The sequence below is a fragment of the Oryctolagus cuniculus genome, chromosome 6 (assembly GCF_964237555.1).
Source record: "Oryctolagus cuniculus chromosome 6, mOryCun1.1, whole genome shotgun sequence".
Lineage (NCBI taxonomy): Eukaryota > Metazoa > Chordata > Mammalia > Lagomorpha > Leporidae > Oryctolagus > Oryctolagus cuniculus.
The window spans coordinates 18,093,772-18,165,472 of NC_091437.1; the positions used below are offsets into that span (position 1 = coordinate 18,093,772).

At 45.2% G+C, this 71,701-nt stretch overlaps 1 protein-coding gene across 1 annotated transcript; it reads left to right on the top strand.

Annotated features, from left to right (window-relative positions):
- The first annotated feature begins 7,720 nt into the window (after positions 1–7,720).
- On the top strand, positions 7,721–27,487 carry ISOC1 (isochorismatase domain containing 1). Its single transcript, XM_051843391.2, has 5 exons — positions 7,721–8,069; positions 17,880–17,999; positions 18,103–18,306; positions 19,813–19,929; positions 26,298–27,487. Exons 1-5 carry the CDS (start codon positions 7,752–7,754, stop codon positions 26,442–26,444), a joined length of 906 nt encoding a protein of 301 aa, XP_051699351.1. The 5' UTR covers positions 7,721–7,751; the 3' UTR covers positions 26,445–27,487.
- Positions 27,488–71,701: the final 44,214 nt, after the last annotated feature.

A 71,701-nucleotide genomic window follows, 5' to 3' on the forward strand; every position in this document is an offset into this window, starting at 1 on the left:
TCATACTTAGTTACTGAAGGACTAAATGACAAATTCAAGCAAGTCACTTTTATGCTAATGCAAGTTTGAAAGACATAATCGGTGAGAGTCACAGCTGGATGGACCAGCAATCAACTGTAAGTTCTTTGGTGAAATCACAGTAAAATAATAAAAATGATTTTCTGCCAAATGATCTTTTCTAGATGATACTCTTTTCTGGTTCTAAAATGCATCTGACAGCCCTTCAGATTACTTGGTTGCATCACATTCTATCTATGTATAAAATCCTATCTGACACTCTTCTTTTCCTTTGAAAAATATTGCCAGAATCCCCCATGGAGAAGGGTATAAAAGCTGTTTTGATGCTTAGCTTCCTTTTCCTTCCCTATCCCATATTTTCATAAAATACAAATTGGGTCAGATAACCTTGTTTGAATCCTGCTAGGTAAATCTAGTATAAGAGCTATCCCAGGATTAAATTACAACGAAGACAAAGAATTCACCTAAGACATAGCACCGTAAACTGGATATTCCTTTGATCTTTTAGTAATAGTCAGCTTGAAGATATATTCATATAATAACCCTTAAATAAACATCTAAGGGTTTTGATTCAGCATTGAAGAAAAGAAAGAAGTCTCTGTGTAATGTATGCAAATGATGATGAGTGTTAAGGAAGTGGAGAACAATGAAGCAGGAAATAGATTTAGATCATGATTATAGTTATATTTTATATGAGGCTGTAAGGATGAACCTCTTTGATTTGATGTTTATATTTGAGTAGAGACCTAATTTAAATGAAGGAGCAAAAGCCACATGGTTATCTGGTAAAAGGATGCCTTCAGGCAGAAAGAATGGCAGGTGTAAAGATATGGAACATCAAGGGGTCAGTGGGGCTGGATTAGGGAGAGTAAGTAGCAGAAATTAGGATCAGAGCACAGAACTGATCTGTACTTCACAAGGCAAAAATTCATATACAGCAAAATGTACAAATAAGTATGCAAATGAAATACAGAATATTTACATCATTAAGGAAATTCCCCTGTGACCCCTTCCAATCATTCCAAATTACCCCAGAGGCAACTGTTGTTCTGATTTGATCAACAGAGATTTGTTTTGTCTGTTTTGAGCTTCATAGTAATGGAAGTTCTTTACTTTCATATATATGCAGTATGCAGTACATTGCAGTATGCAACGTGGATTCTTAGTGCTTTATTCAGATTCATCCAGGCTGTGTGTATAGAGTATTCATACTTTTTTACTTCTATATTATTCTATTATGTGACTATATTACTGTATTTGCTTGATATATGGGTTATTTACAGTTTTTGGATATCATGACTTGAATTGCCATGAACATTCATGTGTAAGTTTTTTTGTGTGTGTGTGGAAATGTGTTTCCATTTCTCTTGCATAAATATGGTTGAGATTTTGTGATGAAAAGACACTGCAATTTTTAACCATGTAAAAAGCTGCAATATCAATTTTCCAAAATAGGTATATCATTTTTACATACCCACTACAAGAAATTAAAGTTTTAGTTCCATAGTGTTTGTTGTCTAAATTTTAGATGTTCTAGTGAGTATAAAGTAGTATTGTTTTTGTAGATTTAATTTCCTGACAACTAAAGATGTTGAACACTTTCTCAGGTACTTATTAGACATGTATTAATCTCCTTTTGGAAGTGTCTATTTGAAACATCCCATCCTAATGGAGTTGTTTGTCTTTTCACTGTTGATGAATAGGAGTTCTTCATATATTCTGGTCATCTTCCCGGTGCTACAGAGCCTCTGCTCCAGTGGTTCCTCTTTGGTGAGCGCTACCATGTGATATGAAGATGTCATACTTGGTGCTAGTTCCCACATGTACACTGACATGTCTCTAACCCAGATCTTCTTGCTTCTGATCTTCCAGTCTTTCTTCTGTGTCTATGTTCTTGATCAGCTGGCTAAGTTGTTTGCCACTCTTTATGAGTTGGCATATTTTCCAATCTCAGCTCAGGTAATTTTTCTTGGCACACAAAATAGATGACCAAGTCACTTCCCAAAAGTACTCCTGCAGAAAGGACTTCCCCAATTCCCTGACTTGCAAGGATTCTACAGAAGTGCTGAATGGATCCATTTGTCAACCAAGGTCAAGCCGCTTCTCTGCCGCCGCCTGCTGGTGATAGTGAATTCCTCATGTGACCTGACAGGGAGACACTGGTGAAACAGTCAGGGGGGAAAGAGGTCTCTAGGCTACTGGTCTTATAGATTGCATGTTCTGTTTTGTCTTGTCAGGGTTGACCCCAGCTGTACCACTTACATATTCTTGTGGGTTTCTTATGGGCCTGCTCAACAGTATTTCTTGATGGGTCTGACACAAGTCAGTTTCGGGTGGGTAATGCCATCAACATGGCCTTTCAGAACAAATAAATTTCTTCTGGGCATGACATGGCCTTGTTCCAAAACAGATACTGTCTGCCTTGTAATTCTTGTATGAAGGTTTGCCATAAGCTTAATGACATCTTTTTGTATCACTAGCATTTCTTTTTAAAGGTCAGACATAACAGGATATACAATATATGCTACTATTTTATTTATTTATTTATTTGAAAGGCAGAGTTACAGAGAGGCAAAAGCAGAGAGAGAGAGAGAGAGAGAGAGAGGTCTTCCATCTGCTGATTCACTCCCAAGATGATCACAACGGCTGGAGCTATGCCAATCCGAAGCAAGGAGCCAGGAGCTTCTTCCAGATCTCCCACGTGGGTGCAGAGGCCCAAATCCTTGGACCATCCACTACTGCCTTCCCAGGCCTTAGCAGAGAGCTGGATTGGGAGTGGAGCAGCTGGGACTGAAATTGGCGCCCACATGGGATGCCAGCACTGCAGGCGACAGTGCCGGCTCCCACTAGCATTTCTAATACTGTAAGATCTGTCAGGGTAGATGGCCCCTGAGGCAAAGATGCTTGTACTATCACCTGGATCTGCTGGGAAATGTTTTCCATGCCCTGATCCCCTCTCAGAGCTGACTGTGTTGCATGTGCCTCAGAATGAGTCCTAACGTTATTCTCTGTTACAGTGTTCTTGCTTCTACGATCCAGAGACGTTCCCTACACCTCTCTGCTTCCTTTCTGGTGGTAGGAAGTACAAAGGTAAGAAGTAGTCATTTGTCCAGTACTTTAGAGAGAATGTCTTTGAATGCCCAGGACACGGGGCCCTAAATTTCAAAATGTTTAAATCATTGGAAATTTCACTTAAGAGATCGATTCTCTTTCCTCCAGAGTAAGGCCTGCCGTGGGTAGTCACTTTTTGCTCATTTTGCCCAATTTGCATGACTTTATTGCTATAGACGAAGGTGACATTCTGCAAGATGTCCAGTAGTTTATGCCCCTTCAGAGTATGATATGACGGAAGGTGTAGTAGTAACACAGCCTTGGGGTGAGAATGTGTGTTTATGGCTATTGCAGAATGGCCGTAGGAGCACTGTTTTCAGTTGTTTCACAAGGTCCTCACTAGGGTATTAAATCCTTGGTTCTGGTGGTTTCCCAACTGACAACTGTATTTTCCACATTCCTGGTTATACACCCTCAAAATGCAGGAGCATGCATCATTTCTCAGCTCCTGTTTCACCTGTTCCTGCAGTGCCTTTGAATCATAGTCCCTTTTTCTTACCAGGTTCAGCCTTCGTAGGATCAGGTTTTGCTGTTGCTTAAACTGACTTATATGGGCCTAGATAGCAGGAGAGAAGTTTAGGAAAGATCCTGGGTGAGCTAATGTTTTCCTGGGAAAAAGTCTCTAGATCATCTTCAAAAGCATTAGGGAGAGGTGGTTGAAGAGCATTGGTCACTTATGTAGACCGGATCAGTTAGAGGAACCTGAAGCCTTATGATTTACAGCATCATCAACCCCATCTCGAGTGTCATGAAAACATTTCTCAGCTGGGCCATGATCTTGCCATAGAAATATGCATTTTTAAAGAAGAGTTTAACCTTTGGAAATGTACTGCTCTTCCTGTTGTTGGTCCTCAGCGTTTTGTCTTCTCATTACAAGAACTGAAAAACTATCTTAATGCTGTCAAAAAAAAAAAAAAAGCATTCTGGATTGGACACTTAGCTTTCAATTGCTAATTATAGTTTCATTATCTTTTTCTGGTGCATCAGTAAACTCGGCAATTGCTTTTTCTTACAACTAGCGTTTGTTTCTCCCTATTTTTCAAATGCTTGAGACAGCTAAGGCATTGCCACTATGCAGTGTATGGTTGCAGTTCACCACTGATGAGAGTTGTTGTTTTGTTGTTATTGTTGTTGTTGTTGTTTGACAGGCAGTGTGGACAGTGAGAGAGAGACAGAGAGAAAGGTCTTCCTTTTCCGTTGGGTCACCCCGCAATGGCCGCTCCGGCTGGCGCGCTGCACTGATCCGAAGCCAGGAGCCAGGTGCTTCCTTCTGGTCTCCCAAGCGGGTGCAGGGCCCAAGGATTTGGGCCATCCTCCACTGCCTTCCTGGGCCACAGTAAAGAGCTGGACTGGAAAAGGAGCAACTGGGACAGAATCCGGCACCCCAACCGGGACTAGAACCTGGGGTGCCAGCGCCGCAGGCGGAGGATTAGCCTATTGAGCCGTGGCGCCGGCCATACTGATGAGAGTTTTAACAATTGTCAGGGACTATCTGTGCTCCACAGATATTGGTGGTTGGGTATTCATAGCTTGCTAGTGGACAATCCAACAACAAAATCTCATTCACACTGGCTGTCTTGGTTCATTCCTAGCACCAAATGTCAAAAGTTGGTTTCTGAGATAAAAATTAGCATGCTGAAGATTTAATAGATATTTGATTTTGGGCCATCATTTCTCCAAGGATTCATTCTGCCCTATTCTGTCTCACTTCACCATCTTGATAGTCTCCTACAAGTTGCTAAAACTGTCTTCATAGTTTTAAAAAATGCTTCTGCTCTTCACATAAGATAACTTCTATTAATTGGTTTAAACGTATGGGTATTATGTTCAGTGACTGAAATGCAGTTGCCACTTGCTTACATGCTAACCAGAAAGAGAAAATGTTTGCGAAGGGGGAAAAACCAAGAGTTTTGTTTGGTCTTGTTAAATAGGAGATATCTATAAAATGGCAAAGTAGATATGTGGGACAGACAGTAGCATACTACAAAAAATTTTGGACAATGCAACAAGATAAATTTTTTTGGGTGCAAGAATTTTTGAAATCCATTTTTTTCATTGTACACATTTTCCATGAAGTTCTTCTGGACCTTTCGTATGAGTCTAGAGTTCAAAGGTAAGGTCCTAGCTGACATCAGTTTGTAAGTCAAAGATACACAGGTGGTATTTCAAGCTAAGGTTTTGAAGAGAAGACCGCTTAAGACTGAGCCCAGGTGCACTTAAATGTTTAGAGGTGTGGAGAAACAGGGGGACACAGGAAAGGAGGCAGAACACAGAGAGGAAGGAGAAACGAGAGTGGTAGCCTTAATATGAAGTGGAAATTGCATCTCAAAGAGAGTCATCAGCTTGTCCATTTTGCTGTTAACAGGGCAAAGTGAGATTTGCGCCTTTTTGTGTTAATCCACTGAGATTTCTGAGTTTGTTTTTTGTAGTATATTAACATATTAATCAATACTGTATAATCTAACTTCTTGAATTGCTCGGAATTTAAAATTCCAAAAGCAAATGTTCAGCTTTAACTAGGAGAGCTCCTGAGAGTTCTGTGTAAGATCATTCTGGGCATTTCACCCATAATTGGGATTCTGTCAATTAGGTTAGTGATTTTCCACTTGTCATTGGCATGTCCTTTTATGAGTCCTTATTCACTGATTCTTTCTAATAACATTTATAAGGTTGCTCCCATTATTACTCTCATAATTAGGTTCCTGAGAAGAGTCTTCGTTAGCTAAATAAGCACTCGTGTCCTTTTTTGGTACAGTGATGCACTCAACGCTTGACATGTGCTGGCACTCAACAAAGGTGAACGCGCCCCACACACACCTGTTTCACCAATGCTGCTTGATATGCTACGGCCAGAGAAACTGCACCCTTCAATTAGGCAGCTCTGGGATAGCACAATGAATGTGAAAACTGGTTTCCAAAAGTCAAAACCAATTTTCAAAAGCTGAGTAGAACGAAGGATGTCCACTCTCAGCATCCTCAAGAGGTATGTGCAGATACAATGGTCCTTGCTGAGAGGGTCTGAAGCCCAGGCCAATCGCCTAGGCTGGTCTCCAACCTGCTGAGTTGCAGAAAGCCTTAGTGGGAGTGGAAGGAACACTCTCATAAGTAGTGTATCCAGAATAGTTTCCTTCTCATCATGAGTCAGCCTGGAGAAGGTAAATTTTTCTCAACAGCACAAACTGGCACATCCTGGCACAAGTGCATATGGGAGGTCTTACAGTCGTATGACAGCTGCAGAAATATCATTTCGGGCCTGATGACAAGTGTTATACAGGCTCTTTCAAAGTTTAATGAGAACTCAGAAATTTCTAGCAGCTTGGGTTCAAATGAATAAGAAAGGCCAGAGAGCGGTTTTAGCACCACTTTACCACAGGGTAGGTTTTGACTGGGGCAAACTTGCCCCCTGGGAGTTGTTTGATTGCCAGGACTAGAGAGGGGTGGGACTCCAGGCTTCCTGTTGTAGTAGAGGCCAGGGATGCCACTAAAGATCCTAAGGATGCACAAGACAGAGCCCTAGAACAAGCAGATCTCCCAGGCAAATCTCCACAGTGCCAGCCGAGAACCCTGCCTTAAAGGTCATTACTTACTATTTATCTGAAAGGCAGAGTTACAGAGCTGAGGGAGAGACAGAGCGAGCTCGCTCTTGTATCAGCTGGTTCACTCCCCAAAACGGCCCCACCAGCAGGAGCTGGGTCAGGCTGAACCCAGGAGTCCGGAACTCCATCCAGGTCCCCCACGCGAGTGGCAGGAATCCCTAGTGCTAGAGCCATCTTCCCGCCTCCTCAGGGGCGCTAGCAGGGAGCTGTGCGGGATGCTGCGCCAGGACAGCGGCCCCGAAGGTCACTACTAAGAAGACGACATCCCTACCACAGATCACCCAAGTTTTACGTTTGCAACCCACAGCCCGTCGCCGCAGGACCGGATGGTAAGGACCCTGTTACCTATAACGCATACCCAGAAGGCTGCTTTATTCGACGGCGATCCCCTTTACAATCTTAAAAATTTCTCGGCTGAGTACCAAGCTCCCATTTTTGCTCCTAACACTCTTAATGTTTTACTGCGTCCTATGGGACTGAAACAACACGGCATGCCCAGCCGTGACTGGTCTTCCAAGGGAAACATTCCAGTCCCGGGCTCTTGTCAGCGCACCTGTCAGCCCTGTTGGTCTTAAGACAGCAGCTGCCATTGCCGACCAGGACTGCACCTTCCGCACGGGGCCGGCAGGTAACCACACCCCAGCCCCGGCAGCCCCAGGATCCCCCCAGTCCCGACCCTCCACTCCGCTGTCCGAGAGCCAGAGGACCCGGCGGGGTGCAGCGGGAGAAGGCGCAGGGGCACTCGCCCCGTCAGGCTCACCTCAGCGCCGGGCGCACGGGTCCCTCAGACGAGCGAAAGCAGGCGCCCGGCGGACGGCGGCGCCGGGGCCAGGGCGCTCTGAGGGCGCGGGGCTGCAGGAGCGGGCGCTCGCCCCCCGCCGCGCGACCCCGGCCCCGGCGCCGGGCCGCCCTCCGCCGCGGTGCAGCCAGGGCCCGCCCCTCAGCCGCGGCGCGCGGGGGCGGGGCCGCGGCGGCCGGCGGTGCCTGCGCCTCGGCGGCTCGGCGCTCGCACACGCTCGGGGGAACATGGCGGCGGCGGAGCCGGCTGTCCCGGCGCTCCCCTGCGGCGGCGGCGGCGCGGGCGCGGGGACGGGGCCGCCGTCGGGCGCGGTGCCGGTGCTTTTCTGCTTCTCGGTTTTCGCGCGGCCCTCGTCGGTGCCGCACGGCGCGGGCTACGAGCTGCTCATCCAGAAGTTCCTCAGCCTGTACGGCGACCAGATCGACATGCACCGCAAATTCGTGGTGCAGCTCTTCGCCGAGGAGTGGGGCCAGTACGTGGACCTGCCCAAGGGCTTCGCGGTGAGCGAGCGCTGCAAGGTGCGCCTCGTGCCGCTGCAGATCCAGGTGGGTCCCGCGGGAGGGCCGCGCGCGCGCCCGGGCGCCGTCCCCGCCCCTACCGCGCTCCTCAGGTGCCCGGAGCCGCCCGGCGGGGAAGGGCGAGCCGCGGGGCCGGCGCCGGTCGGAAGCGGACGGCCGCCCGCCGGGGCGGGGGCGGGGGCGTGGGCCTCCGCCGCCGGCCGCCGCGCCCGCCGACGCCCCCACGTGTGTGGTCCTGGGCCGGCCGGCCGCCTGCGCTCCGGGTGTCCGGCGCCGGTCGCGGCCGCCTGCGGGAGTCCCGGGCTGCCCGGGAGCGGCCCTTGTGGGCTGGGGAGGTGGGGGAAGGGGGTGGTGGCGGTACACGGGAGGTTGCGGGACGCGCGGGGCTGGGCGCGTGTGCTCCCCGGAGTTGAGTTAGCCACTTGCGGAACCCCAAACTTCAGTCATCCGACCCTTCACCGTTCTCTCCCGGCCCCCGGGCGACCTCACGGGCCGGCTCCCGTGCTGCCCTCGTCCCAGCCCGGGGCCGCCTGGTCCTGTCCACGCCACACGGGTAGCCTTCGCCGGGCTCAGGAGTGCGGTGCCCGGCTCAGGTAGACCAGCAGTTCCCAGTCGTGCTGGCTGAGGAAGCGGAACTTGAGGGCGCCTTCATGTTGTTTCTAATGTCTCTTTGTATTTGTTAAAGCTGTTCTGGGGTTAGGACGCCTGCCTGCCTTGTATAGGATTCACTGGAAGGTTTGTCATTTGGAAGGGAGCAAGGGGGAACCCGAGGAGCTGTTTTCTTGTGGGTTGGGGGTAGCGAGGGCTTTGCACACGCAGGTGTGGTTCTCCGGGGTTATTCCCATTTTCTTGCAAGTGTAGTAGGCCGGCCGGACCCGTGTTTCTTGCTCCCACAGCACCCGTGCAGAAGCGTTGCAGGCAGCAGATGGGACCTGGATGCCACCGCAGAGAACGCCGGCCGCCCCCCGGAGAGCCTGAGGGGGCCGCAGAGAGAGCCCACGCCCCAGGACTCGCTCTGCTTCCTGGGATGGGGAACCACCGTCCTTGCGCACTTGAAACTCTGCAGTTTCTACGTCTTCAGGCGCTGGCCGTGGTCGACGGCTGCCCTGACCGCCCGTGGCGGTCAGGCTGTGTTTGGACGACTCTGCCAGAATACCCAGGATGTTGGATGCGGCGTTGACAAGTCCATTTGCAGAGGCCAGGTTCCAGATACTAAGGCAGGAGGGCTGGAGCAGTCCCCAGGATGCTGACGGCCTCCTCAGGCAGCTGCTGTTCCTGAGAGGACGGGTGGGGGGAGGCCCCCGAGGACTCGGCTGCACTAAGCTGCCCTCCCGAGGCAGCCTGTCTGCGTTTTGAAAATTGCAGGCCGCAGACTGACGACTCTTTGTAATTAAACCTCCTGGAAATTAATAATGGAAATGGCAGTGCCCGGCACGGCTCATACCTCCTCACCGGGCATTGTATAATTCAGGTCACTTGTGGCTTCTGAAATATTTTGCTACGTGTAGGAGTTTATGTACAGCTTACTTTTTGTGATGTTTGAAATAATAATTATGGCAATAGCATTCCTGTGGTTCACCTTTTAAAATCTAATTTTTCTCACTGAATAGGCCAAGCATTCTTAAGCATCATTGATCTGTTTTTAGATTTTATGTACTTTATATATGTTGAAGTGTTGAAGGTACTTCCATGTTATCTTGTTTAGTGCTTTGCTTGAGGCAGGCCCAGCTCCCAGCTTAGCAGATAATGTGAAGGAATAGAGAGAGGTGAACACCACGCCCCATCTATGGGGCATATGTACTTCACATACTTAATTGTATCTGTGTGAGGTGAGATGTGTATGCACACACACACACACACACACACACTTGGAAGAGAAGGATACTTCTTTTCGTGACTCCTGCACAGGCTGTGCTTTTGGGAATCCAGCTGTTTAATCTTAGTGGCAGGATGTTCTGTCCTGCAGGAAAGCCTAGAGTTCATTCCACAAACATTTGAGTGGCAGCTTTCAGTGCATGGTTGCTTGGATGCAAACCTGGATTCAGTTCTTGCTCCTCACCCTGTGATCCACCTCCTGCATTTTGTGGAAGAGCAGAACATCAAGAAGTAGAGCGGTGGGAAGGTGATGGAGATTATACAGCCCCAGGAGGCAGAGCTCACGGCCCCCGTTGCATTCCTGTTTCCATTTCGTGCCGAAGGAGAACGCTGAGCAGGGTAGAAAACAAGTCACACACGCCGGAGCTTTTGTCTGTTCATTTATCTTGCTGCTGCTCATTGATCTTTGGCATTTGTGGCTGTCACTTGGATGGCCCCTGGTGCAGCCATGCTGCTGGGGGTGGCAGTTCCCTTCCCCGAGGTTAGGACAAAGAGCATGAATTCTGCTCCAGTGGGGTGGGTCCCTTTGCCTAAATATGGGGACTTATTATTTCGCCAGAGATAGGCCCTGGGGCCTCTGGGGCCCAGCTTACGCACTGGTTTTCTACTAGGTGGTCTTCATTGGCACAGGGCCTGGGCTCGCCTGCACGCTCCCCTCTGACTGCTCAGGTCAGTGAGCTGGAGCAGGCAGTGGTGCCTGCACACTGCACCTGCCGTTGGTGATCGGTGCCGTGGGAACTCCTCTTTATGACCCCCCATTGCCAGTGTTGTGCTGTGGTGCCTTTTTGGTGTCAGTCGTAAATATCCTGTCAACGTACCTGGCTGCCTGCTGACAACTCAGGCAGCTGAAGGCACAGCTCCTGTTTCATGCGTGGTGTGTATGTCCGCAGCTTTGTCCAGTGCTTGAAGTCCGGTGAATCTGAAGACACATGAGCAAGAATGTAAATAGAGGATTATATGAGGAGGGTGGGAATCTAGGTCATTTTTGTGGCTTACACGTTTTAATTTTTCATAGGGTATTTTTTGAGTTCTGAGTAAGGGAGACATTTAACCCTGGAAACAGGTAGATTTGATGATACCACCAGCCTGTGACTGGGGAGGGCAGCCTGAGCTGGAGAGAGGAGCTAATGGACATGGGTGGGGGACTTTGGCAGCTTTGTGTGGGCAGAAGATAAGGGCTTCCCTGGGAACGTTATTCTGACCCTCTTCCTGAGACGGTTAATTGGCAGGGGATTGGACTGCAGCTTTCCTTGAGTGGGCGTTTATTACTGCCATCCTTTGAAGTGGAGGTGTGGCTGTGGGTATAGCTGGGAGACCCTGGAAGGGAGGAACCACAGGATTGGGGAAGCAGGGGGAGAGGCATCCTGTCTGCCTTTGGTTTGCTCCTTTGGGCTTTGTCCAGGAGCATGGCAGTTAGAGTAGGTAGATGGGTGGGCTCGGGCCCTGCAGTCCGAGTGAGAGTCAGGCAGGCTGCTTGGACTAAGGAGCAGGTGTGCAGTCGGGGATCCTGAGTTGGTGGTGTTGGGTCACCCTCGTGGTTTCTTGGGAGGGTGTTGTCCTGACCCCCTCTGTGAGTACGTTAGAGGCTGCTTGGCAGTACAATGGATCTGAGGGTGGCAGCGAGGATCTGCATTTGGAGGATTTTCTCCCTTTCATGGTGCCAGTGAAGGGGAACCCTAGTGTAGATTCAATATTGTTGATGATGTAGCTTTCCAAGATCTTGATAGTAAATGATATTTAACCTCACTAGAGAGTACATTTTTTTTTTACATGCACTGAGCTGTACTTTGTATGAGGGATATCACAGAAAGCCAAGACATTTCCTGCTTGATGACATGGAGCTTTTATTGCTGAAATGGTCCTTTGAGGGGGATACTGTTTCTCTACCTTGTCACAGGATTTGTCCTTACGTTTGGAGATGTTGACGATTGATCTCATTTATGTGACTGAAATGGAGATTTGGACTCAGATACTAATGTCTGCTAGTCTCTGCTGTGTAGCGGTTCCTTGTCCCTTGAGGAAGCCACAGCAGACAGTTTTCAGTGAGCCAGTGTGGGAGCAATGCCTTCCATGGCTGTGGTCATCACACTTCTGGGAGGCACGTGGCAGGGAAATAAGGATGCCGATGATGCCCTGCCTTGTCTCCTGCTAGCAGATCATGCAGGCTTTGTGTCTCTGCTGAAGATAGATGACTCCTGTGTGGCCTGCTGGGGGTGGCCACTACCCCCAGAGGCTGGAGGGTAGAGATTAGTTGTCTGTGTGGTTGGTTCCTTCCAAGGGGGTGAGGGAGAAACGACTCCTTGCTTCTCTCCCAGCTTCTGTGGTTGCTGACATGCAGACCTGGCACCCAGTCTCTGCCTCCATGGCCTCAGATCCTTTGCCCTGTATCCCTCCATCCAGGTTGTTTCTTTTTGTAAGAACATTGAGGTACTGGGGTTAGGCATGGCTCAACACTGTACTCAGTGTGCATTGTTTTCGTGGTGTCAATGGACTTGGTGCAGGCCACACCACTCTCCTGCACCAGGGCCAGCTCAGGTTCTTGCAGACGTCACAGTCATTGAAAAACACTTACATCAGAGCCCCTTTTGTACTGGAGAAGGGGAACCATCCTCATGAGCACCGTAATGCTGGAACTTGGGGATGACCCGCTGATGGAATATGACTTCCGAGGTCACAGCTCAGTTGTGACAGTTTTTCAGAAAGTGACAGAAAGTGTATACCTGAGTCCAGTCTCTTGACTTACGAAAGCCAACACACATGGTAAACTTTGTGTATTTGAATGTGTGTGTCTGAATAAACCTAAGGGTATATGAAGGTGTGACTGTGTGTACACACATAAGAGTGCCTCCAGAAGTTCATGGAAACATGAGTTCAAAATCTGAGTTTATTTTATTGCGAAAAAACCTTTGAAATCCATGCATAGTTTTTTCATAATATGTATTTTCCATGTATTCTGAAAAAATTATATCAAACTCATACTTTTAATTTTATGTTTCCAGGGACATTTCTAAGTAGCTTACTTCTCATCCGGATTACATGTGATTTCTTCATGCTTCTTGCATATACATTGATCTATAATTGCTACACTTTTATTTGTAATACTGGGCAAAGTCCATGTTGAATTTGCTGTGTCAAGATTGAGGCAACATAGTTGCAATATGTAAATTTGTGACAGCTGGCGGTATTTTTAGTTCTCCAAAAGATTTTGATGTAAGAGAAATTCATGAATGACAGTTAAAAGATTTCTGAATTACATAGAATTGTGTCATTTTCACAACAGGTGATTGGAAGGTCCATGATTTTGGAGTGGGGGCAGGAGAGGATTGGTTGGCCACGGTGAGAGGTTTCTGGTTTGTTTTTGGTAGCCTCATAGCCTTTTTCCTGGCTTGTGAACTATGGAGGTTATTCACGAAGTAGCATCATTTCTCCCAACTACTGTAGCCAGGGATGCCTTTTGTTTATTTTTCGAATAGGCTTTTAATTTTAGAATGGTTTTAGATTTCAGCGAAGTTAAAAGTGCCTGTGTTCCTGGTCCGAGATTCCTCTGTTGTGAACACCTTGGGTTTCTCTGCAGTTCATTTGTTACAATCTGGGGACCAACACTGCTGTGTTAGGATAAACTGAACTCCGCACTTTCTCTGGATTTCACTAGTTTTGCCATGATATCCCTTTTCTAGAATCCAGTCTGAGATTGTATTTTAGTTGCCATGTTCCCTTTGACTCCGGTGGGCTGTGACAGTGTCTCAGACTCTCACTGTTGTAAGCACCTTGGCAGGTCTGAGGCATGCTGGCCGTGGGTCCCTCCACGCGGGTTTTTCTGATGGCATTGGGCTTGTGGGATGTTGCAAGGAACATCGTGAAGGTCATTCTCCCATTCCAGCAGGAGTGCGCTATATCAGTGCGAGATAATTAATCACAGTAATCACCATTCCCTAGCTGAGGTCTGTGTGCTGGTGTTCTCTTGCTTCGGTATTTCACTGCTACGGATGCCGCCACATTCAAGGGCATGTGGCCAGATCTCGGTATGGGGGGTGTGCTGACTGACAGAGTGATCACCTGTCATCCTTGATGACTTGATCCTGTGCTCTCTGCTTTTGTCGTTTTCTCTAACAGCCTTGCCACTGTCTTCCCTGAGGTTTCTTTGTTTATTGGAAGCTTATGGGTGAGTTCCTTTCCTAGAAAGGTTTTGCCGGCCAGTGAGAATTTCAGGGCCGCGTTCTCTGCCCACCACTATCTGGCTCTCATGTGATAAACAGCTGATGTGGTCTCTGCAGAAACAGTGCTCCTCACTGCTGACCTGAGGCACAGGGAAGCATCAGGTGACAGGAACCACAGCTCTCTCTATTTGGGCTTTCTGGCTAGATTGACTTCTTTAAATTTTCCAACATAAAAATGTTGTGGCTATTATATCTTGTAGCTCTCCTGAAACACTCTATAATTCAACAGTTTCCTAATGAATGGCTTGTTTGATATTTTCCTGAGTTACAGCAGCTTGTTAGGCCTTTAGCAGAGCCCTAGAAGGTAGCACTGAGTTTTGGTCTGCGTTTCGTGTTTTTTGCGTCTTTGCTCTGTCAGCTGTCGTTCCTGCTGCCGTCCGTTGGTCTGCCTCCAGCCGTTTGCTTTCTGATGTGCTGTTTCTAACATCTGTAAATTTAGTATCTACACAACCAGACTTGGGAATGTGCACAGAATTAGTGCAGGCTGATTTCTGTTGCACAGGCGGCACGGGGATCTCATTCGTGCCTTGCTGCTCTTGCACCTGTGTAACTGCCCGCAAGTGTTGTTTTGCGTATGTGTTGCTTCTCACCTGTTGTGGAGTGGCTGCACTGGCAGCATTGTGTTGCTTTCCTGTTACACAGGCCTGTGGCAGGCCAGCTGCTTTGTATAGTGTACCCTCCACACATTTGTGGAGCTCTGGAAACCCATGGTTTACATTGAGCCCTTTGAGCCAGGATTTCGTATTTACTGGGAATTAAAAATCCCTAGTTATAAACAGTGATTTTTTTTTTTTAAATAATATCCTTAGGGCCAGTGTTACAGTGTAGCAAGTAGAACTGCCACCTGCAATGCTGGCATCATGGACGCCGGTTCGAGTCCTGGCTGCTGCACTTCCGATACAGCTCCCTATTAATGTACCTGGGAAAGTAGCAGAGGACGGGCCAAGTGCTTGGAGCTCTGCACCCACGTGGGAGACCCAGAAGAAGCTCCTGGCTTTGGCGTGGCCCAGCCCTAGCCGTTGCTGTCATTTAGGAAGTGAACCAGTAGATGGAAGATCGTTCTGTCACTGTCTCTCTCTAACTCCGACTTTCAAATAAATAAATCTATAAAATCAGCATCCTCAATGCACAAAAATTGGCCTTCTTGGCAATGCTTATATCCACAGTTCATACTCACTACTTGTGAACATGACCAAAATGGAGGCATATACAAAATTAAGGAAATAGCCAAAGCTAGAATGTATAGTCAGTTACACGTCAATGTTATAGTTATATTTTATAGGAGAAATAGAAAAACCTCTGTATAGTGTTAGAATGACAGATGGATTTGGTGTTGGATTATAGGTGATCCAACCATAGGCAGTACCAAGGGGAGATTGAGGTGCCAGAGTCCCTCAGCCAGGCCCTGGATAGCAAAGCACAGGCCACTTAGAACAGCTAATATCATCCTTGATAAGAGATGGGTGATGCAGTTAATTCATGAGGGAGAGTCTGGGCCATGATGGTGGTGAAGCCACCACTGTGCACTTGGACACGAACTCTTCTAGAAAATTATTAATCATTGTTATCTGGGGGTGCTTTTACGGAGAGAAAGCCAGATAATGAGAGGAAAGTTTTAAGATGTGGCTGAGAAGAGTAGTGGTCTTTGTTTATTCAGAACCAGGGGTCATCATTTACAGAGAATTCTGTAGTTTACAAGATGGGAAGAGAAGCAGTGTGGATTTTTCCAGAATTTGGGGTTGTTAAATTCTTGAATTCAGAAGTGATTTCTGTTTTTGTTGTTGGTAGATGTGTATTGAGCCCAAGTTGTTAGAGCAGACCAGGTATGGAGATTCGTGTCAGGCTCGGTGATCTGATGCCCAGCTTCCATGTTAAGTCACTGTCTTTCCTGATGATGAGAGCCATGAAATGCAGCTCTCAGCCTCCGGTCTGTTCTCGCCGAGCACTGGGCAGTTCATTTAACATGGCATGCTTGGCTTTATTCTGTTGCATTTAAAGTTATCCCTGAAAATAGCATCTTAATATCTCTAGTTTGATGGTAGCAGGAATTCTGAATTTATGCTTTTTTTATGTTTCATGCTTTCTGCTACAGATGATTTTAAATTTGACTTTTTGTGCTTCTAAGTGAAACCATCGTCTATTTTGTTTTCTCATTAACATATTCTCACTAACATGTTTTGAAGTTCTTTCTTTTAAGAAAGAATTTTATTTTATTATTTATTAAATTAATTAATTTATTTGTGTGTGAAAGAGAGAGAGAGAGGACTTCTATCCACTGTTTCACTTTCCAAAGGCCAGCCACATCTGGGGCATGGACAGGTCCAAGCTGGGAGCAGGAACTCATCTGGGTCTCCTGTGTGAGTATCAGGGACCCAGCTACTTGAACGATCACCTGCTGCCTCTTGGGGTCTCTTGATATGAGATGTGGGTGTTTTGAACTGCTAGGCCAGGTAACATATTTGTAAATAAATTTCAGGAAATGTTTTTATTCTTTTTTTTTTTTTTTTTTTTTTGACAGGCAAAGTGGACAGTGAGAGAGAGAGACAGAGAGAAAGGTCTTCCTTTGCCTTTGGTTCACCCTCCAATGGCCGCCGCGGCCGGTGCACTGCAGCCAGTGCACCGCACTGATCCGATGGCAGGAGCCAGGTGCTTCTCCTGGTCTCCTATGGGGTGCAGGGCCCAAGCACTTGGGCCATCCTCCACTGCACTCCCTGGCCACAGCAGAGAGCTGGCCTGGAAGAGGGGCAACCAGGACAGAATCCGGCGCCCCGATTGGGACTAGAACCTGGTATGCCGGTGCCGAAGGTGGAGGATTAGCCTATTGAGTTGAGGCACTGGCCAAGAAATGTTTTTAAATACATTTGGAGCATACACACAATCTATAAGAAGAGAATGTTTACTACTCCTAGTTAGATGACTACATGTTAATTTTTCATGTATTTCCTTTGACTTTTCATATTTTAAGTTATTTAAATCCTGTTGAGCTATGCTTATTTTATAGTTAACATTCTAGAGTGAGCCTTTCCTTTGGAACAGATTCTTTGATGTGTGTGTGTGTGTGTGTGTGTTTATGGTTTTTATATGGTCAAGAATATTTTGTGAATGTGTTAATTTCCTTCACCCATTTCTGTATTATTGGCCCTTGGTTTATTTCTAATTGTTACTATTGAAAACAATTGTGAAGGTATTTCTGTGGGCCTTCCCCTCCACCAAAATTCAAATAATTTATTTTTGATAATGTTTGTAGAAATTATCCTTACTGCAGGGCTGGTGCTGTAGCATGGTGGGAAAGCTGCCACCTGCAGTGCCAGCATCCCACATGGGTGCCGGTTTAGGTCCTGGGTGCTCTGCTTCCCATCCAGATCTCTTTTCTGTGGTCTGGGAAAGCAGTAGAAGATGGCCCAGGTGCTTGGGCTTCTGCACCTGTGTGAGAGACCCGGGTGAGGCTCCAGGCTCCTCGGTTTGGATTGGTGCCATTGTGGCCATCTGGGGAGTGAACCAGCAGATGGAAGATCTCTTTCTCCCTGCCTCTGCCTCTCTGTAACTCTGCCAAACAAGTAAATAAATAAATCTTACAAAAAAAAAAAAAAAAAAAAAAAAGAATGAAAAGAAAAGGAAAGGAAATTAGCTTACTGGATTAAACAGTAGGAACATTTGTTTTTTCCTTTATTGGCCTCCACTGAAAATAAATACCATTGTATAACAAGCACTAAATCTTTCCTTCTTCTTCTTCTTGTTTCCTCAGCTCACCACCCTGGGAAATCTTACACCTTCAAGCACTGTGTTTTTCTGCTGTGATATGCAGGAAAGGTTCAGACCAGCCATCAAGTATTTTGGGGATATTATTAGTGTTGGACAGAGACTGGTATGTTTTCTTCTGAGTTCTAGTTTGCTGAAACATGACATATTTTCTTACATGTACCATGCATACTGCTGATGGTTTTTGTGTTTGGTTATTTTTTTTTCAGTTGCAAGGGGCCCGGATTTTAGGAATTCCGGTTATTGTAACAGAACAGTATCCTAAGGGTCTTGGAAGCACTGTTCAAGAAATTGATTTAACAGGAGTAAAACTGGTTCTTCCCAAGACCAAGTTTTCCATGGTGTTACCAGAAGTGGAAGCAGCATTAGCAGAGATTCCTGGAGTCAGGAGTGTTGTACTCTTTGGAGTGGAAGTGAGTACACTTATTATGATTTGAGGACAATAGCATTTGGATAAGTCTTGGTGTTTCCAGACAGCAGTTTTGTGTGTAGAATGCTGTGTGGGTCATCCTCATGATGAGAATTCACACTGAATTACGTGTTCCCTGCTGGTGTGGAACTGATCCAAACTCTGTATTGCTACTCACTCATCAACCCCTCACAGCAACTTTATGAACTAAGTTTGAAGTCTGAAGCCAGTACTTGCCATATTACAGATGAAGAAACAAAATACAACTTGCCCAAGGTCATGTACCTGGTCAGGTCAGGAATAGAGCTGGATTTGAAGGTAGACCAACTGCTTCTTGGCTCAGCTTTTAACCTAAGCTTTTGAACACTTGTTCAGCACAATCATTGTATGTGTGTGTTGTAGGATTTCACTTTTGTCATATTTGTATGCTAGGAAAACTATAAAGGTCATGTAGCAAGGACAAAAATTCACTTCCTTGTGGTGATTTCCATTGATTTATTCCTAGACTTTAGACAGCTGTTATATTGAAGTTGAAGAGATTGAGAGAAAGACTATGAAGACAAGGAAATCTGTTTACTGTACTTGTGATAGTTTGAAAATAGGTTTTAAGGTAGCAGGTCTTACTTATAGAAGGATGTAGTCTCTAGCTAGATGTACATTATGTTTTTCTGTATACTGAATTCAAAAATGACAGTGTGGAAGATGCCTGTTCATATACATACCAAATGCTACTTTTGCCCTTTTTTTTGCTTGTTCACCATAATTAGATTTCATGCTTAATCAGAAAGATCTGTAAGCAGTCCTCCTGTGCTAATTTTAATGAATTGTCAGTTGATGACTCTCCAAAGCTGTCTTGTCATGGAGAGATAAAGATGACATTGTGACGTTCTGAGATCTGCCTCTGATGACTGTATAAATTCAGTTTTTGTTGGAGCATGCTTTCCCTCTGTATGCCCTGCTGCTATGTGGTTATGAGTTAGTATTTTCAGAGCTACGATATGTATGTTACAGTTGTGGGGATGGAAACCGGGTGACTTTTGCCTGGTCCATAGCCTAATTTTAGCGTGGCCTGCCTTTAGCATGGGGTGCCTTGTCACAGCTCAGTTTTCCCCGCTACATTCTTACCTTGCAGACTCAACCTTTGTGTTGGGCCCTTGGTCTGAATCCAGAGGTAAACTCAAATGCAGGTGGGATCTAAACTAAGTGATCACAGTCAGCCGTGGGGAGGTCATCGAGATGATGCAGGAAATGTGCCCAGAACTTGAGGAGTGTGCTCCAGGCTCCCAGGCTGAGAAGCAGTGATGCTGTCCAGTTCCTGACCTTACAGATGAGTAACCAAAGCCCAAGGTGCTATTTTACACTCAAGATTACTTCGCCAGTTAGAGGCAAAACCAGATGTAGAAGGAAGCCGATAGCCTTGTAGTGCGCTTCTGCTTTTTCATGCTGCTGTATGTATGTAAAATGTTTCAGCTTACTGTATTCTTACCCGTGGTCTTTGCTTTCCTACGAGACTCATGTGTGCATCCAGCAGACGGCCCTGGAGCTCGTTGGCCGCGGCATCGAGGTTCATATCGTTGCTGACGCCACCTCATCGAGGAGCATGATGGACAGGATGTTCGCCCTGGAGGTAATTGTCCACCTTGAAAAATAGGTCGTTTATCCAGTTTGCCAAGTAAGTGAGAAGAGCATTGACTATCCAACTCCAATAAAAGATGGACCTCTTCAATTTGAGTCTCGTCTGACAGCATCAGACTCACTGATTTCCAGGGACTTGAGGGTACCCTGACTTGTAAGTTGTCACCACCACATCCCGTTTTGCATCTTGACCCTTCCTTGGCTAGATTCTTGTGATGCCCAAAGCTCCTGGACGTCTTTTGTTGTAACTGTTCTCTAGTTTAATATGTGGACTAGAAGAAATTTCTAGAAGCCTCAGCTGACCTGTTGAGAGATTTTCCAATTAAGAACAAGTCACCCAGGTTTCACTCAGTCAAGATCTAGCCGAAACCAAGGCAGAGTGTAGTGAAGCCTGGTTCAGCCTTACATTACACTTCTCCGACTTGAGTGTCTGGGACAAGGAAGTGTCCCTGACTGAGGATACCACACAGTGTATTGTGGCTGGCTGGCCCTAGAATGCCACGGTGTCCCACAGAGACAGGAATAAGCGACTCTTTGTCAACATTGCCCAACGTTCCTCTTGCTCAAGGAACTTCTGTTCGAAGTCTGTTGAAGAGCAAACTGTCCTGTAATTCTGGGAAATATGCACTGTAGTTTGTCAGTCCCTCTCTTGCTTTCAAATTTAATTCTGATCTTGTAATAATTTTAGACTCATGATGTATCTTTGGATTTCATTGTTGAGTTATTTTATTGGTTATTTATTTTTTTAAAGATTTGTTTTATTTATTTGAAAGAGTTACAGAAAGAGGTAGGGACAGAGAGAGAGGACTTCCATCTGCTGGTTCACACCTCAAAAGGCCACAATGGCTGGAGCTGAGCTGATCTGAAGTGAGGAGCCAGGAACTGCGGAACTTCTTCCAGTCTCCCGCGTGGTTGCAGGGGCCCAAGGAATTGAGCCATCCTCTGCTGCCTTCCCTGGTGCATTAGCAAGGAGCTGGGTTGGAAGTAGAGCAGCCAGGACTTGAGCTGGCACCCATATGGGATGCCGGCAGTGCAGGCCAAGGCTTTAACCTGCTGCACCACCTCGCCGGTCCCTGTTTGTTTTTTATAATAAGATTAGGAATAGTCTTTCTTTTCTTTTTTTTTTTTTTTTTAGATCCACAGGTGTTCCAGCCGGCCTAGGCCCCACTTCTTCTGTAGGATTTGTTCCAGTTGCTCTTCAGCCTGGAGGGTTTTCCAAGCTGGTGAGGAGGAGCAAATGAGGAAGAGGAAGGGGATAGCAGAGGAAGGAGAAACCCAGGGCAGTGGGGACAGCTGGCTGGAAGCAGACAGGCAGCGGGTGGCGGCAGCCGTGCTGAGGCCCTGGCTGGCCAGCCCTTCTCTGTTTTCCTGAAGCAGAGTCCTGTGCTGAGATCGCCACTGGGAACAGTTGGAGGGATTGTGTCCACCTGTTGTCAAGTCCCCGTGGGCTGTTGCCGTCTGTGGTCGTCAGGCGCTAAGGTTGCTTCTATTCATCAGAGTTCGTCACGTCATGCTTGCAGTCAGGAGGGTGACCACATCCACTTCCCGTTGGGAACAGGCATTTAAACCCTGACACTCAGCTCTTCCTCTCCTCCAGCAGCTCTCTCCATCCTGCATGGCCTTCACTGTGATGCTGAGGCACAGACCTGGACGTATTTCCAAGGATGAGAAAGCAAAAGACAAACATATACACACACACACAAACAAACAAACAAACAAACAAAAAAAAACCCACTTTCTTGCCTGTAATGAAATTTCAAGGTTTTTTTTCCTACATTCCTAAGTTTCTCCAACTTCTCTTCCCATGGCATTTATCTCAGAACATTTTGATTGCTGGCAATTCTGCCTTCCCACGAGACAGAGATGAAAAGCATAGCTTATTAGCGCCTGAACCTCGTCCTCAGAGAGGCTGCCTGTCGTCTCCGTGATGAGCAGCCCACACAGTGGGGGCATAATGTGGGCCCGAGTGCAGAGCTGGTGTCTTGTATATTGGGTTCTTGAACAAATGATATAACCTCTGTCTCTTAGGTTTCTTGTTGGTAAAATGGAAATAATAATTGCATCTGTGTCATAGGAAATTTACAAGGATTAAATAAGATAATGTATTCATAGCAAGTGGTAGCATGCCTGAATAGTAAATGCTCCAATTAGCTACCGGGTTTTTAAAATTGTTTTGATTATTTGTTGTTGTTTTCATGAAGTTAATATCACCAGAAATGTATACTTACATAAATTCTCAGACCGAGAAGGGACTTATCTGAGAAAGGAAGGGAAGAACCTACTATCTATGCATTTTATTTATTTGAAAGAGTTACACAGACAGAGAGGGAGAGACAGAGAGAGATCTTTCATCTGCTGGTTCATTCCCTGAATGGCCATAATGGCTGGGGCTGGGCCAGGCCAAAGCCAGGGGTCAGAGACTTCTTCCAGGTCTCCTACATAGGTGCAGAGACCCAACTACTCGGGCCATCTTCACTGCTTTCCCAGGCACAGTAGCAGGGAGCTGAACAGGAAGTGGAGAATCTGGGAATCAAACCGTTGCCCATAAGGGATGCCGGCATCACAGATGGGAGCTTTACCTGTGACACCACAATGCTAGCCACTTCTTAGTTTTAATTTGATATATAGGTGGTTTAGTTTGTTCCAGAATTTTAGGAGAAATGGTTTTTCTTTCTTGAATAACTGGAAGTTAAACTAGTAGTGTGTCCTACTTCCTCCTCCTCTGTTGCCTTAGTGGAGAACGTAGCCTATTTGCTGAAAATATCCTGTTGAGATTATTAGACTCATGGTCTGCATGGGGAGCATGATTTGAACTTTACTGGGGTCTGTGGTACATGCTTTGCTCAGTAAGTGTTTCCTGGGCACCGACCATCTGTCAGGAAGGTTTGTACAGCTCTGCAGCACTCAGGGTACAGGAGACGCACTCTCTCCTGAACTTGATGTCTGGTGCTTCCAGAGAGTGTTGTGTGATGCTTGGAAACTGAATGGGCTTCCTCTTCTGGCCCTCCTCGTGCCTTTGTGCTCTTACAGGTGAAGGTTTCCAGGTCAGAGCACCCTTCCTTTCCAATGGCCTAGTTGGACTGGTTTCCATGTGTAAGGGGAGAGCTTCAGAAGCCTAACCCACATGCACCTAGGTATGCTTTAAACAGTGGGATTTTCAGTGCCCTCTTTTTAACCTAAGAGCAAAAGCGGGCTTGGGACCCCCTGGACCCCCTGTCGGGGGGCAGGGACTTGCTGAGAGGGGCAGAGACCTGCCAGCTGTGTCTGGAAAGCCCACTGCTGTTGCTGTCTGCTCCGATTCCTGTGCAGGTTGGGGCAGGCACTATGGACGGGTCTGCGAGCCGGATTCAGAAACCTTGCATTTTGCTAAACCACACCTTTCCCTAACAGGCTGGGTTATTTTAAACTCAGTATTGGTCACATCACACTCTGGAAGCTAGGTAGCCCTGTGTAGGGGTCACTTCTCAAGGAGCTGTTTCGGTGAGCAGTGTCCCAGCCTGCCCCTGCCTCTGTGACTGAACTCTCGTCCTCACTCAGCCTCGTGGGGCAGAATGGACCTGGAGCACCAGGGCAAGGCGGACGTCCTTGCCACAGACTGCTTCCCTAGACTCGGAAACAGGTTTCTCCCCTGCCTGCCTCGCTAGGCACCTGGGAAGCTCAGTGAGTCCAGAGCTTTGCTGCCTCGTTGGAGTGAGGATCGCACTTGACAGACACTGGTTGTGTGACTCGGGCTGAGTCACAGCAAGGCCACGGAGGCAGCAGTGAGCAGTGAAGGGGCAGGTGGTGAAGACACTGAATCCCACAGCAGAGTACCTGGGTTCAGCCCATGGTTCCTGCTCCTGACTCCAGCTTCCGGCTAACTCAGACCACGTGAGACAGTGATATGGCTCAGGTTACTGAAGCCCTGCCACCCATGTTGGGGATCCGGATTGAGTTCCTGGCTCCCAGCTTCTGTCTGGCTCATCCCAGCCTTGAGAGCATCTGGGGAATGAACAAGTGAATGGAAGATCTCTCTCTCTTTCTCTCCCCCTCCCTCTCCCCCTCCCTCTCAGATTGATAAATGAACAGACAAATACAACAGCAAGCAGCAGTTGGGAGTGTAGGGCAGGGCAGGCAGTGGTGAGGGTGAACCAGGTTTGGACAGTGGGATATTCACTGCCGTTTTCCTGCCTCTCGTCTGCAGTGAGATTTATTTTGATTCCATTCCTTTCTGTCTGGAGCAGGCACAAGGCCTTCTGACATTTAGAAGGTTTTCAGTATTATAATCAGTTGACTAAACAAGGAGGTGGAAGCTGAATTTCCAGATGTCTTTTTCTTTCTAAGATTAATTTTATTTATTTGAAAGAGCAGGAGGGAGGGGCCGGCGCTGTGGCTCAGCAGGTTAACGCCCTGGCTTGGAGTGCCGGCATCCTATATAGGCTCCGGTTCAATACCCGCTTGCTCCTCTTCTGATCCAGCTCTCTGCTATGGCCTGGGAAGGTAGTAGAAGATGGCCCAAGTCCTTGGGCCCCTGCAGCCACGTGGGAGACCTGGAAGAAGCTCCTGGCTCCTGGCTTCGGATCAGTACAGCTCCGGCTGTTGTGGCCAGTTGGGAAGTGAACCATCAAATGGAAGACCTCTCTCTTTCTCTGCCTCTCCTCTCTCTGTGTAACTCTGACTTTCAAATAAATAAATAAATCTTAAAAAAAAAAAAAAAAAGCAAGAGGGAAAGACAGATAGAGATCTTCCATCCACCAGTTCCCTCTCCAAATGGCCACGATGGCCAGGACTGAGCCAGGCTGAAGCCAGGAGCCAGGAACATCATCTGGATCTCTCACATGGATGCAGGGGCCCCATCCTCTCAGCTTTCCCAAGTACGTTAGCAGGGAGCTGGATCGGAAATGGAGCAGCCAGGACTTGAAGTGGCACCCATATGGAATGCTGGTGCTGCAGGTGGCGTCTTAACTCAGTACGCCACAATGCTGGCCCCCAGAGGTCTTTAATAAAAGGGAAGACCACCTGAGATAAGCACCTTGGGCACTTGTCGGAACCCCTGGGGCACCAGCCAGCCTGCTCCCTGTCTCCTCTTGCTCCACCACCCCCTGGTGTTTGCTGTGCCCTTGGCTGCTTTCAGTGGGTGCTGATGGCTTCTGCTCCCCTCTGTTCCTGGGGCATGAAGAAAGCTTTGTGTGCAGTGGAAAGACTGGGTCTGACGGAACAGTGGCCACGGCTCCCTGTATAAGGGTGGCATTCCCGAACTCACCCTGGGTCTCCACTGACCGCCAAGGAATTTTCCTGACCACTTCCTCTTACAGTCGGGGCTTCTCTGCTGTGGAAGTCTCTTTCCCTTCCCCGTCCTGCCTCCCCCCCCCCCGCTCCTCCTCTCCCCGCCTCCAGCCCTCCTTCTCTGGCTCCTCTTCCCCTGCTTGAGCTCTTGGTCATTGGAACTCCTCTGCAGCACTTTGGCCAGGACGTCCTTTGACCTGTCAGGGAGACTTTACGCGACCTTAAAGTTTGCACTCTGGTTTCATGATTCTGAAGTTGAAGGTGCCACTAGCGGTGGTCCCATTGTCACTGGTTGACAGGCAGCTCATCCACCACCATTCGCACAGACAGGAACTCAGCCTTATGGGAGGGACTCACGGACTGGGGACAGGATGACTGGGGACAGGAAGGAGAGGGGAAGGATCGTTTTAATTTTGACAGTAGTTTTAATATGTGAAAAATGTTATTATATGAAATATTGGATAATAAATTAGTAATGGAATACTAGTTGAGTTCTAGCCATAGAACAGCTCTTGGAGCTTTAGTAGGGCTAGCCCTTCCCTGTTTCTTTTAAATACATAACCACTCAGTGCCAGGTATGAGCTTGTATACACAGGCTTGTATAATACATCAGTTAAACTGCAGAGAGGGAGATGTGAGTCACTAGGTGTTTTTAATCTCTATCGGAGAAACAATAGAGAGTTTAATCAATTCCAGCGTAAGTCCAAAGCAGCCCTTATTTAAGTGAGTGAATGAATGAGTGAGGGATGAAGCAGATGTCTGTAGGTTGTGCGTTTGAGAGGTGTCCAGAGGCCGGTGGTGGTGGTGGTGGGGACTGGTTACGGCATCCCCTGCTCTCTCTGGGGTTGGGACCCTAGCTCACCCTCCTGCCCCTGGCCTGTGCGACTGGATCGTAACATTGACTACCTGTTTTGTTGGGTTTTTGTTTTGTTTGTTTTTTATTTGTTTCCAGTCTGTTTTACTAAGTGAATTTGATGCTGTGACCTTGGTGTTGTAGAGGACGTTAATTAATGTGTCTCATTATACTTTGGCTGCTTTAAGATAGTGTTCATTCTCAGGCTGACTTCTCTGTTCCTCTTATCTTCCCTTTGCAAGCGTCTCGCCCGAACCGGCATCATAGTGACCACGAGCGAGGCTGTCCTGCTGCAGCTGGTGGCTGATAAAGACCATCCCAAATTCAAGGAGATTCAGAATCTAATTAAGGCGAGTGCTCCAGAGTCAGGCCTGCTTTCCAAAGTATAGGACGTTTGAAGGACTGCTCTCCTGCTTGCTGCGGGGGGCTGGACTGTGAGCCCGGAGAAGCTCTTGTCTCTACTAGAATTAAAATGTTAAATCCAAAATGGTTCCTTTCTGCGCCTCGTAGTGACACTTAACCTGCTAGACCATCTGGTACCAGCATTTAGTGACAAATGTCAACGGCTTCAGGTGCTGCTTACCTTCTTTTTGTCTTAATGTGCTTTTATTTATTAAAAAAAATTACAATAGAGGTGCCTGTTTTGTCGATATTGTATACACATCGCAACTGTCGAAAGGAACAGTCTTGTGAAGTTTTCTTAAATTGTGTACCTTAATGAAAAACAGTGTAGCCATAATGATTTGACATCTATATTATTGTGAGATGTACTGTTATATGTTAATGTGGATTCAGTGCTTTTACGTTATAGGTTGGTTGGAATAGGATTATTAGTTGTGCATTTACAAGGAGGGCTCTGGCTCATGTGCCTCATTTCCCTCACGATGTTGTCCATAGATAAAGTGAGTTGCATTGATCTAACCAAACCAAATTATGTTGAATAATTATATATCTTTCTTGATTATACTGATTCACTTATTCTGATCAATGTTACTATTTCTCTGTTAATGTTCTCCTTTTTAGCTGGATCTTTTTCCTAGAAAGACTCATTGGGTTGTTGCTTATTCATTTTGTAGCAGGTGGGATGACTTGATGGATGGGTATTTTAATACCTTTAAGTGTGACTCCAATTGAATATCTTTGCAGACAGATGGAATATGTCTTCTGGAATGCTCAGGATTTAGCCAGTCCAGAAAGGCTGGGCAAAAATGTAGGAATTCTGTTCTGTTTTCTGCACTTGTCCTCCAGATACAGTTGTTAATGTAAAAGGCATCACTGATGATTTGGTAGTATTAATTTTGTGGCCATTGTTAACCTTTAATAAATTTATTTTCGTTAAATACTTATTAGAGGGTTTTAAAATTTTTTAAAAATATTATGTGAAATGTGGGAACACTGCTGTCTTTTATATTAAAGTGATTGAAGCAATGTATTATGTGAATGAAATTATTATGTCCCCCACAAGATGGCTGTATGAGTACTGTTCCAGGGATTCTAATATTTATATAAAGGTAATAAGATTTTGACATTTATAATCCTTCGGCTCATGACAGTTTTCAAAGAGGGAAGATTCTTTGCGGATGAATGCGAATGGATTTACTAAAGCACCTTTTTTCGTAATTTAAGAGCAGTAGAAATATTTTCCTTTTTTTCTTTTGTCTGTGGAAACCACCTACAACCTAGCCTCCTGTGTGTGTGAGTAACCTTTTAGAGATATTTGAGTGTCAAAAAGGAATGAAGGATTTCTCCACATTTTGAAATGGGTGTTACTAAGGTAGCCTGCTTCTGCAGCTGTCACACAGAGGCAGACAGTTCCGGGACATCGGTCAAGCACTGGTTCTGGCTGGGTCACTCAGTGCAGGCCCGACTTGATGCATTTCCAAGAAAAAGCAGTTCCGCCAGTGCTGCACTGAGGGGACCACACTGGAGAAGGGAATTGAGCTCAGTCGGCTTCCTCCACTGCACATGGGCCATTCCCATCTCGGCAAATGCCACCACGGTGAAGCCTTTTCCCAGCTGAAGCCAATTCTGTGACCTTGGGTTAATTTCCTGTGGCTGCTCTGACCGATAACCACAAACCTGTTCCTTGCAGTTCTGCAGGCTGCCCACCTGAAATCCATTTCACTGAGCTGATATCAAGGTGAGCACAGGTTTGTGTTTTCTGGCAGCTTCCTTGCTCTTGTGTGGGTGATTCTAGATCTGGTCTTTGTGTTACATATGCCTCTGCTGCCTTCCTCTTCCTGTCTTGCAGGCTTCTGTGATTTAAGGTGCACTGGTCTGTAACCTTATTCCATCTCTTACCTTAATTCCTTTTCCACGCAACAGCATAGTCTGGTTCCAGGGTTTAGATCTCTGGAGGTCTTTCTGTGTAACACAGATACTGCCGACTGAGTTAGTCCTTTATTTCACTCTGCCATTTGTCACATTTCCATCCTTGCAACTAGACAGCAGGAAATGTGCTAGACCATCCTGGAAAAGAGTTGAGAACCTCCCAAGTACTGAACATCGAACTCTGTGCTTGGAATACAAAGGTGCCCTTAGGAAACTTGCAGTGTGGCACAAGATGAGACACGGCATAACCTCTCGGTAAATAGGAACTGAATTAAGTGGGATTAAAGGTCCAGGAATGTCAGTGCAACATTAAAATTCAGCATAATGTCATTGTGCATTCTGCTTTCTCTCTTCTTAATTGTGGATCATGCCAAGCAAGTTGACAAAGCCTTATTATTACAGGAACACTGAATTGATTTTAATACATTAGGCCTTGAAATTGGAAGCATCTATAACCTTGAAAGATAATGAAATTCTTTTAATTGGTGTAAATAAAGAACATAAGCAAAAGAAGAGTGTAATATATTGAACTGCATGCAGCCTAGGAACAGGACCCAGCAGCTTCATTTAATGCTAAAACATCTCTAGAAATTCTAACCAGCAAACCACACACCCTGTTGTATCTTTCGGGTATCCCTTTTATCCGTTTAGGTGCACTGTTTCCCTTTTAAAAAGTTGATGTTTGGGAAAATGTGACGAGAGCTGGAAGATACTCAAGATCATGGTCTCCACAGTCCATTGCTGCTGATTCTGAAGTCCATGATGCTTTTCTTCATCTTGTAAGTTGTTCCCAACTTTCACTAACTGTTCTAGAAGAGCAGAGTGTCTTGTCAAGAAAGTTTAGAAGACAGGATATTTGAAATCTGGATGTGTGGATCTTCAATGTTCTCACCGCACCCACAAACACACACACAAACAAGTAGGAGATGATGGTTATGGTCATTAGCCTCACTGTGGTAATTATTTCATATTGTGCACATACAGCAAAACAGCATACTGCACATCCTAAATACAGATAATGTTTACTTGTCAATTAGAATAAAGCAAGAAAGAAGTTCAGGCTTGCACTTACATGCTTAAAGATTTTTGACCTGTGGGATGTAGATCAGCTCTTACTTTTCTTTCAAGAGATGGGCCTGCTGTGGGGAGTGATTCTGAATAGCCCCGAGATTCCCTCTTCTCAGGTGGGTGCGTGTTTTTGCCCAGGTCTGCAATAAAACCCTAATCGAGGTCCTTCCGTGCACCTGTAAGGCTTTGCTGACGATGTTAAAAGACCGGAGCAGTTGGCCTGCAAACAGGGAGGTTGCATCGCAGGCCCCGACCGAGTCGGGAGAGCACTTATTTGGGACAGGGCCCTCCCAGGGAAAGGAGAGGCACCCCACTGCTCTGGAGGAGGATGGAGGACCCTAAGAAGGCAGCCCCCAGGGGCAGACCTTAAAGACACAGGACCCTGGCTCCCATGACCCCACAGTGTCACTCAGCAAACAGCGCCCGCGGAGCCTACAGAGAGGAACAAAACCTGAAGGACCCTGAGCAAGGAATCCACCCAGCTGGCCTGGCAGCTGCACTTCCATGACACATCTGTGAGGTAACACGTTGGTGTTCTGTCGCTCCCCCATTCGCGGAGGAGCGACACCGGACCCTGTGCTGTTCTCTTTGCCCGGCCCTTCCCGGGTTGGCTGCCATTCCCTCACTTGCAGAGGAACGACGCTGTCCCGGGTTAGCTGCCCCCCCCCCCCGCCTCCACGGAGGGGCGGCACCCCCGCTGCTTTCCCCTCTTCCGTGGAGGAGCGGCACACCGCCGGCCGGCTCTCTCAGGGGTTCCTCAGGTGTTTCCCTCAGATGTTCCTGGTGCATGTTGTCTCTCTCCTCCTTTATAGTCCTCTTCCACCAATCCCAACTCTGCTGCCCACACGCCGAGCACGCTGCTCTCCTCCAATCAGGAGCAGGATCAGCTCCTGCAGCTTATCAGTTGAACTGGTGAGGTAGCTGTGTGGAAGTTGTTAACTGTCTCTCAGTGCCATATTGTGGGAGATCAGATGCATAGAATTAGTCTTATTTCGAATAATTTGGTCTAGTCTCAGTTGCTCCCCACAGTTCCCCCTTTCTTTTTATTCTTTGGCGTTGATACGCTCCTGTCTTCGGTGCCCCGTGGCGCACACTCTGCTCTGCTAGAGCTGCCCGCAGGTGCTTACCGCCTTACTAATCAGGCAGACCGAATCCGAGCCCTCTCATTGCCGTGTTGTGGGGAGGCCTTTTTTATTTTTCTCTATTTTTCTCTATCTCCGGGCATTCCTTTTTCTTTTATTTTACTTCTATCTGCCAGCATTCTTATTCCTCTCATTTTACTTCTATCTCCGGGCATTCTTATTTCTCTTATTTTACTTCTATCTCCCAGCATTCTTATTCCTCTCATTTTACTTCTATACTTCTATCTCCCTCCTATCTGCACGGCTTCCCGGCTCTGCGCGCGCTCCGCGGTCTCCGCGGCCTCTGTGCTCACCCCGCACTTCTCTTATCTGCTCGCGCCCCGCACACTCTCTCCGCTCGTGCCCCGCGTGCTCTCTCTGTGCTCAGCGGCTTCCGCAAATCACGGCCTAGCTCACGTTTCCGCTATAGTTTAGCTTCAGTCTTTGTTCCCGGGCTAATCTGACGAATGCCAACCTAGCTTACGTCTCCGCTTCTGGTTTAGTTTTTCGCCTTTTGCTCCCGGGCTAACTTGAGGAATCCCAACCTACCTTACGTCTCCGCTTCAGCCTACCCCCGCGGCTTCACTTTCCCTAGCTTATATTTTTCTCTCCCCGGTACTTTTCCTAGCTTTCTTCCAGCAATATTTCTCTCTCATTTCTCCTAGCTTCTCCCCACAGTCCGTATCCGAGTCTATGCCTAGGCTTTCGATAGCTTCTTCCGGCACTTTTTCCGTCCGGCTTTTCCCTAGGCTCTTCCCTAGTCTCTCTCCAGTATTTTCCCACTTTTTCCCTCCTAGGTTTCATATCCGGGTCACAGCACCATTATGTCGCTCCCCCATTCGCAGAGGAACGACACCGGACCCTGCGCTGTTCTCTTTGCCCGGCCCTTCCCGGGTTGGCTGCCGTTCCCTCACTCGCGGAGGAATGACGCCGTCCCGGGTTAGCGCCGCCCCCCCCCCCGCCTCCGCGGAGGGGCGGCACCCCCGCCGCTTTCCCCGCTTCTGCGGAGGAGCGGCACACCGCTGGCCTGCTCTCTCAGGAGTTGCTCAGGTGTTCCTGGTGCATGTTGTCTCTCTCCTTTATAGTCCTATTCCACCAACCCATGCTCTGCTACCCACACGCCGAGCACGCTGCTCTCCTCCAATCAGGAGCAGGATCAGCTCCTGCAGCTTATCAGTTGAACTGGTGAGGCAGCTGTGTGGAAGTTGTTTACTGTCTCAGTGCCATATTGTGGGAGATCAGATGCATAGAATTAGTCTTATTTCGAATAATTTGGTCTAGTCTCAGTTGCTCCCCACAGTGTTTGAAGCCTGTTTAATTTGTGGTAACATTGTTTGTAGGGTTTCTTAAAAGTTCACAGTCCTGGTTCCTTTGGCAGAGTTGTCTGACTCAACACACTTGACTCCAGGTGGGTGTTAGTCCACAGTGCTTATAATAAAGGGAACCTTTTCTGAATTAGATAAAAGCATTGTTCTTCAAAGTAGGTAGTCCTTGCTAGAAAACCGAGCTTGTTTGTTTTTTAACTTGGATGGGACAACAGGCATGTATGTTTCAGAAAAACCAGGAACTGCGGAACTGTTATCAAAAAGCCTCCTTTTACTCTGCCTCCTTCACTGCGGCTTCTCTCCCTTTACTGATTGCGTAACTGAATCCTGTAGGACTTAAGGAAGGCTTTGGCTGGTCTCATGGCGGAGTGAGGGGTTTAGCTCTGTGAGGTGCAATCCCTTCTCTCTCGCTGCTTCTGCCTTGCTTCTCCTTCTGCCCTAGTTAATAGTTACGTTTCCAATTCCATTGACTTTTCTCCATTGCGTGGCAGCATCTGCTGCTCTTGTTCCATACGTGGACTTCTTGGTGGCCATTACTCTGCTTACCCCACACTGTCACTGAGGTCTGATTGCCGCTTCAGGCCCCAGGCTGGGCTCCTCGCTGGCTTCCAGGCCTGGACTCTGCTTGGCCCTTCAAGGTCTGCATCCACAGACCAGAGAAACGACACAGCACAGAGGCTGAGTGGCGGCTCAGGGGTGCCTAATCGGACTGGTGTGATGGAGCGTCCCCTCTCTAGCCCTGCAGTGCTGGCCAGCTCTTGCCCTGACTTTTCCTTGAGTGTCCATTTTCTGTGGGCTTCCAAAGTTGGAAGTCTTCCCAACTCCCCCAGTCTCTCTCTGCTTTACCCATAGAACTGTAGAGTCCCTAGCCTTTTTCCCTCATAGCCAAATGTAAGAGCTTAGAGATTTAGGATTGTTTCCTGAACCTGCATGGGGCTGAAGAAGATGGGATGGTGTGAAGGGAAGGAGGGCTGTGGGCTCTGTCTTCTTTTCCAAGAAAATGCAATGAGAATTGATGGACATAGCTTTTCTTAAGCTCCCTATATTATGAGGGTTTCCTCACTTTACTCCAGTTTTCTGTGAGAAATTCTGAGAGAACTAGAACTAGTAGGACATGTTCATAATTTACTGCAAGGAATTGGACTAGCTGATTTGGGAGGCTGGCTGTGGGGCCGAATCCATAGGGCAGGTGAGTTCCACAGGCTGGAACTCCTTGGTAGGTGTTGGCCCTGTAGCCCTTAGGTAGACTTTTTTTTTTTTTTAAGATACCTGAGTTCTCAATCTTTAAACTGTTAGCGTTACTGAAAATTAATTTGTTGTGAACTTGAATCACATCCACAAAATACCTTTACAAGACGACCTCGATTCAGCAGTGACTGGGGAGTTGGAACCTAGCCACGTTGACACAAAACTGAGCATCAAAGGAAGTAGTCAGTAGAGCAGTCACTGCTGTGTTAGTCCATTTGAGCTGCTGTAAAAACGGTTCCATGGCCGGCGCCGCAGCTCACTAGGCTAATCCTCCGCCTAGCGGCGCCGGCACACCGGGTTCTAGTCCCAGTCGGGGCGCCGGATTCTGTCCCGGTTGCCCCTCTTCCAGGCCAGCTCTCTGCTGTGGCCCGGGAGTGCAGTGGAGGATGGCCCAGGTGCTTGGGCCCTGCACCCCATGGGAGACCAGGAAAAGCACCTGGCTCCTGGCTCCGGGCTCCTGCCATCGGATCAGCGCGGTGCGCCGGCCGCAGCACGCCAGCCGCGGCGGCCATTGGAGGGTGAACCAACGGCAAAGGAAGACCTTTCTCTCTGTCTCTCTCTCTCACTGTCCACTCTGCCTGTCAAAAAAAAAAAAAAAAAAAAAAAAGGTTCCATGAACTGGGTGGTGCATAAGCAGCAGCAGTTCATTTCTGTAATCCTGGAGAAAGGGCAGTCCAAGGTGAGGGTGCAGGAAGATTTGGAGGCGTGGTGAGGTCTAGAATTGTTTCATAGTTGCTGCTTGCTGTGTCCTCACGGTGGAGGGGGGCAAGGCTGCTCTCTGAGGTCTCTTGTACAGGTGCAAATCCCTCTCCTAGATCTGGCTTCATGATCTCTAATCACCTCTGCAGGGCCTTAACCTAAATCCATCACACACGAATCTGAGAAGGGTGGACTCAAACACTCGGACCATAGCATACGTTTGTCTTCAAAACAGTCAACTAAATTACAGCATGTGTTGCTTTCTGATATAATAGAACCTCTGCCATCTGTTGATTGTTGAACTGACTGGGCTATCTATTGATGTGGAACAGATTATTCTGCAATTGAGTGGCTTAAAACAAAAATTGCAGCATGTGATTCTTGGGAACCAGGGATGTGAGTCAGCGATTGGGTGGAGCTTTCTGAATCTGTTCCATGTGGCATCTTCTTGGGCAACTTGATGATGTTCAGCTGCTGCCTGGGCTGGGCGGGTCTGGAGGGTTGAAGTTGATTTTACTTCCATGCCTGGTGCTTTGCTAAATAAGCATAGCTAGGAGTCCGGGCTTAGCTTGGGTCCTCTCATCATGTGGTCTTGGGGGTGTCCAGTGCGGTCTCTGCTGCTGGGGAGCTGCAGGAGACCAACGCAGAAGACCAGAAGTGAGGGCTGGAGCTGGCCTGGTGGCATTTGCTCCCTGTAGTGTTGGTCACAGCATTTGCAGACCAGCCCAGGTTTAAGAGGACGGACAGTCCCTGGCTTTTGATATGAATTTGCCACCCTCTGTCATTGTCCATACTGGCCTTATCTCTCATATGTTCCCCTTTTGTTCACATTTCCTGGCCTCTGAACTGTTCCCTGGACCCCTTAGGCACAGCCTGGCTCAGGACCTTGGTGTTTGCTGTGCTCTGATGGACTGTGGATTCTTCCAAATAGCTGCATTTTCAACCTTCTCTGGCTTTCACGTAAATACTGCAGTGGGACTTTTCCTTTCCACCTATTGAAAATTAAACCTCTGCACCACTCCCTATGAGTACAGTCCCTATCTCCTTCCCTCTTCTTAATCCCCTATACCATTTGGTAATGTTTAACATTTTGCATATGTATTTTATCTTAAAAATTTCTGTCTGCCAAGTCAGCTTTGTGTGGGTGCCGATTTTGTTTACTGTGCCTACTATATTCTGAGCTGCTAGAACTTGGTGTTTTTCATGAAGGTGCCCCTTAGTACTTTTGCTTGTGTGAATGGAGAATTACGGGTGGGCTTTGGCTGGCTCTTTTGCTTCTTGGATTTTAAAAAGTGTCCAAGTTGTGTGTGTGTGTGTGTGTTTTTTTTTTTTTTTTTGAGTGATGAAGAGCATGTAATTACAGGTTTTCCCTAAATACCCATTAAGTCACAGAGAAGGAAGAAAGGAAAGAGTTTTGTGCTAAATGGCTTGTGTCCAGTTATAGAAAGATGTTATCTCTGACTCTGCATCAACAAAATACCAACCTGCATTTTTTCCCCTAGTGCTACTGAGTTATGTGCCAAATTTATTAAATTAAAACTATGGTTTCTGGCCGGCGCCGCTGCTCACTAGGCTAATCCTCTGCCTAGCGGCGCCGGCACACCGGGTTCTAGTCCCGGTTGGGGCGCCGGATTCTGTCCCGGTTGCCCCTCTTCCAGGCCAGCTCTCTGCTCTGGCCAGGGAGTGCAGTGGAGGATGGCCCAGGTGCTTGGGCCCTGCACCCCATGGGAGACCTGGAAAAGCTCCTGGCTCCTGCCATGGGATCAGCGCGGTGCGCTGGCCGCAGCGCGCCGGCCGCGGCGGCCATTGGAGGGTGAACCAACGGCAAAGGAAGACCTTTCTCTCTGTCTCTCTCTCTCACTGTCCACTCTGCCTGTCAAAAAATTAAAAAAAAAAAACAAAACTATGCTTTCTTAGTTTTCTTAGCCAATGATGAGTGGTTATTGTAAGACCATCCACCATGCTATTCATGGAATCACTGACAAGAAAAGCCAAGCAGATTGGCTCATGAGTGTAATAACATCGTATTGATGTTGTCCTTGGTGTCATTGTGTAACAATGAAAAAAACAGGAAGGAAACAAGAACTGAAGTGTCTCTTGGACATCCTAGTTAGCTCCTAATTTGTTTCCAGAAAGTTGTGTGGAGAGGGAAAAATTCATGTCCTCATGTTTTTGTATTTTTCACTACAGCACACCTGTCATATCGGAGGCCCATTTCATGATATAATGGTTAGTTACACAGTGTATTTTTCTACTCAGCAGTAGAAGTCACTTGGCTTCAGATTTGTTCATTGTTCTTGCAGCTGTTTCCTTGCTAAATCAATCCTCCCACTTGAGACAGTAGAAGGAAGAAATGAGAGGTGATGTGTCTCAGAACCTATAGTTAATACACAGGCACTCATTGTTAATGTATGTTGCGTACACAGCTTTGAATTGAGCCTCTGGAGAATGCATGTTGTGATCTTTAAAATAGCCTGTTAGGCAGCCCCACCTGCAAGACACTGGAAATGCTATTTTTCCAGAAAATTAAGACCCTGAAAAGAATTCATGAAACATGAATGAAGAACAGAACTAAAAACATTTGATCATTATCTGAATCTTAGCATCCCTTGGGTCATGGTGTGGTGTTTGTATGACAGTGAATAAGTGCTTGATCCTTTGAAGGACTTGGCCAAACTTAACCACCTTGAAGTATCCTATAGTCTATGATGCCATTATGAGATTCAGCGACTTATTTCTGCAGGTAGACAGCGTGGTTTAAATAGAACATTGTATACTTGCCCAACCTCTGTATTCAATCTGTGCTGAAGGTCAGTGAAATGCAAATTCTTCTGTGACATGAATGATGGTGACCAAAATGAGCCTTCATTTGTTAGAATTAAGTAATAGGGCCCGACATGAAATTCCTGGATCAGAAACGAAGGCTTTTGTTAGAACATTGCAAGCTGCATGAGCATCAGCCTGTTTGCTCTGACTCCAGCTGAACCCAAGTCCACAGGGAATTTGGGCAGTGTGTACCCAATGGATACTATGCTCACTCCCCACTGAGCTGTTGTAGCAAGCAGTCAGCAACCTTGCAGTTTGTCAAAAAGGAACTGTTAACCTTGCGGTAAAGTTCCGAAGTTAAATAACAACATGGAGAAATGGCTTGAGTAAGAGAGGTTCAGAACCTTGAAGTTCTGGCACACTTGGCAAGACAAGTTCAAGTAGAGGGAACCCAAGGGAGGCAGTCTTCCGACAGGTGCAGTGCTTCTGGGCAAAGGAGCACTTTCTGAAGCTTGTGTGGCTCTCCCTCTAGCAGCCTGCCACAGGCGATTTAGAAAGATCTCTAAGCATTGTAATGCAGGAAGTGCATGGGATAACAAACAAATCCATCTTTTTGTCTAAAAACATGGTTATACTCTTTGGAAAACATCATTTCAAATAAGACTGAGAGCTTGCCTAGGGCTAAAAACCCAGACCTGATCATCTGTGCATAACAAACAATGCGAACCCAATATCACGGATCTCTCTGGAGTGTTACAGGTTTCTTGGGAAATAAATTATTATAATAAAACTATAATAAATTAGTTATTCAATGAAGGATATTTTAGAAATGCAAATATAATTGTAAATATATCAAATTTTACTACCTTTTATTTTGATACTCATGAAAAAAAACCATGATTGGATAAGGCATGATGGTTTTCTGAGCATTTTAAAGATAGATTGTTAGAATGTCTCAGCTAGCTTAGAGGTGGACTGTCAGAAGAATTTCAAATAACTTGTTATGAACAAATGAATGCCCATTTTTTAAAAGCACAGTATAGCTTTTATTTTCATATTGGAATAACTTTTAATGAAATATAAATATGCCAAACAGTGCAATATTGATCAGTTTGGCTGTTTAACAAGTCTCAGAGTAGATTGATCTTCTCTTTCATGCTGAAAACACTGCATTGAAAGGCCTAAGAAAGATAAAAGGGATGTTTGGGAAGGTGAAGCATTGAATGATTTCAATCCATGTGAAGTTCCAACATTGCAAACCACAGTTCTAGAAAAAACCAACAAGCCGGCTCTCCTTGCATCCTATTTTGGCTGATGGCAGTGTGGCAAGATGTAACTGCAGGTGCACAAGGACTTATTTATGTTAACAGTACCGAGCAGCACAAGATGTCCTGTCACTGATAGATTTCAGGGGCACAGAGTTTAAAGGATTCAACTTAGCTACCAGTTCTGCGGAGTAAGTGTTGGGTTCATTTGTTGTCTTCTTGATTCCCTCTGTAATGAACGCCCCTCTGCTGGAAGAGGCCAGAGAAGAGGGCACAGCCTGGTTAGAGAGACGAAACGGGGGCCACAGGGAAGCCGGTGCAGGGATGGAGCCCTTCTGTTTTCATTTTATGTTTGTGTACAGCATAATTTCTGACATATTTATTAACAGGAAAGGAAATTTTACTCCAAGTTTATAGTCTGTAGGAGGAGTTCACAGTCTAGTTATCCTAAAAAAGAGCTGTTCTCTGTGCACTGGGCATGCTCCACGAAGGGGCACAGGTACAAAATAGGTAATAGCAACTTAACATTGCCAGGCACCTGGACATGATTGCCATGTTTATTATCTAATTCAGTTCTCATAATCTTGTCAAATCCTGTTCACCTCAAACACAGACGTTAAATACCCGGAGTCCTGGGCTGGCAGTTGTAATACAGGAACTTGGTTCATGGACGTTACTCGCTGTGTGGCCTGGAATCTTCCTGAATACCAGCGGTGGAAAGGGCAGCTCGTTTGAAAGGCCTGGCAGGGCAGTGTTCTGGAACTCGGGGCAAATGAGTGAGCGTACGTGCAGCCAGTGTTGATGAAGTACACCGATACCAGGGAGTTGCCAACCACACCAGGTGACCCAGAGGCCTTGTGCCATCGGCATTGCATAACCCCCTGTGCACACTCAGTTGCCCGTAGAGCAAGGCAGGCAATACAGATAAGCGGAAGGAGGCAGGTAGTGACGGGCACACCTTCTAAAGGGGCAGGCCCTGCTCAGCGCCGTCTGGCTGCTGTCGTAAAGGGATGCTGACTCCGTAGATGGAGCCCTCAGCCGCGAGTGCTGCTGTCCTTAGTGCTTCTCCTTCATAGTTTACTAAGTGGTCTTCGCTATTCCAGTGATGGAAATTCTCTCGAAGCCAGTGTCTTCAAGTTTTGCCCTCTGGTAATGATCACCTGAAGGTTTTAAAATGCCATAGCCCAACACAATGCAACAAGTGTACCCTAGCATCCCATTTCCATGGGGGGTGTAGGTCTGTCTTTAAACACCTAGGGTGAATCTCCAGCCCCATCCCATCGCTCCCTGAGCAGCTCCGATGTGCAGCAAGAGTCCCAGGTGATTGCTGTGCATGGGAACGTTGGAGAAGCATCAGGTAGCAGCCAGAGACAGTTGGAACCCCACTTGTAACTTGAGTAGCGGGCTGGCGCCGCGGCTCACTAGGCTAATCCTCCGCCTAGCGGCGCCGGCACACCGGGTTCTAGTCCCGGTCGGGGCGCCGGATTCTGTCCCGGTTGCTCCTCTTCCAGGCCAGCTCTCTGCTGTGGCCTGGGAGTGCAGTGGAGGATGGCCCAAGTGCTTGGGCCCTGCACCCCATGGGAGACCAGGAGAAGCACCTGGCTCCTGGCTCCTGCCATCGGATCAGCGCGGTGCGCCGGCTGCAGTGGCGGCCATTGGAGGGTGAACCAACGGCAAAGGAAGACCTTTCTCTCTGTCTCTCTCTCACTGTCCACTCTGCCTGTCAAAAAAAAAAAAAAAAAAAAAAAAAAGAAAAAAAGAAACTTGAGTAGCAGAGTGAATATCGATCAGCGGTACATAACAGAATCCCTAGAGAGCTTGAAAAAATGGACACCTCTAGTCCTATTGGAGAGGCTGATTGGAGCTGTGCTGAGTCCTGGACAGTTAAATTTTAACATTGTTCTTCCCTTTGTTAAATCTTCCTCATCCTGTTGTTCGGTGAGGTGGTCTTCCCCCAGTCTTCTCCTATGGAGTCATCCGAGGTTACTGGATGTTCAATACTGCTGAGTAATATCTGCCTGGGTTGTTAGTGATGCACTCGTGAGCTGTTACTCTGGAAGATGGACTCCAGGTTAGTGTTTAGGCAGGCAGCCCTTCACTTGGTGTAGCGTAGACTGCTGGAAAAGTACACTATCATGGCATCTGTTCAAAAGTGAAGATGGTGCATGCGTCGCCATGTGCTACATCCTCAGAGCTGAAGAGGTGGTTGTGGTGAAGCATAAGTGCTGCCGAGGTTCCCACACACAGCCCATATCGTTCTGCGGGAGTGGCTCAAACAGGTGTCTCGGGGAGGGAACCGGGAGACCACTGCAATAAAGCAAATGGTGTCAAGTTAATCCTGTAAATGTAAACTCCAGTTTCTACACCTGTAAAAGGATAACTAACTGCTCTGTGTTATTCTTTGTGAAAAGAATTCAGGCAGTGTTTGTTGGCACAGTGCCAGTTATCAGTACCTGAAGTCTAATGGGATAGAGCAGGTCTTTTCCCGACACAGATAATGATTTCAAGTGGTAGAGACCAAAGAAATTGACTCCCCCTTTCTTCATTGTGTACCCAAATTCCAATGGTTTTCTTTTTGTTTTATAATTGTTACATGCTTTTCAGTTATATGAAAAGGAAAAATACCTTATCATATGAATGACATTGTGTACAGTCAAGAACCAGAAGGGTTACCCCAATAAGCCCATTGATCCTAAGCATTGTGAAAATTGAGACTTTTTTGGTAACCCCCATTCAACTAAGCAGTTTAACTTATCCACGCTTTCGGGGTAAGCTGCATAGAGAGTTAATGTGGATGAACCTGCTATGAGATGTGCCTTATATTATTACTCAGGTTCTTTGCATGGAGTAGCCAGCAAGTCAAACCTGTTAGGTTAATCAGGCTTCTTGATCTGTGTTGCGTGCTACTGTGGTTTCCTATCTTTTCATCATAGCAGAAATAGAAAAGCCAACATCCGTAGGATATTTAGGAATCAAAATGCAGAGTCTGTCACAGTGGAGGCAGCAAGATCCTATATATGGCTACCGGAAAGATCCATTGCACAGTGCAAGAACACCTGTACACAGGCCCACTCGTACCCTGTTCATGGAGTACCTGTGACTGGAGATCCAGGGCGCCCCCTCTGGGCACATGGTAGTAATAAGACTGTCCACACTGCCCGATCCAGAGCAGGTCAGCATTGATGTTTCATTACCTTCCGCCTAACTCTTCATTTGTAGAAAAACGCAGTCCTGGCCCTTGCGGAACTTACCTGCTGGTGGTAGCTCAGATTTCTTTATAAAAATGGTCAAGGGATTGCAGAAGCCTTGAGAGGAAAAATGAAAATGCTGGGTCTTGTCTCCCTGTGGTATTTCCAACATCCTGGAATCTGTTTTAATAATAGATTCTTAGGAATTCCCCACATCACCCAGGTTTCCTGCTGATTTTTTTGTTCACAGAAAGACAACAGTTATTTGTATCTTGTAAGCCTTAGTTAGTGAGATACACTGAGGGATTGTGAATACTTGAGGTTGCCTTTGCTGGAAATGGTGAGAAACCTCCCCAAGAGTTACCTCCGTCAGTTTCCTTTATGGATGAGGTTCTGAGACCTAGAGTCGCCATCCTAAGCCAGCAGCCTGTTCAGTTGGCTTCAGTGTCTTGCTTGCCTTGCCCCGTGAAAGCCTTGCGAATCCCTTTGCACCTTTGAGGCGGAACTGTTGACTTGGTAACTTAGCTTGTGAGACCTGGCCGCATCACACAGAGAACAGCTGGTGCAGGAGAGAAGAGTGAGGAGCCATTGCTTGTCATTTACTCAAAAATGTGCATTTATTAAGCAGGAAGTGATTGGGTTTTGAACTAGTGTGCCTGTTGTTTTTAGCTTAAAGGAATATATGCTGTTTGATATAAGGTCCTGAAAGGATCTTTGACTCATCTGTGCCTTTTTGTTTGTTTTGTTTTTATGAATGCTTCAATCTGATGAACGTTTATATTTATTTACTACCCTGCACTGTGAGTATAGTGAAGTCTGACTATGGAGTTTGTGTTGTATGGGAGAGGAACAGGCAAGTAAGTGAGCAGCTGTGACAGGATCGCATGCTTCTGCTGAGAGTTTGGCTGACCAGAGTGTGCTGTCGGTATGCAGTGGTTCACGCGAGCTTCGGCATTCCTCTCCCTGTGTTGTAGCTAGTCAGAAATCGGACAAACTGCACTGCACTGACCTAATTTTTTTCCTGTGGATGTGTTCTGTCTCTAGATATGGTTCTCTGCAGGTTATTTGTTCACATTGGTGTGTGTGTGTGTGTGTGTGTTTCCCATGTGTTTCACAGATTCTGAGGATGAAAAGACGTAATGAAGAATGGCTCTAACTTAGGGCGTGACTCTGCAAGGAAATTCTAATCCATTTAAGAATTCAAAAAAACTTTGAGTAAAAAAACTAAAGTTTTTTCTTAGCTTTAGGTACTCTAAATCTAATCAGACGACTTTGGGCCAAACCGTATAAGACAATGGGTCACTTAGATAATATGGATATTTTAATAAAATGTGCTTCCACCCTATCAAAATGGAGTATCATTTTTTGTGTATGCATGATCTCTTTAATTTCTTTGATCAGTGTTTTTAAAATTTTCTCTAGAGAGACCCTTAACTTCCCAGTTAAATTGATTCTTAGCAATCCCACTCAAAATATTTCTTTCCTGATTTGCTTTTCTTGATTTAGTCTTCAGGGGTGTGTGCATGTCTATGGTATCATGTCCTATTCAAACAGTGAAAGTTTGACTTCTTCCTTTACAACATCGACACCCTTTCTTTCTCTTATCTGATTGTTCTGGTAGACTTCCAGTGCTGTGTTGAATGAGAGTGGTCAAAGTGGGAATCCTTGGTTTACTCTTGATCATAGAGGAAAGGCTTTTAGCTTTTGTGCCTTCTGTGTGCTACTGTGAACCTGTCATAGATGCTCTTGATATGTTAAAGCACTTTGTTCTGTCTAATTTGCTAACAGGTTTTATCAGGAAGGGAACTGAATTTGATGAATTTATTTTTCCATGTGTATTGAGATGATGATAGGGTTTTTGTTAATTTTGTTCAGCAAATAACTTGTGTTATGTTTTTTGATTTGCACATGTTGAACTATCCTTGTGTAGTTAGGTTTCTAATATATTTTGTTTGCTATTTTGTCAAGAATTTTTGTATCCATAATATTAGGGATATTGGTCTGCAGGTTATATATATATATAATTTATTTACTTAGGGAGGGCGAGAGAGATTGAGAGGAAGGGAGAGAATATGTCAGTGCTGCCAACTGCTGGTTCACCTAACAGATGCCCACAATAGCCAAGCAAACAGAGCCAGGACCCAGGAAGTCAGTCCAGGTCTTCCATGTGGGTAAGAATAGGCCGCAGTGTTGTGGTGCAGTGGGTAGAGCCACTGCCTGTGATGCCTGCGTCCCGTATCCTAGTGCTGCTTTGTTGTTTTTTTTTTTTTTTTTGACAGGCAGAGTGGACAGTGAGAAAGAGAGACAGAGAGAGAAAGGTCTTCCTTTTCCGTTGGTTCACCCTCCAATGGCCGCCACTGCAGCCGGCGCACCGCGCTGATCCGATGGCAGGAGCCAGGATCCAGGTGCTTTTCCTGGTCTCCCATGGGGTGCAGGGCCCAAGCACCTGGGCCATCCTCCACTGCACTCCCTGGCCACAGCAGAGAGCTGGCCTGGAAGAGGGGCAACCAGGACAGAATCCGGCGCCCCGACCGGGACTAGAACCCGGTGTGCCCGCGCCGCAAGGTGGAGGATTAGCCTATTGAGCCACGGCGCCGGCCCCGAGTGCTGCTTTGGTTGGAGTTCTAGTTGTTGTGGTTCTGATCCAGCTCTTTGCTAATACTCTTGGGACAGAAACAGAAGATGGCTCAGGCACTTTGGCCTCTGCCACACTTCTGGGAGAGCAGGGTGGAGTTTCAGGCTCTTGACTTCTGCCTGGCCCAGCCTCGACTTCAGCAACCATTTGGGGAATGAACCAGTGGATGGCACATACCTGTCTTTCTGGGTCTCTCTTTCTCTGCCTTGCAAATAGATAAAATAAATCTTTTCAAAGAGAAAATGCTGAGGAGAAGAAAAAACCACCTTGGGTCTGGAAGCTGTAGGCTGTGCAGTTGCTGTCTGCCGAGAAGCACTTCCTCCAGCCCAGGTCTCGGAGGCAGTCCACATTCCTGTTGTAGCTCTGAGTCTTCCGTACGTGAGCCGAGCGCTTCCTGAGGTTCGGCTTGGGGAGCTTCGGGAGCCCTTGGCTGCTCTCCTGGCTGAGTCTCCTAGATTTAAACTGAACTTAAAAACGATGGACCCCTCTAGAAGCTCCGTGTTTGGGAGGCTTTCCTATTTCTTACTCATTTTTCACACTTGAATGATCTGCGCTCTGCAGGAAAAACCTTTCAGGCTGTTTACAGATTTCCAATAGCCCTGTTTGACAAATCCACACAGAGAGGCTGGCCCCCTCGTCTCTGAAAATGTCTCCTATTGGGACGGCCCCTGCGACACACAGCTGCTGACCTCCCAGTCAGCAACGCACATTCTCTGCGTTCATTATCAAAAAGATGAAAATTAAAACGTTTTTCTGTACTTCAAGGACTGCTGATTGTGGGTGTGCAGATCCTTACGAGCCCTGAAATACCAGTTTAAGGTACATTTTAAGTCTTAGATGGTGATGCGTCAGCTGTGTTCATGACCTAAACTTGGTCAATCTTGTAAATTTTGAACAATGGCCTCTGTTTCCGGATGCTGCTCTTTCTGGCACACTGTCCACTTCCACCTTGCTTTGGAACATGGTGTTCGGGTGCTGTCTCCAGTTGCTGTCTGCTCTCAACCCTGTCCTACTTTGCTGCTGACAACAACTTCCAAGTAGAATTAGATGCTTGCTTTTTTTCTGGAAATTACTCACTTTATAGATGGACTGTTTTGTTTTGTTCAGAGGGATGCAGTTATTAGCTAGAATTGAGAAAATATTTGTGGAGGATTAATGGGTTTATTTGCAATCAAGCCACCTGTGCCTAATGATTTATTTTATAGGCACAGAATCTTCCATCCACTGATGGACTCCCCAGATGATCACAATGAGCAGAGCTGGGCCAGATTGAAGCCAGGAGCCAGGAGCTTCTTCCAGGTCTCCCATGTGGGTGGCAGGACCCAGGCTCCAAGACATCTTGTGTTGCTTTTCCCAGGCTGTGAGTTAGAGCTGGACTGGGGAGTTGAGCAGCCAGGACACAAATCTCTGCCCATAAGAGATGCTGGCTTTGCAGGTGGCAGATTGATTTGCTATACCACAATGCTGTCTCCGTGCCTATTTTTTTTTTTTTTGAAGGTGTATTTCATATGCTTGTAAAGCATAGTGACAGAGAGGGAGAGACAGAAAGAGATCTTTGCTCTATGTGTTCATTTCCCAAATGGTTGCAACTGCTAGCGCTGATCTAGGCTGAAGCCAGGAGACTGGAACTCCAACTAGACTACCACAGGAGTGGCAGGGGCCCAAGCACTTGGGCCATTTTCTTCTGCCTTCCCAGGCACATTAGCAGGGAGCTGGATCAGATGCAGAGTGGCTGGGATTCAAGCTGGCACTCCATTAGGGGAGCCTTAACACTAGTCCTTTTTGTGCCTATTTTTGACACTGTGAAATTTACACTGATTTAATACTTACTGTGAGAGTATAGATAATAGAATTTGTCTAAATAAAGCATTATTATTTTCTCATTTATAGTTTCTTAAAAACATGAATACAAGTTTATATGAACAGGTGTTACATGTGTGTTATAAAAATTGGAGATTAATTTGAAGTCCTCATTTTTACAGATTATTAAAATTATGCAACATTTGCTCTTTCTGTGGAGGACAGTGGAGACGTGTCAAGTTGGAAAAAATGTGTTTGAGTAAAAAAGCAAGAAAACAGCTGTTCAAGTTGATGAAACACCAGAAATTTAATTTGTAGCTTGGTCAGTTTTGGTGTACTTAAATGGACTCTATGATTTTTATATTTCAAACAACTGGGCTTTTGTTTTATGTTGAAAGTTTCTGTGGACCAGTGGAAGGTGTAAGTCACTTTGAGGAAGTTTTTGGAAAGAAGGAAGGCGAGAGAAAGGGAAGGTGGAAAGGAAGTGTGATGACATTCTTAGAACTGAATTGAAACACTACATGGAATCTCTTCTTTGTGTATTACTATCACATTAATACGAGAATTGATGAGAAATAAAGTAAAAACAATTTGTCTTTATTCAGAGCTTAACAGGCTCCCTGGCATGTAGTACACTCAGAATAGCAATTTGGTGCTCGCTTCGGCAGCACATGTACTAAAATCAGAATAGCAATTTGTTGATCAATTTAGGACAGGCTGTCCAATGTGGGCTGGGGGAGAGTAGATGGGATTAATTTCTGGGCTAAATTAAATCAGTCATTGCACCCAAACTTAAATTCTTAGCAAATCTTTACTCTTCCCAACTTGGAATTATTCCGTCATCCAGTTTTATTGTCGATAGAGAATTTACTTACTGTTAACTACAGCCCTTAGCGATGAGGAACCTGGGGCCCAGAGACGCCTGGAAAGTTGCCATCAATAACTAGGAGCAAAACGAGGCCCCTGCTCCTCAGCCCAGCTGCCAGTCGGAGGCTGTCCCTGCAGCCCTCGCATTTCTGCAACGTGGAACATGATGGTGATATTTGTGAACTCACATGGTATTCCCCCCAAAACAACCCCTGCACGGAGTTTCCTGATGCCCCTTTAACACGTGTGACATGTGTTCTGTAGGAAGAGAAGCATTTTCCCTCGCTGCTGAGGGTGTGGCATCTCGTCGAGTGAGCGGTGCACCTTGGGCTGTAGTTTGAAGTCCAGTTAAGGTTGTACTGTTTGCAAATATTTAGACTTTGAGTTTTTGAAAAAAACCTGAACTTCCATCTGGTTCTGAGAATGAGAATTTGAGGGGTCACTTAATTAAAGCCTTTTGACTAAATGAGAACAAAAAAGACAAACACATGTTCCTAGTTCTTAAAACTTCACCATTCTGGCACTCTTAGAACCTGACATTTTAAGGAAATATTTATTTGAAGGAGTGAAAGTCTCTGTGCATGTACACAGGTGCACAGGAAAGGGGTCAATCTTCAGTCTGCTCTCGCTTCCCAGATGCCTTCAACAACTGGGCTGGGCCAAGAGCTCCTTCTGGGTTTCACACATGGGTGGCCAAGACCTCAAGTACTTGGTCATCATCAGCTGCCTCCCAGGCACATTAGCAAGAAGCGGGATCAGAAGAGGAGGAAGCCAATCCCTCTAAGGCACTACCATATGAGATGTGGACATCTAAAACAGCAGGTTAACCCCTATGCCACAAGGTCTACCTCAGCATCTCTCATGTAAAGTCTGTGTTTAAACTATCAGTGTCTGCATAGACAAAAAGTTGATGAATTTTACATGATTTTAAAAACTGTGATCACTTGGAAGAATGAAAAGGAGAGAAAGTTTTTAAAATACAGGCCAAATTTCACAGAACAGAATGTTGGAAGGAGGTCAGTTTTTCAGGTATAACTAGGAGCAAGCACTGGTCCAGCGGTTGAGATGTCACTTGGGATGTCCCCAGCTCTTAGGTGAGTACCTGGGTTTCCAGTACCAGCTCCGTTACTGATTCCAGCTTCTTGCTATTCTGGGAGGCAGTAGATTGCAACAATAGAACTTGGGTCCCTTGGTACTTAAGTAGAAGACCTGCATTGAATTTGATTCCTGGCTTCAGTCTGGCCTAGCGCTGCCTGTTGTGGGCACTTGGGGAGTGAGCCAGAGGACAAAAGAGTTTTCCACCTCTTTTCTGTCTGGTGTGTGTGTGTGTGTGTGTGAGAGAGAGAGAGCACATGTGTGCTCTTAATCTGCTTGTTAATTTATGAATATGTTAATTGATCCATTGAGATGGATTCATAGCTTGAGAAAATAATTTTTTCTTTCCTTCCACAAGATGCATGGTGGGAGTATAGGTCTTAGTGAGGAAATAGAAACCCAGAAGTAGCCAGACAGCCCAGGAAGGGAGTCAGCATTGCACATGCCCCTGCTCCTAGCTACCAAAAGACACAGCAGAAATTACTTCCTAGCAATTCATAACAATGTGTTTAACATGAAAAGTAGGGCTTAAAGGAATTATATTGTGATACCCAGACAGAACAAAGGCCATATTTCATTACTTGTAATCTAAATATATTCCATGTAACTTGGATGAAGGAAAGGAGGAATTGAATCAATACCTTCATTTTACTTCTGGGGAAATAAAGGCTTAGGAAGCAGAGGTGCCAAGTCAACGCCCATCCTGGGTCCATTCCCAGGTCCCTGTATAAAATAAATTGTGCACATCGATAATCTTAACAGTAAGTAGTGAGCAAATGTCTGGCAGATTTTCATATGGGACATGTGCAGCCTAGACAAAACTGTGTTTACGCCAAACATCATGAATATATGAGGAAGATTTTAAAAGTTTGTGGAAAAGTGGTATTAAAAGGTGTATTTTGGTCTAAATAATTTTGAAATCCAGGTATAGTTTTTTCATACAATGCATTTTTATTAACATTTTAAAGACCCTCTGTATGTGTAGATTTCAAACTTCCTGTACTGAAATAAATTTTTCTTTTAATTCAATGTTCCAAAGTCTTTTAAAAGTACCCTTTTATGATTAATCAGGACATAGATGCCATTTATGTTCATTAGAACAAGATATCCTTCTAAAGAAACCTGGAGAATGAAGGTGGGATTTTCCATCTACACAGCTGATGAGCCTGCTACAGGAACAGTAAGTGTGACACAGTGTTTAGGGTAAATGGAACAGAATGTCTGCAAAAGTATCTTAGATTTTTAGATGAAATGGAGCAGACTTAGGTAAATGTAACATGGATTCACTGTAGTCCATTTACCCAGGGAACTGGGGCTACTTTCACTTACTCCTTTTTAAAGACTTGTTTGCTTAATTGAAAGGTGGAGTTACAGAGGGGACGGAGGGTATCTTCTCTACTGTTCACACCCAAAATTGCAGAAATGGCTGGTGCTGGGTCAGTTAGAAGCCTGAGGCTCTGTGTGGGTCTCCCACATGAGTAGGAGGGACCAAAGTTGTCAGGCCATCTTCCAGTGCTTCTCTGATAAATTGTAAGGAAGCTGGATCAGTAACAGAGCAGCCATGACTTCCCCGATGCTCTGATATGGAATGCCATCATTGTAAGGGGCAGCTTGCCCAAGTACACCACCACACTAGCCCCAGTAGAGGCCACTTCTAAACCACTGGTGGCAAGAAGGAATTTCTGTTCTTTTAAAAGATCCTTGGAGAGGAATCAACTTTGATTCAATGTTAGATCTCACAGAAACTTTAGAAACTTTTAAAACCAAAACATCAGACTGGTGATGGAGTAGACAGTAAAGTCAGTGCTGGCATCCAATATGGCCGCAGATTCGAGTCCCGCCTGCTCCACTTCCAACCCAGCACCCTGTAAATGTGCCTGGGAAAGCAGAAGATGGCACAAGTTCTTGGATCCCTACACCCATGTTGGAGACCCAGAGGAAGCGCCTGGCTTTGGATTGGCCCAGCTCTGGCCACTGCAGTCATTTGGGGAGTGAACCAGCAGATGGAAGATCTCTCTCTCTCTCTGTCTCCCTTTCTCTAATTCTGTCATTTAAATAAATAAATGTAAAAGAAAATCACAGGATAAGATTTAAGCCTGAGTGATCCTTTAAGTAAGGATGCTTTGCACCATTGATTCTGTTAAGTTGATGCTTGAGAGTCTTTTTGGTTTCCCTCAGGTCTTCATGTCCAACACGACTGTTTGCTTTGCAGGTTAATTGTGTGTACGTAGAATTTTGGACTCTTTCTAGCTATATTATTATGGTCTTTGCCCAGCTCTCTCTCTGCAAAGTCTGCAGTAATGCACGGGTTGCCATTTGGTTAACACATCCACTGAGTCATTCTGGATGTGTTCACATGGTAGGCACCTCATTTTTTTACTTGAAATTCAGTATACCAGATCATCCCTGGCGTCAGATTATAGATGTGTTTTAAAAATCCATGTGTAATATATCTATGAAGTAAAGCAGCAACATGCTGCCCCCAGTTGATGATCCCAATTCCTAAGTGCCAGACCTTTAGAGAAAACAAACAAACAAACAAACAAAAAACCAGCAGCATGCCTATGTATTACTACATCTGTAGAGAAAGGTCTGCAAATTACATGTGAATCTCTGAGTTAATTCTGAATGATCAAACAAAGGTAGCCAGCAAAAGAGGTGAAATATAACCAGTGCTTCAGAAATCTCACCTGTTTCCTCTTCAGCTCTACCTCTTCGCACCTGTAACTTCTGCCCTGACTTCGGATACGGTGCTTGAGTTTGGACTGTGTCTGAGCTTCATGGGTATTTTCCTGCTCTGCTACTGGACGTTTGTGTGATGATCTCAGCTTTGGGCTGTAATGAATTTTACGTTGCAACATCCAGTCTCATCTGTTGGTTTGCTGAATGTATTTACACGTTTATAAGAGTATAACTGTGGGTCATCCATAGTTATACATAGGCCAGATGGATTTCCAAAGCAATCGTACTATCAGAAACAGCTCTGAACTGTTTTTGTGTTCACTTCTGGTAGTTAACTGCTTTAAATGGTATCTCTATTCATTCATCCTCTGAAATAACTACTGGTGTCTTGCTGCATGTAGTTACTCTGTACCCCAAATTATCTTTGATCTCCCTTCAAACATTAAATAATATATTCTGCTGGTTGTATTTGTAACTAAAGATAGAATTCTTTATGTCTGTCCTCTTGCTTTGTTAGCTTTAAACTATTTCCCTGCATTTTTCTACTGTTAGCTGTAAATGCAGGTGATTACCTGTCCTTGCCCTTAGTATCTATTATCAGTAACATCAGCATTTTAAAAAATGTATTTGAAAGTTGGAGGGGGAGAGGCGAGGGAGGGGGGTCTTCCATCCGATCTGTGGGTTCACTCCCCAATAGCCAGGGCTGGACCAAGCTGAAGCAAAGAGCCAGGAACTTCATCTGGTCTCCCATGGAGATGGCAAGACTCCAAGTAGCTGGCCCATTGTTTCCTACCTTCCAGTCACATTAACAGGAAGTTGGATCAGAAGCAGAGGCTGGACTGAATCCCAGGCACTTGAATACGGGATGTGGGTTTCCCAGGCAGCATTTTAATCAGCTGTACCACAACGCATGCTCTCTGTAATGCCAAATAGTAAAAACTAACTTTAAAAAAGGTTACTAAAGTTTTAGATTTATAGAAACACTAGAAAGATAGTGCAGTTTTCCTGTGGTACATTCGTTAAAACTAAGCACTGGTAAAATATTAACTACACTGCAGACATTATTTGTGTTTATATTTCACTAGTTTTTCTGCTATTGTCCATCTTGGTTCTACACCACATTCTTGCTTTTTTGTTTTTATAAATATTCATAAAATTATAAATAAGTATATATAAAAATACTTATTTTATATATTATATAAATCATATAAATATATAATATTATATATAAATATAAATACTATTCATATAATAAAACATAGAAAATATAAATGTATAAAAATACATATAATATAATGTATTATATATTTAAATACAATATATAGATATATAAATGTTTAAATATATATATTTAATATATAATAAGTATATACTTATACTTAAGTATATACTTATTTGTAAATATTTTATTTATATACTTATTTTATAAATATTTACTTACTTGAAAGACAAACTTAAAGAGGGAGAGACAGAGAAATTCTCATCTACTGGTTCACTCCCCAAATGGCTGCAACAGCCAGGACTGGGCCAAGCTGAAGCCAGGAGCTTCTTCTGGGTCTCTTGCATGGTTGCAGGGGCCCAGAGACTTGGGCTCTCCTCCACTGCTTTCCCAGGTGCATTAGCAGGGAGCTGGATGGGAAGTGGGGCAGCCAGGACTCGATCTGGCACCTATGGGATGCTGGTGCTGCAGACTGCAGCGTAAGCTGCTGTGCCGTGGTGCCAGCTCCTCTATACCAGATTGTAATTCCGGATGCTAGGGTTCATTGGCTCACCGTATTTCCATAATCTCCTTTGGCCTACAGCAGGTTCTCGGTCTCATTGTTTTTAGTGACTTCGATCGTTTTTGTCCTCACCTGGTGTTTTGGAGATTGTCTCCTAATTCTCCTTCTGATTATACTGGGCATTATGGGATTTGGGGAAGAAGGTTACAGAGAGGATGTGTCTGTCATGTGGCAGGGTAGGCACGTGACCGCTCTGGTGATACACATCTTCATCACTTGGTTAAGGTGATGTTGGAAGGTTTTCTCATTTGTAAAGTAACACTATTCCCCTGCCAAACCCTGTTCCTTAGCTACAGCCCACACCCATGTTGATGTCATGTGATGAACTGTGTTTTTATGAAGATCCATTTTTTTTTCATTTATTTTAAAGGCAGAGTTACAGAGAGAGAAGGAGAGACAGATTGTCCACTGGTTCACTCCTCAAATGGTTGCAATAGCCAGGACTGCACTAGGCCAAAGGCAGGAGCTTCTTCGAGGTCTCCCATGTGGGTGCAGGGGCTCAAGCACTTAGGGCCATCTTGCACTGCTTTCTCAGGTGTGTGACCAGGGAGCTGGGTTGGAAGTGGAGCAGCCAGGACTCGTATCAGTGCCCATATGGGATGCCAGCATCCCAGGGGGAGGCTTAGCCTGCTGTGCCACCACACGGGCTCCACATGATAAACTCCTAAGGTGTTCCACAAGCTTTCCATCCCCTGAGGTGTGTACAGTGTGCCGTCCGTGGACCTTGAGTGAGGGCGGGACTTGAGATTATCTGGAGATAATTACTCATGCCGTTGCATTACACATACGAGACTGGAGGGCGGTTATTTTGCTGGATTAGAAAGCAAAAGCCCGCATGTTGTGAGAAGGAGTCTTGTATGCCTTGTCTATAGATTGATCATAAAGTGTAGAAAAGCAATCAATAGCATGTATATCATGATCATACATATGCTGTACTGCTGACTTTTGATGGTGCCTCAATCCTATTTTGTGAACATTGCAAGAATTTTTCTTTGGATTATTCCAGGTGGTAAAAATCAGAGCAGCTTGATTTGTTTTAGTGTTAGTTTTGGCAAATATTTTTGCTACCTTTTTTGTTTTAAAAAGAAGAAAGCTAATATTTTTTTCCAATGTTCTTCAGCATTTAATTCTTTCTGTTTATTGACTGGAGTCATTCTATCCTTTATTTGAGGTTGGTTTCCAGGAACCAACTGATTACCATTCCACTGTGACTGTTGGTATCTATGCCTGATGAGTAGACACCTCCCTCTTGGGGGAATCTAGCCTTTTCTAAGATCTCCGGGATGCTCAATTGCAATTTGAAAAAGCCATTTTCTGTTCATGAATTATCTACTTATCAGAGCAGTTCTGTTTGTCGTACTCGAGGGTTTGTTTTTTGTTTTTTGTTTCTTTAAGTGCTCCTGGTATCTTCATATGCCTAATAAGTGGTGGCTTGTTCATGCTTGAGAATAAAAAACTGGGTAGGTGGTCATGTGCTTTCCCTGGGAGACTCAACCCTGCAGATGAGGCTGCTTGAGACTTCTCTCTCTAGCTAAGCCTTGGCGATTGACCACTTGTGCTTCAGATTACGCACAGAGCTGCCCTGTGATTTTGGAGTTCCCTGAAAGCCAGAATGAGGACCTCTGCTGGGGTAACCCTGCCCATGCAAATACTCTGCCCTCTGCAGCCCCCTCTCTGGGCAGCTCTGGACTGTTGTTAGGAAAAGGGCAAATGTGTTGGAAAATGGTACAAGGAAGATAGAGTGAGAGAACACGTGCAAGCAGCTGCACACCTGTAGGTCTATCTGCTGGTGTAGTCGCACTACAGACAGGCTTCACATGAGTACTCATATTAGATTGCACTCCTATGCTCTATCTGCATATTTGCACCCTAGATCACTCTGAATTGCCACTGTGGACTTTGCCTTCTGTCGCTCCCCCTCTTCATGGAGGAACGACACTAAACCCTGCCTAGGCTTCATATCTGAGTCACGGCACCATTATGTCACTCCCCCTCTTCGTGGAGGAGCAACACAGGAACCTGTGTTGTTCTTTCGTCTGCTCGGCCCTCCCCGGGTTTGCTGCTGGTTCTTCCCGGGTTGGCTACCGTCCCTTCCACCTCCGTGGAAGGGCGGTTCCCCCTGCCACTTTCCCCACTTCCGCGGGGGAGCGGCACACCGCCGGCCAGCTCTCTCGGGGGCTGCTCAGGTGTCCCTTCAGATAGATGTTCCTGGTGCATGTTGTCTCTCTCCTCCTTTATAGTCCTCTTCCACCAATCCCAACTCTGCTACCCACACGCCGAGTACACTGCTCTCCTCCAATCAGGAGCAGGTCCTACAGTTTATTGGTTGAACTGGAGGCAGCTGTGTAGAAGCTGTTTCCTCCTCTCCCAGCACCATATTGTGGGAGAGCAGATGCATAGAATAAGTCTTAATTCCAGTAACTTAGTCTAGTCCGAGTTGCTCCCAGTTGCTCCCCACAGATCCCCCTTTCTTTTTATTTTTGGCGTTGATACGCGCCTGTCCTCAGTGCCCTGCAGCACACACTCTGCTCTGCTTGCTGGAGTTGCCCACAGGTGCTTACAAGCCCTACCAATCAGGCAAACCGAATCCGGGTCCTCTCTTCGCCATGTTGTGAGGAGGTTTTTAGGCGCTGATGCGTGCCTGTGTTCGGTGCCCTGCAGCACATGCTCTGCTCTGCTAGAACTGCCTGCAGGTGCTTACAAGCCCTAGCAATCAGGCAAACCGAATCCAAGCCTTCTCATTGCCGTATTGTGGGGAGACTTATTGGTGTTGATAACGTGCCTGTCTTCGGTGACCTGCAGCGGGTAAGCTGCTAGCCGCTAGCAGGTGCTCATCGTCTTACTAATCAGGCAGACCAAATCCAAGCTCTCTCATTGCCGTGTTGTGGGGAGGCCTTTCTCTATTTCTCTATCTCCGGGCATTCCTATTTCTCCTATTTTACTTCTATCTGCCAGCATTCCTATTTCTCTCATTTTACTTCTAATCTTCTGTTTCTCTTATCTCCACGGCTTCCCGGCGCCCGCCCCGAGGCTGCTTCTCGGCGCCTCGCCCCCTGGCTGCTTCCCGGCTCTGCACGCTCCGTGGTCTCCACGCCCTTTGCGCCCGCACCACGGCCTTCACGCCAGCCCCGCGTTCTCTCTATTAGCGTCCCGTGCGCTCTCCCCATTCGTGCCCCGCGCGCTCTCTCTGCGCGCAGCAGCTTCCGCGAATCACACAGCCTAGCTCACGTTTCCGCCACCGGTATTCAGTCTAAGTTCCCTGGGCTAACCTGGTGAATTCAACCTAGCTCACGTCTGCGCCTTTCGGTTTGGCTTCCCGTCTTTTGCTCCCCGGGCTAATCTGACGGATTCCAACCTAGCTGACGCCTCTCTGCCTCTGGTTTTAGCTTTTCGCCTTTTGCTCCCCGGGCTGACTTGAAGAATCCCAACATAGCTTACGTCTCCGCCTCGGCCTGCCCTCGCGGCTTCATTCTCCCTAACATATTTTTCTCTACCCGGTATGTTTCCCTAACTTTTCTTCCAACAACAATATTCCCCTCTCATTTCTCCTGGCTTCTCCCCACAGTCCGTATCCAAGTCTAAGTTTCTTCTAGGTTTCACTTTCGCTTTCAATCTCCTAGCTTCCCTGCCATAGTCCGTATCCGAGTCTAAGTTTCTTCTTGGTTTCAGTTTCACTTTCAATCCTAGCTTTCAATCCTAACTTCTTTCCCACAGTCCATATCCGAGTCTATGCCTAGGCTTTCAATAGCTTCTTCCGGCACCTTTTCCGTCCGGCTTTTCCCTAGGCTTTTTGCTAGTCTCTCTCTCCGGTATTTTCCCGCTTCTTCCCGTTTCTTCCCTCCTAAGTTTCCCTATCCGAGTCACGGCACCATTATGTCGCTCCCCCTCTTCGTGGAGGAGCGACACAGGACCCTGCGTTGTTCTTTCGTCTGCTCGGCCCTCCCCGGGTTTGCTGCTGGTTCTTCCCGGGTTGGCTACCGTCCCTTCCACCTCCGTGGAAGGGCGGTTCCCCCTGCCACTTTCCCCACTTCCGTTGGGGAGCGGCACACCGCCGGCCAGCTCTCTCGGGGGCTACTCAGGTGTTCCTTCAGATAGATGTTCCCGGTGCATGTTGTCTCTCTCCTCCTTTATAGTCCTCTTCCACCAATCCCAACTCTGCTACCCACACGCCGAGTACACTGCTCTCCTCCAATCAGGAGCAGGTCCTACAGTTTATTGGTTGAACTGGAGGCAGCTGTGTAGAAGCTGTTTCCTCCTCTCCCAGCGCCATATTGTGGGAGAGCAGATGCATAGAATAAGTCTTAATTCCAGTAACAGTCTAGTCCGAGTTGCTCCCAGTTGCTCCCCACAGCCTTCACCTACATTTTGTTTTATTTTTTCATTCTCCGATTTGCCCAAACAGGATTCATATACCTGGACACTTAGAGGAAACATTGAAATCTCCCATTCCCTTGTGAACAGCTATCATTCTCTGCACTTGGATGAATGTTCATTTTTGTGCTCCTTTGCTGTTCCTTCAAGGAGAAAGGCAGGCTAGTGGGTGTGTACAGTTTGGAACCAGCACCATGGAGCTACCTTTGGATTCTAAACTTTGTACCACCAATCCCAAGCGAGCTTGTTGGCCACCTGCCTCCATGGGTCTGGTGTGAGATCCTCCTAGAAGCAGTCTCTACAGGCTCATGTGTTTCTTTGTGGCAGCAGCTGGCAGACTCTTGGGCTTTCAGACTGGGCTCTGGAATTGAAGTATCACTTCGGAGCAGCTGGGGCCTCGAATGTGTACCTCAACCAGGTCACCGTCAAGATGATTCTTACTGTCTCCTTTATAGAGACATCTGACAATGACTTTGTGCATTTTCACTGTCGTAGCATTTGAAAAACGGTCTTCTGATTTTAAAGTAACCTTCTGTGTTAGAAAACCCATGGGCAGACACTGAAGAATGCCAGCAGGCAGAGGTAAACTGAGTACCTGCCAAGGTTCCATCAACACGTCTTGAAAATTCCTCATCGTTTGCACTGGTGAGTGATTCCAGGATGCTCGGCAAAATGGCCAGCAAGGAGGAAAACAGAAACAGAACATTCTAAGTCCTGCCCCTTGGTGTAACTTGATTCTCAGTGTTGACTTCATTATGACTTCTTTCTGATAACTCTCTCTGGAATAAATGAGGACGTGATGAATAATTGCACCATTAAATAACCAAGAAGCAGAAGGAGGCAAACTCTGGGATTTCTCATGTTGGCAGGATGTCATTTTCTTCTGTTTGATTGTTAGGGAAAGGGTGACTATAAGTGGAGAAATCTTCCTACTGCCTGTTTATATCCAAGACATAGATAGGGAGACAGGGAGGATTTGCATCGCATATCTCAAAACTTTTATTAGTCACTTTTCAAACTTTTATAGATAACCGACCAAAGATGAAGTACAGCCTTGAAATGTTGCTTTATGTGTTTCCAGGATCTGGATTAGAAAAATGAATCCTTCCAACCAGATCTTGGCTCTGTTTCTGGCAGAGACCCGAAAGGATTACTGTGGGAGGGCTTCTTTACTGTCCTTGCTGTTCATCTTCGAAAATTAGTTGAGGAGCCAGAAAGACACTGTTTCCCTTAATATCCCACAAGGATACTAGCATGTATGTGTGTATCTAAAACTCTGTTATTTCAAAAAATCTTATGTTGCTATAAGGGAGAAATAACTTGTGTAAGCTTGTGACATCACTATTTAAAAGCATTTTTCTAGGCACAGAGCAGGTGTTCTGTAAGTAACAGTTCTTGTCCCCTTCTCCTTCGTGTGTATCTGTATTGTGCAACACAATCACATAACGCAATCCATGAGAGCCCTGAATACTCAGTTTGTATTCATGCAGCAGGAAATCAACACTCACTCTTTCTGACCTTCTAGTTGACCTTTATTCACGTGATTGCAACCTTCATGGCTTCCTTCGGAAGAGCCATATTGCATACCTTCCAAGTGAGAGAGGAACTGTATTTTAAAAGTAGGGTAGGAACATACTTTGTTTCTAGCACCAGTTCTGAGAGCTGTGCAGAGTTTAGTTAGTTTCTGTAACCACTGTCCTGTGTAGGGTTCTGGAGTTGGGAAATTGGGCGGTTGGTTCTGTATCCTGACGAATAATGACTTCCGGAGGAGGATTCCCATCCCTCTAAGTGGAGTACTGTGTGCAGTACCGTGACCCCGGCTGGATGCTTAGGGCAGTCTGCTGAGGCTCTAGAACACTTGTTTCTGAGCCTTACCAGCCTGATAAGATGTTAACCGTGAAAACATACTGGGCCATGTGTCCTTCTCTCCTCCACTCACAATTCCTAAGAACTAGCATGGGTAGAACGTGGGTACTGATTCCTCAAAAGAGAACCACGACTCCCTGTTGGCGTTACCTCCTTCCCTGCTCTCCAAAAGATTGTGCTGAACTCAACTGTGGAATCGCTGGTTTTCCTGGCATTTACCAAAATCATTTACAGTCTTTGTCAGTGAAAAGACAGGGCCAAAAAACTGGCAAGTTGAGAACAGAAATAAAAATTGGTCTCTTACCCTAACGGTTTCAGGAAGAAAGTGCTTTCTTTCATAGCTTAGTTTCATTATTACCTTTCAAAACTAGGGATCTTGGATTGTGACTTAAGCATTCGCCCTACATTGGGAAAAGAGAGAAAACCAGTTTCATAGTAAGAACATACATGCCTTTAGATGAAAATTCATGGAGAAGTAGAATTCAAAGTTAAGTTTATTTTGGTGCAAAAAATAGTCTGAAATTCATTGTTTGTGGTTTTTATGTCTGTTTTTCTTTTTAATACATTTGGATTTTCTATATATGTTTTGAAACTCTTGTTCCTTTTACCTATTTTTTTTATTTGACAGAGTTAGACAGTGAGAGAGAGAGACAGAGAGAAAGGTCTTCCTTCCATTGGTTCACCCCCAAAATGGCAGCTGCAGCCGGCGTGCTGCGCTGATCTGAAGCCAGGAGCCAGGGGCCCCCTCCCAGTCTCCCATGCGGGTGCAGGGGCCCAAGCACTTGGGCCATCCTCCACTGCACTCCCAAGCCACAGCAGAGAGCTGGACTGGAAGAGGAGCAGACTAGAACCCGGGACTAGAACACGGGCGCCCATATGGGATGCCGGCACCACATGCGGCGGATTAACCAAGTGAGCCATGGCACCGGCTCCTACCTAAGTATTGATAACAAGTCTGTGGCCTGCTTTTACATAGACTCAGAACATACTGAATTATGTGTCAAATGCTTGTGTTGCACTTGAAACCCACCTTCAGTCAGGTTGTATGTTTAATCACAATTAAAAATTAATCATGTAAGTCTTATAACCTATCTTGATGTGGAAGTCTTGTGGTACTGGAGAGATCCGTGAGTCCCAACTTGAAAAGATCTGCTTCTTGATTCTGCTGCTGGTGGCTGATGTTTTTTAGAATGAAACGCTATGTGTTACACAAGGTGCTGAAACACAAGCAGTGTTTTTGTCTACTGTGCAGAAGATAGGCATTAGTCAGCCGTTTAAGGAATAAGGGGACAGTTTGATGGTTGGCAGTCTGTGATGGAGGTACATAATCAAACATGTTTAGTCTGTGGATACTTGCACGCAGGGATAATTAAATCCTAGCCTGGCTCTATAGAAAAATGAGCACAAAGGGTGGGATGGAGCACAAGGACTCTACAGAAGTACTCGTTCTCATGGAAGCAGTGAGAGAGGTGCTATCAGTTGCAGTGGGAGGCACCGCAGAGCCACCAAGAGCCTTGAATGGAACTGAGTTAGAGACCCCATCGTACCCATTTCTGAGGTGGAAAGCACAGATGGGAGAGCACCACAGTATTCTGTTTCATGTTTGATTTTCTCATCAAGCTGACTTGACGTCTTGTTATCTCTGTTTTCTGCCCTGGACAGTTAGTTCTAAGAAGCTAATGGAGTACCTCTGGAATTCCTTGTTAAACGGGACTCAGCATATGGAGGATAAGAAAGGACTTAAACTTTTTGTGCCTTCGCCAGTCAGCCAAGAACTCACCATATTTTTTTTTCCCCCAAAGAATTTTTGAAATAAACATGAAGATAATTAAATTTAAACTTAAAGTCACAGGAAAAAGGCTTATTTGAAAGGCAGTTACAGAGAGGCAGGGGCAAAGAGAGGTTTTCCATCTGCTGGTTCACTCCCCAAATGGCTGCCATAGCCAGATCTGGGCCAATCTAAAGCCAGGAGCTTCGTTTGGATGTTCCACATGGGTGCAGGGGCAAAAGCACTTGGGCCACCTTCTACTGCTTTCCCAGGCCATAGCAGGGAGCTAGATGGGAAGTGTAGCAGCCGGGACTCAAACCAGCACACACATGAGGTGCCGGCACTGCAGGCAGCAGCTTTACCTGCTAAGCCCACCACCAGCCCCAAGGCTGATATTTTTAGCTTGAGTTTGTAAAGGAAGCTCACATCCATTTGCTGTGGAACTGTGACAGAGACGTGATGAAGCTGACTGATTTCTGTGCCCAAGACCTCGGTGGTGACAGCATTTTGTCCATGACTCTGGGAGGCAGACCTTGTTTGCTAGCAACATAAAACTTATGGCCCTGTCACACTGCAAGGTCTGGTTGATGATTTACCCCCTCTCTCTGCTGTCCGGCTTCATTTTACTACCCGCACTGGGATGGGCAGTGGAGGATCAAGAGGCTAAATGTCCAGCTGGTTACTGGTGAAAATAGGTTTCAGCTTCTCCATGTTCTGAATGTCTTATCTAGAATGTCGTATGTTTTAGTTCTCGCAAATGTTTGCATAATTAAGTTGTAAAAACGCTGAACAGAAAGTTTATAAAGTCTAACATGTTTATGTCTTGTTAAACTTTTTTAAATCGCTGGTGACGTGCCTTTGAAGCTCGTGGGTTGCTCTGTGTTGCGGAGAGCAGAGATGCAGCTGCTCGACTCATGTATCCTTGGCAGACACAGGAGTGGCAGAAAATCTGGTCCCTGCTGGCCTGGAGTTCTATATAGAATGAAAATACCATTGTTTTGTCAATGCAGAAGGCATCGTAGCTCCTCTGAAGGAAGGGGGGGGGTCTCTTTTCCTACAAATAGACTTTGGACAGGCAAGTTGTTATTCCCAGGAAGTGCTCATGCATAACCCTGTTCTTTTATAGATAAGCTAATGAAGTTAATATTAAACTTGAATCAGAGATAGCTGTGCTTGAGCCACTTCAAACTCAGTTTTTCAGTAAAGAGTAGTAAATGCTATTAAAATTAAGATAGTAAGCATGTGTAGCTATTAATCTTGATATATTTACCACAATTGGCAAAACTGTATAATTTTAACATTGCACCAAATAACACCTTATGATTATTCTGGTTTCCTGAGCAGAAACCAAATGGTAGGAAAATTTTGATCCAAGTGAAGAAAGATGCACTGAAAAGAAATGTTACAGATGTTCTATAATTGTTTTTTAATCAACATAAATTACATATAATTCAGGTGTATAATATGGACTTCTGATGTAAGTATACATTTTGTGATGCCTAAATGAAGCTAATTAACATGCACATCAGCTCATATACTTATTTTTTTTGTGGTAGAAATAGTTAACTATGTCATCCAAGAAGAGTCACCGTGCTGTACATAGGAGGATTATTTTCAAGCAATCTAAGATGGGGGAGTAGGGAGGGAGCTTGCTTCTCTAGTCTTGGGAGGTACTTTTAAAAACAAGTGGAGAGGCCAGCACCGTGGCTCACTTGGTTAATCCTCCACCTGCAGTGCCGGCATCCCATATGAGCACTGGGTTCTAGTTCCGGTTGTTCCTCTTCCAGTCCAGCTCTCTGCTGTGACCCAGGAGGGCAGTGGAGGATGGCCCAAGTGCTTGGGGCCCCTGCACCTGCATGGGAGACAGGGAGGGGGACTTGGCTCCTGGCTTTGCGTTGGTGTAGCTCCGGCCATGGTGGCCATTTGAGGGGTGAACCAACAGAAGGAAGACCTTTCTGTCTCTCTCACTCACTGTCTATAACTCTGTCAAATAAAATTTTTAAAAAAGTGGAGAGAGTACAGTCTCAGGGAGGAGTTAGGGGAGAAAGTGGCAGAGGAGTCTTCACGCAAATTGGAGATGTAGCAGACCTACATGGAGGGTGTAGACACACACAAATCGGGACCCCCCAGCAGCCACAAGCCTCTGCACCAGCTTTGGAGAATGAGGTGAGACAAGACTGCAGCCGCCTAGCTTGGAGCCCTGTGGCGAATGGTGTACCTGCCAAACTAGAGGAGGAAAAAAGGGGAGGGGCATGTTTCTCTCTCCCTGATCACCCTGCAGTGTCATCCTGTAACAAGCTGATAGAAAGCGGATGCCATTTTGGACATACGTAACAGCTGTGCTAGCTCTTGTCCGTACCCAGCAACCACCCGCACAGATATTCATGAGTATGGTGGGGAGAACTGATTGGGGCCCTGGGTTCACTGTGGGAGGCTTGTGTACCAGGATTATGAAAACATTGAGACTGCATGGGAAGGTTCAGGGTGTGGCTGGGATTTTGGGCAGTCACTGGGGGAGGCTCCACATGCTCAGGGCTCTCTCGTTCCCTCATGAGGGACACTGCTGGTGAATCTGCTTATACCAAGAACTGCACAGATCTTTTGTGTGGTCCTTGTGGAAGTGCAGATGAATATTATACCCACTGAGGCTAGAGCCCAGGATCTGGTGTCCTTTGAGAAGAGGAAGTAAGCTGAGTATATGCCAAAGAGCAAAACTAACTTCCTCATAATGCCAGAAACGGAATTCAAAACATTGATCGTAGGATTACTTAGAAGTAATCCAAAGCAAATGCATGAACTGATGAAATCCATACATAAAATGAAAAAATTTCTCCTATGAAATGGAGATTTTAAAGAGAAAGCAAAATGATATCTTGAAAGAATTCAATAGAACAAATGAAAAATATGGTGGAAAGCTTTAACAGAATCGGTGAAACAGAAGAAAGAATATCTGACTTAGAAGAGAAACTGCAGGAAATTATACAGGCAGACAAAAGATTAGACAAAGATTAGAAAACTGAAAAAACACTTGGGATTCAAATGACCCAACATTCAAGTTCTAGGAGTTTCTGAAGGTGTAGAAAAAGAAAAAGGATTAGAAAGCTTTTTTAGTGAAATAATAACAGAAAACTTAACTAATTTGAAGGAAAAAATGAGACATCCAAGTGCAGGAAGCACATAGAATGCCTAATGGACATGATCAGAAAAGATCTTCACCACCAAACGTTGTAATCCAACTATCCACAGTTAAACATAAAGAAAAGCTGCTAAAATGTGCATGAGAGAAACACCAGATTACTTTCAGAGGATCCTCATTTAGTCACAACTGACTTCTCATCAGAAACTCTACAGGTTAGGAGAAAATGACAATATATATTCCAAGTCTTAAGAGAAAAAACTGTCAACCTAGAATACTGTACCCTGAAAAGCTGTCATTTATGAATGAAGGTAGCATAAAGACCTTCTATTACAAACAAAATTGAAAGAATTTGTCACCACCCATACCAGCTGTGCAAAGGATGTTTAAGGATGTCTGCATGTAGAAACACAGAAACATGGTAATTACTATGAAATAAGGTAAAGGAAATAAATCTCCTAGTGAAAGTACAAAGGAAATCCAAAATAGAAAATGGTAATATTTAGGAGAAAATGGCAGGGTACTCAACACTTATCAATAGTTAACTTGAATGTAAATGGCTTCAACTCTCCAGTTAAAAGACACAAGGCACAAAAAAGAGCTGGTGTAGCCATTCTAATATCAGACAACATAGACTTTAACATAAAAAGTGTTGAGACAAACAAGGTCACTATGTAATGATAAAGGGAATAATTCAACAGGAAAATGTCACTATTATAAATGTATAGGCACCTAATTACAGGACACTTGGGTTGTTAAATCTTAAGGGATCTAGAGAGAGACATAGGCTTCCATACGATAGTAATAGGAGATTAAAATGCTCCACTTTCAGCAATGGGCAGATCAACCAGACAGAAAATCACCAACTAAATGGCAGAGTTAATTGACACAATAGACCAAATGGACCTAACAGATACCTATAGAATTTTTCATCCTTCAGTTGAAGAATATGCATTCTTCTCACCAGTGCATAAAACTTTCTCTAGGTTAGATCACAGGATAGGCCATAGAGCAAGGTTAAACAAATTCAAAAAACCAAAATTATACCACTAATCTTCTCAGACTAGAATATAGTGAAGCTGGAAATCAGCAACTCAGGAATCTCTAGAGCATCTGTAAACACATGGAGACTGAACAACGTGCTCCTGAATGAACAGTGGGCCATAAAAGAACTCAAAAGAGAAATCACATTTCTGGAAACAAATAAAGATGATAACACAACATAGCAAAACATGGGATATGGCAAAAGCAGTGTTAAGAGGAAAGTTCATTGAAATTTGTGCCTACATCGAGAAATTGAAAAGGCATCAAATAAATGAGCTATCAATGCATCTCAAGGATCTAGACAAACAGCAGCAAACCAAACCCAAAACTTGAAGAAGAAAAGAAATAATTAAAATTAGAGAAGAAATAAACAAAATTGAAACCAAAAAAATTACAAAAGATCAGCAAAATGAAGAGTTTATTCTGCGAAAAAATAATTACAACTGATAGACCATTGGCCCAACTAACCAAAAATGGAGAGAGAAGACCCAATTTAATAGAATAAGAGATGAAAAAGGAAATGTAGGCCGGCGCCACGGCTCAATAGGCTAATCCTCTGCCTGCAGTGCCAGCACACCGAGTTCTAGTCCCGGTTGGGGCGCCGGATTCTGTCCCAGTTATCCCTCTTCCAGACCAGCTCTCTGCTGTGGCCAGGGAGAGCAGTGGAGGATGGCCCAAGTGCTTGGGCCCTGTACCCGCATGGGAGACCAAGAGGAACCACCTGGCTCCTGGCTTCGGATCAGCGCAGTGCACCTGCTGCAGCATGCCAGCCACAGTGGCCATTGGAGGGTGAACCAATGGCAAAGGAAGATTCTCTCTCTCTCTTTCTCTCACTGTCCACTGTGCCTGACAAAAAAAAAAAAAAAAAGAAATGTAACAACAGACATAAAAATCTTCAGAAACCACTACAAAGAATTGTATGCCAAGAAACTGGGAAACGTAGAAGAAATGGATAGATTCTGCGACACAAAGAACCTACCTAAATTGAGCCATGGAGACATAGAAAACCTAAACAGACCCATAACCAAGACAGAAATCGAATCAGTATTAAATATCCCCACAACAAAGAAAAGCCCTGGACTGGATGACTTTTCTGCTGAATTCTATTAGACATTTAAGGAAGAACTAACTCCAAATGCTCTCAAGTTACTCAAACAATTGAAAGAGAGGGAATCCTCCCCAGTTCTTAATACAAAGCCAGCATCACCTCAATTCCTAAACCTGAACAAGATACAACAGTGAAGGAGAATTACAGACCAATTTCCCTGAAGAATACAGGTGCAAAAATCCTCAATAAAATTCTGGCCAACCAAATCCAAAAACACATCAGAAAGATCATTCACCTGGACCAAGTGGGATTTAGCCCTGGTATGCAGAGATGATTCAACATTTGCAAATGAATCTATGTGATAAATCACATTAACAAACTGAAGCACAAAGCCCTTCGATAATCTCAATAGGTGAAGAGAAAGCACCCTTTCATGATGAAAACTCCAAGCAAATTGGGTATAGAAGGAACATTCTGCAATATAATCACAGCTGTCTCTGACAAACTCATGGGCAGTGTTCTACTGAGTGGAGAAAAGTTGGAACCATTCCCACCGGGATCCAGAACCAGATAAGGATGCCCACTCTCACAACTGCTATTCAATATAGTCCTGGAAGTTTTAGCTACAGCCATTAGGCAGAGAAAGAAATCAAAAGGATACAAATTGGGAAGGAAGAAGTCAAACTATCCTTATTTGCAGTAGATACGATTTTATATATATAAGGCCAACCAAAATCGTAGATACGATTTTATATATATAAGGGATCCAAAAGACACCACTAAGAGACTGTTGGAACACAGAGGCATTTAGTAAAGTCTCAGGATATAAAATCAATACACAAAAACAACAGTCTTTGTATACACAGACAATGCCATGGGTGAGAAAGAACTTCTGTGATCAGTCCCCTTCACAAGAGCTACCAAAAAAAAAAAAAATCAAGTACCTTGGAATAAATTTAACAAAGATGTCAAAGATCTCTACAATGAGAATTAAAAAATATTAAAGAAATAGGTTTTTCCATATTTTTGTATCTTCTATCACATTCATGAATTGGAAGAATTGATGTCATCAAAATGTCCACACTTCAGAAAGCAATGTACAGATTCAATAAGATACCAATCAAAATATCAAGGATGTTCTTCTCAGATAAAGAAAAAATGATGTGCTGAAATTCATGTGGAAACACAGGAGACCCTGGATAGCTAAAGTAATTGTATAAGATTTTATACAACAAAAACAAAGCCAGAGGCATCACAATACAAAATTTCAAGACATACTACAGGGCAGTTAAAATCAAAATAGCCTGGTGCTGGTATAAAAACAGATGGATACACCAATGGAACAGAATAGAAATCCCAGAAATCAATCCAAACATCTAAAACCAATTTATATTTGACCAAGGAGCTAAAACCAATCCCTGGAGCAAGGACAGTCTTTGGAACAAATGGTGCTTTAAAAACTGGATTTCCTTGGGCTGACATGGCGGTGTAGTGGGTAAAGCTTCCGCCTGCAGTATCAGCATCCCATATAGGTGCCGGTTCAAGTCCTGGCTGCTCCACTTCTGATCTGGCTCCCTGCTAATGCATCTGAGAAAGCAGAAGAAGATGGCTCAAGTTCTTGGGTCCCTGCATCCTTGTTTGAGACCTGTAAGAAGCTCTTGGCTCCTGGCTTTGGCCTTTGTGGCCAGTTGGGGAGTGAACCAGCGGATGGAGGACCTCTCTCTCTGCATTTCCTTCTCTGTGTAGCTCTGACTTTCAAATAAATAAATCTTTAAAAAAATTGGGGTGATAATTCTCATTACACCTTTCACAAAAATCCGCTCAAAGCCAACCTAAATCTATGACTTGGCATCATCAAATGATTAGAGAACACTGGGGAAACCCTACAAGACATGGGTATAGGCAAAGAATTTGTGGAAAAGACTCCAGTTGCACAAGTGATCAAAGCCAAAATTAACAAATTGGATTATATCAAATTGAGAAGCTTCTGTACTACAAAAGAAATATTCAGGAAAGTGAAGAGGCAACTGAAAGAATGGGAGAAATTATTTGCAAACTATGCAACTGATAAAGAATAATCAGAATATATAAAGAGATCAAGAAACTCAACAGTACCAAAACAAACAGCCCACTTACAAATTGGACAAGAAATTCCACAACAGAGCTAGCAACCCAATTAAGAAAAGGGCCAAGCACTAAACAGACAATTTTCTTTCTTTCTTTTTTTTTTTAAGATTTATTTACTTGAAAGTCGGAGTTCTACAGAAAGAAGAGGCAGAAGGAGAGAGGTCTTCCATCCGCTGGTTCACTCTCTAGATGGCCACAGTGGCTGGAGATGTGCCGGTCCAAAGCCAGGAACCAGTTGCTTCTTCCAGGTCTCCCACACGGGTGCAGGGGCCCAAGGACTTGGGCCATATTCTACTGCTTTCTCAGGCCATAGCAGAGAACTGGATTGGAAGTGGAGCAGCTGGGTCTCAAACCGGTGCCCATATGTGATGCCGGCACTGCAGGCAGTGGTTTTTCCCACTACGCCACAGTGCTGGCCCCCAGACAATTTTCAAAAAAGGAAATCTGAATGGACAACAAGCACATGAAAAAATTCTTAGGATCACTAGGCAAGAGGAAAGTACAAATGAAAACCACAATGAGGTTTTGCCTCACCCCAGTTAGAATGGTTTTCATATAGAGATTGACAATAAATGCTGATGAGGATGTGGGGAAAAGGGTACTCTAATCCCCTGTTGATGGGAATGTAAACTGGTAAAGCCACTATAGAAGACAGTATGAAGATAGCTTAAAAATCTGAGTATAGACCTCCCATAGAACACAGCCATCCTACTCCTGGGAATTTACCCAAGGGAAATGAAATTGGCATATGAAAGAGTTAACTGTACCTCCGCGTTCATGGCAGCTCAATTCACAATAGCTAACACATGGAATCAACCCAAATGCCCATCAATTGGAGACTGGATAAAGAAATTTGGGATATGTACAGTATTGAACACTACACAGCAGTATAAAAATAATTTGCAGTGTTGGCACCCTGGGTTCTAGTCCCAGTTGGGGCACTGGATTCTGTCCCAGTTGCTCCTCTTCTAGTCCAGCTCTTTGCTGTGGCCTGGAAAGGCAGTGGAGGATGGCCCAAGTGCTTGGGCCCTGCACCCGCATGGGAGACCAGGAGAAGCCCCTGGCTCCTGGCTTCGGATCAGCACAGCGGCCATTTGGGGGGTGAATCAATGGAAAAGGAAGACCTTAGTCTCTGTCTCTCTCTCACTAACTCTGCCTGTCCAATAATAATAATAATAATAATAATCTGGTCATTTACAACAAAACACTTGAATCTGGAAAACATCATACTTTGTGACTGGCTTATTTCACTATCATGTTCTCCATGACCTGTGATAACTTAGAGTACCTAAAAGGCAATCTGTAGAAGTGAAATTAACACTTAGAGAAGCAATGATTTGAACAGTCCTTGTCTTGACTGTTGAACAGTTTTAATGGTACTTGTTGAATTCTTTAATTAACATAGATTAAGCTTAAATATACAAAGTCAATAGAGAATAGATCTCAGAACATATAAGAGTGAGAATAAGAGGGAGGAGAAAGATGGGTAGGAGTATGGTTGGGAGGGTGAGTAAGGCGGTGTGGTGGAATTAGAAGACCATGCCAAGATGGCTGATGGCAAGCGATCATCAGTTACTCAGGAATGGCTTTGAAACCCACCTGGCAACAGAGCCTGCCTGGCAAAAGGCTGTGATTGGATGGTTTTGGAAACCACATGGCAAATGGAGCCTGCCTGGCAAGACGCTGTGATTGGATGGCTTCGGATACTGCCTGACAACAGGCTGTGATTGGTTAAGGCATAAACCGCCCCTTGACCGGATTGGCTGTCTTGGCTATATAAACTGCTGTACCAACTGGAATAAACTAGTCTGCTCGCCTCTGGCCCACTTTCACCCGACTCCTGAGGTCTGTGTGGTGACTCTGACTCTTGCCCCCCCCCCCATGCTCCTCCTCTCAGAATGAATCCACTGCAACAATGTGGGAAGAATTACTATGTTCCTATGGTTGTAATTATGAAGTATATGAAGTTTGTAATAGTAAAGCTGTGGAGTTCTACATACATTCCTATGGATTTAATTCTAAGGGTACAGTTCAAAAATGTGCCATGGGCCCTAAATCCCCTTAAGCTGGGTGGTAAAAACACCATCTTAAGTGTAAAAATGATCATATGGATAGGATTAAGTGTATGGTAATAATAGAATTAAAAAGGAGAGTGTACTCCAAGATGGGAAGCAATGCACACAGTAGACTTATAGAATGGCAATTGCTTTAAATAGCACTCTGAACTCAGAATCAACCCTTAAGGCATTCTGGTCTATGTGAAAAGCATATGTCATAGCATTTCATGTCTGAAATGCTATGACAGTGTGACAAACAACGTCCTACATGAAGGATCTAGGTGGGTGGTACCCCAGTGGAAAGTAGTGGTCACTTAAGAAGGAGATACTTTTCTCTTATGGGAGGAAAGAACTTGCACTTTGCTTATCGCCATGTCTAAATACTGACAGAGTTTGTGGATTCAAATGGCTTTTGTAGCATAGGCAGCTCATGTCAAAAGCCTCAGATGATCACTGAAATCATACATAAGAGTGTTAATTGTTAAATTAACAGGAGTCAATGTGCACTAAGTTCCATTGGAGGACTCCTGTCCTCAAAGAGTTGTATTAAAATTATGTCTAAGTGCTTTAATAGATGAGGTTAGACTATGTCAATTTACTGATAAGACAAACAAGTTTTCTATTACCTTTTGTTATATTATGTTCTCCATTTTATAGTTTTGTGAAAGCTTCTAAATGCATGTTCTACTTGCCTATTTGTATATCGTGATAAATGCAAGTTTGAGCATTCATGATAAATGGAAAGGTTATGTTTTTGTAAGTGATTACTCTTTTTTTTTTTTTTTTTTTTTTTTTTTTTTTTTTTTTGACAGGAAGAGTGGACAATGAGAGAGAGAAAGGTCTTCCTTTTCCGTTGGTTCACCCCACAATGGCTGCTCCAGCAGCGTGCTGCGGCCGCGCACTGCGCTGATCCGAAGCCAGGAGCCAGGTGCTTCTCCCGGTCTCCCATGCAGGTGCAGGGCCCAAGCACTTGGGCCATCCTCCACTGCCTTCTTGGGCCACAGCAGAGAGCTGGACGGTAAGAGGAGCGACCGGGACAGAATCTGGCGCCCCGACCAGGACTAGATCCCGGTGTGTCTGGTGCTGCAGGCGGAGGATTAGCCTATTGAGCCACTGTGCTGGCCTTATAAGTGATTACTCTTAAATTTTAAGTTTATATAATAGTTAAACTTTTTAAGGCTCTATGTATTACTTATTCACAGCATAAAGAAGTGCACATATTTCCTTTTTAATTTCGACCAACTTTTGTGAATTATTTAATTTTCTTAGTGGTTTTTTTTTTTTTTTTTTTTTTCACACTGGCCTCATCTAAATACTGATGGAGTTTGTGGATTCAAAAGGCTTCCATAGCCTAGGCAGCTCATGTCAAGAGCCTCGGATGGTCACTTATGTCATACATAAGAGTGTTGTTAAATTAGCAACAGGAGTCACTGTGTACTAACCTCCCATGTAGGACCACAGTCTTCAAAGAGCTGTATTATGAGAGTTAACAGTAAAACTTATTCTCAAAGATCTACTTCATTTCAGTGTATTAAGTGGAAGATATTCTTGGGTCTCGTAAGTTTTAGTTATGCCTAAATATCCTACTCCGTTGTTTGATTTCTTAGGTGCTTCCTTAATTAATGAGAAACTTATAAGAATATCCTCCACTAAATACATTAAAAAATCTCATAGTTATGTCTAAGTGCTCGCAAAAGATGTATCATTGTTGGATGCTTCTTTAAAGTTAATTAAGTTTCTAAAACAGTGAAATTAACTTCAAGACTTTGAACAGCCCTTGTCTTGACTGTTGAGGAAAAGGGTTTTTTGGTGTGTTTTTTGTGCAAATTTTTGGACTCTTCACTTAGTATACAGTTGGTCTTCTGTATATAAAGGTAATCATAAATGGATCTTAGTGGAGAATGGGACTGCAAATAGGAGAGAGAGGAGGAGGAATGGGGAGAGGGGGTAAAAGGGCAGGTACAGTGGGAAGAATTACTATATTCTTAAAGTTGTACTTGGAAAATTCATCAAGTTTGTATTCCTTACATAAAAGGATTTTTTTGGGGTGGGGGGGAATTAGTCCTTTGAAAAGTGAAATTGTTTTGTTGTTGGGATTACATCTTTCTAATCCCCTCAAGCCTTACCTTGTGGTTGCCATGTTTCTACTGTGTTTCTATGAGTTCAATATTTTCACATTCCACATATGAGTGAGATCCATGTGCTACTTGTTTTTCTGTCTCTGGCTTATTTCACTGACTATACCTTTAAGGTGCATCCATGTTGTCTCAAATGGTAGAGTTTCCTTCTGTCCATGATTGACTAGTATTTCTTTGTGTGTATATACCACGTTTTATTTAAGCATTGGTGAACACTTAA

Bases quoted from the DNA above. Each gene is read 5' to 3' on its own strand.
- ISOC1 (XM_051843391.2), top strand. From the start codon at position 7,752: ATGGCGGCGGCGGAGCCGGCTGTCCCGGCGCTCCCCTGCGGCGGCGGC. The intron at 8,070-17,879 runs GTGGGTCCCGCG...TTGTTTCCTCAG, and splicing joins TCGTGCCGCTGCAGATCCAG to CTCACCACCCTGGGAAATCT. The intron at 18,000-18,102 runs GTATGTTTTCTT...TTTTTTTTTCAG, and splicing joins TTAGTGTTGGACAGAGACTG to TTGCAAGGGGCCCGGATTTT.